Source organism: Phocoena phocoena, chromosome 3 (genome assembly GCF_963924675.1).
Source record: "Phocoena phocoena chromosome 3, mPhoPho1.1, whole genome shotgun sequence".
Classification (NCBI taxonomy): Eukaryota; Metazoa; Chordata; class Mammalia; order Artiodactyla; family Phocoenidae; genus Phocoena; species Phocoena phocoena.
The window spans coordinates 84,486,500-84,558,588 of record NC_089221.1 but is presented as its reverse complement, the minus strand read 5'-3'; the positions used below and the strand labels follow the sequence as shown (position 1 = coordinate 84,558,588).

The 72,089-nt window shown below is 37.4% G+C and overlaps 1 protein-coding gene and 2 pseudogenes across 2 annotated transcripts; 2 read left to right on the top strand and 1 right to left on the bottom strand.

The window, feature by feature from the left end:
- The first annotated feature begins 27,803 nt into the window (after positions 1–27,803).
- On the top strand, positions 27,804–28,937 carry LOC136121441 (pygopus homolog 2-like; annotated as a pseudogene).
- A 24,353-nt stretch (positions 28,938–53,290) lies between these two features.
- On the top strand, positions 53,291–63,134 carry NUDT12 (nudix hydrolase 12). 2 transcript variants are annotated; one of them, XM_065874967.1, is made up of 6 exons: positions 53,291–53,442; positions 54,046–54,644; positions 58,074–58,241; positions 59,266–59,379; positions 61,819–62,018; positions 62,994–63,134. In XM_065874967.1, exons 1-6 carry the CDS (start codon positions 53,291–53,293, stop codon positions 63,102–63,104), a joined length of 1,344 nt encoding a protein of 447 aa, XP_065731039.1. In that variant the 3' UTR covers positions 63,105–63,134. The 2 variants fall into 2 exon arrangements, with proteins under 2 accessions (XP_065731039.1, XP_065731038.1); XM_065874966.1 differs by having other exon boundaries at positions 53,291–53,496.
- A 1,620-nt stretch (positions 63,135–64,754) lies between these two features.
- On the bottom strand, positions 64,755–65,249 carry LOC136121009 (acyl-protein thioesterase 1 pseudogene; annotated as a pseudogene).
- Between the last annotated feature and the right edge of the window lie 6,840 nt (positions 65,250–72,089).

The following is a 72,089-nucleotide window of genomic DNA, read 5'->3' as shown; positions in this document are numbered from 1 at the left end:
AATAAGGAGAGAAAGAGAACAGGTCCAAGGTCTGAGCCCTGAGCCAAAGTAACACTAAAAAGTCAAGATAAACAAGACACAGCAAAAAGGAGATAGAAAAGACATAGTAGTATTGTAGAAAGTAATCCAGGAGACTGTGGTATACTGGGAGCTAAGTGAAGAAAGAGTTTTCAGGAAAAAAGGAATTATCAACTGTGTAAAATGCTGCTAATAGGTCAAGTTAGATGAGTACTGAGAATTGAATATAGTAGCCTGAGAGTCTTTGTTGACCTTGGTGAGAGCAATTTTGGTGGGATGTAAAGTGTCAAAAGCCTGAGAGAAGTGAGTGTAAGAGAGATATGAAGAGAGGAATCAGGGACAGGAGGTGCAGGTAACTCTTAAGGACTTTTTCTGCAAAGAGAAAGAAACGAGTTTGGAGAGGAGTTTTGTTAAGAGATAGATTTCTCTTTCAAGATGAACTAATACCACGTTGTTTCCAATACATATCAATGGTAAGATGCTTGAAATTCAAATATAATAACAGACATAGTCCAATTTTCACATTTCTTTAGATGCTAGTGAAAGTGTCACAATTTTCAGGTCTATTTTTGGTCAAAAATATAATTATTTTGGGCTTCCCTGGTGGCGCAGTGGTTGAGAGTCCGCCTGCCAATGCAGGGGACACAGGTTCGTGCCCCGGTCCGGGAAGGATCCCACATGCCGCCGAGCGGCTGGGCCCGTGAGCCATGGCCGCTGAGCCTGCACATCCGGAGCCTGTGCTCCGCAACGGGAGAGGCCACAACAGTGAGAGGCCCACGTACTGAAAAAAAAAAAAAAAAAAAATATATATATATATATATATATATATATATATAATTATTTTGGTTTCTCTTCAATGATTAACATACAAATATGCTTATTTGGCCCTGCTAACAATTTATTAGTTTTTAAACATATTCTATCAACTAACACCTTCTCCCAATTCAACTTAAAGTTAGCATAATTACCATGTTGGGAAAAATGTGGATGTGTGTACTTATTCTTCTTTCCCTTCCTGGCAAAATATGATACACACTAGCGCCTTTCTCTTTTTAATCTGAATCATCAAATTGTTTCTCTCCTCCAGTCTTTTTGCTTCAAAGCAAGAAAAGATGTAACTTCCAAAATCAGAAGAAATACACACAATGTATGTCTACAGGAGATGAATCTAAATCTAAAATCTCAGATCCCCCTTCACACATGATATCACTCTCACCATCAGCATCTCTACCTGCAGACTTAAGGCAACAGAGGACCAGCTGCTTTTTTAGAAGCAAGGTGCTCCTCAAAAAAGTCTGGCTGTTCCACAGTCTTCCACCCTTAACATGTGGCAATACTGCAGTGTACCACTGACAAGTTTCCACTGAATAGCATACGGCTGAAGCGTTTAAGAACTGATATTAGAAGGACCAGGGGAAAAGGCTAAAGTCCATTAATATTACCTGGTTCCCCACAGTAAGCAAAGTTTAACTTTCTGAGTCATCTTTCAGATCTAATTGAGCAAAAGTATTTAGAGACTGGAAGTATACAAAGTGAATTTTTAAAAATCCATTTAAATAAACATTAAACACATAAAATAACTGTTCTAGTAAGAAAAAGCAGTAAGGTGCTACTCAATACTATTTTTTATTATTTCAGTAAGTGGTTACAAGTAAAATCAATTGAAACAGAACAAGAGGTAATTCAGTGCTTTCAACTGATCAAACATTTAATTAGAGCCTATAATGTGCCAGACTCTGTGCTAGGAATAGGAGGATGAAAAAAGACATTTTTCTTGCCTTTGAAGAGCTCACATTCTACAGGAAACAGAAAAATTTAAACAATGAAAATATAATGTGGAAAGTGCTCTAATAAAATATTAGAGATAGGTACAGAAAGAAATAGAAGCACAGAGTAATTAATTCCACTATTTTCAGTGAGAAAATTAGAGAGGAGTTAGTATTTGAAGGATGAAACTGTCATTCTAGAGTTTGGAAAGGGTTGGGGGAGGCCAGAAAGACAGGTCAAACAATTTAAAGCTGGGGTATCTTAGTCTACTCAAGACCTCTATAACAAAAATACCATAGACTGAGTGACTCAACAACAAATATTTACTTCTCACACTTCTGGAGGCTAAGAAGTCCAAGATCAAGGTGCCAACAGATTTTGTGTCTGGTGAGAGCATGCTCCCTGGTTCATACATGACCATCTAAATTGCTGTGTTTTCAAATGGCAGGAGGGTCCAGGGAGCTCTCTGAGCTCTCTTTTATAAGGGCACCAATCCCATTCATGAGGGTGCAGCCTTCATGACCTAATCACACCTCAAAGGTCTCATCTCCAAATACTATCATATTGGGTGTTAGGATTTAACATAAATATTTGGGGTAGACACATTCAATCACACAGGGGTAACAGCAAGAACAAAGGCAGGTAAATATAACATTGTTTCCAAAATGGAAACATAAAGTCATTAAAATTCTGGTAGGCCTGCTTCTCATAAACAAGGCAGTCAGAGCAAAAGATGGACTTTTCTTTCCAGAGAGTGTCTCTGAAGAAAGCACCTGAAGTGGGTTCCATTACTAAACATGACAGGAGGCAGACATGGAAGAAGCAAAGGAAAACTACCACCTTACAAGGAGACTGCTTAAAAAAGGAAATTTATCATCCTTCATTCCTCTCTTTTCCTCTCTACAACCTTCCCTAGCATTATTTCAATTATCAGCAAGTCCTACAGTTGCATTTTCAAAATATACCTTATTTATACTACTTCTCACCATCTCCAATAGCCCATTAATTCAAGCCACCATGATCTTTCTCCTGGATTACTGCAATAGTTAACCTGTCTCCCTGCCTCTTTTCTTGCTCCTTGAGTCTTATGTCCCAAAAATCCAGAGTGACTATTTTAAATCATGAATAAGATTATATTGTTCTCTTACTTAAAATTCTCCATCAGAATACTACTGCAATCGGAATAAAATTCAAAGTGTTGGATTATTATCTATAAGGCTATATATGATTAGTCTCCTTACCTACCCTCCACCTTTATTTATTTATTTATTTAGCCTAAAATTCTCTTTCCCGTGACCTTTACATAGCCAACTCTCTCACCATTCAGTTTTTAGCTCAAATGCCACCCATGGAGGCCTTTTCTGATCACACTATCTGAAGTGGTTCCTTCTTTCCACTCTCTATTCATTACCCTATTATGTTTTCTGCATAGCACTTAGCACTATTTTCAATCATCTTATTTATCTTGTTTACCTGTGTACTGTCTGTTCTCTCCCTCAATTCTAATAAACTCCAAATACTCAATAAATTTTTCTTTTTTGTTTAATACTGTTTCCTAGCACCTAGCATTGTGTCTTGTACTGAATGACTACTTAATAAATAATAGTTAAGTGTATGAGAAAGTTTAGGTGGAGATCTGTATTCAGAGAACTTTTGGAAGTTTTCTCAGTGATACACTATGTAAAATTTCTCCGTATCTCCTTCAGAAACTTATTATAAAACCTATATTCTTCAAAACTTGCAGAGATAAGTGGAAGTCTTGATATCTAATACCATGCAGACTTGGGCTTCAAGGCAAGTGAAAACAGGTCCCACTTTATATGGGATAGAAGTACAAGCCTATCTGAAGACACATCACCCCCAAATAGTTAATTCCTGTGCAATGAAAACGTGTATATACTCATTTGTCTTTATGAGGTAATATATGTTTACATGTAATAGTCAAAAGCAGTAAGAGCTACATGGAAACTATAAATCAAGGAGGGTTCTGATGAGGACCTTCCAAGAAAAACTAGAAAATAGGAGAAATTAAATTTTATTTTGAAAAAGTTATGATAAGTAATAGAACTGGAAATGTGGAGGTTTCAGAGGTAAAACTGGCTCTATGATGTGTCCAGCACATTCCATGGGAAAGAGAACTACATTTAAGAGACATGAACAGTTACCAGAGAGCTGTCCTCCACTGTACAAGATATTCCCATGGCTTTATCATGGGCTGAATAAAGTTTCTCCTTCCCCATGTTCTCACTCCTTGTTTCCTACACAACCTTCTAAGTACAATACAGTTTCCTTGGTACCTTGATGCTAGGAAGACGGCTGAGCCAGAACAAGCATTCCAGTCACCAGAAAGGGCTGGATTGTCTGAAGTCCTTGTTGAGACTGAATCACAGCCCAGTTTCTCCCTCTGCCCAGTCAGCTTTCAATACCCCAGGTGTCGATCCCAATATACTTTACCTCTTATATGTTAATCTCTAGCTCACAGTTTGCATCCCTGGAAACCCAACCACCAACCTATCTTTAAGCACAGTAGAATCCAGGTGTTCGAATGATGCCAGAAATCTGTCTCTATCTCTCAGCTCTGCATTAAAATCCTTTTTAACAAGTTACTCCTCTGTGGTATAAAGAGAATTTTATGTCATTTCACCAAATTTTTTTCCCAAAATCAGTTCTATAAGGATAAACTTATCTAATGACAATTGTGTAAAAAAATTGTAAGAAGTAAAGTAAGCTATTTGTCATCTAAGGAGTTGGTACAAGAAAGCTGAAAATGCCTAAAATGTAGAGAGAATGTGACATAAAAAATCATCCAAAAGAAATGAAAAGTGACTCTGGTTTCTCACAATAAACTATTAGATATATGAACCTGGAAATAATTTGCTTAGAGATTTGATTTAGAAAAATAAAATTATTCAAAGCAATTATAGCAAAATTAGGATGAACAGAGGCAATTACTATTATTACTGTAATATACTATATGATTACTATGTCTTATTTCTCATAAATGAGACAAAAATAGAAAAATTTGAAGAATCAGCATAGAAATTGGATATCAAAAAAACCAAACAACTTAATCAAAAAATGGGCAGAAGGTCTGGACATTTCTCCAAAGAAGACATATACAGATGGCCAAAAGGCATATGAGAAGATGCTCAACATTGCTAATTATTAGAAAAATGCAAATCAAAACTACAGTGAGGTATCACCTCACACCGGTCAGAATGGCCATCATCAAACAGTCTACAAATAATAAATGCTGGAAAGGGTGTGGAGAAAAAAGAACCCTCCTACACTGTTGGTGGGAATGTAAATTGGTATAGCTGCTATGGAGAACAGTATGAAGGTTCCTTAAAAAACTAAAAATACAGCTACCCTGCAATCCCACTCCTTGGCATATATCTGGAGGAAACCATAATTTGAACCAATGTTCATAGCAGCACCACTTACAATAGCCAAGACATGTAAGCAACCTAAATGTCCATTGACAGGCGAATGGATAAAGGAGATGTGATACACACACACACACACACACACACACACACACACACACACACACACACTGAAATATTACTCAGCCATAAAAAAGAATGAAATAATGCCATTTACAGCAACATGGATGGACCTAGAGATTGTCATACTAAGTGAAGTAAGCCAGACAAATACATGATATCGCTTACACATGGAATCTAAAAAATATATACGATACTAATGAACTTATTTACAAAACAGAAATAGACTCACAGACATAGAAAACAAACTTATGGTTACCAAAGGGGAAGGCGGGTAGGGATAAATTAGGAGTTTGTGATTAAAATATACACACTACTATATATTAAATGGATAACTGACAAGGACCTACTGTATAGCACAGGGAACTATACTCAATATCTTGTAATGACCTATAATGGAAGAGAATGTAAAAAAAGAATATATATATGTATAACTGAATCACTGTGCTGTACAGCTGAAACTAACGCAACATTGTGAAATCAACTATATTTCAATAAAATTTTTTTAAAAATAGAAATTGGCTAAAAATCCTAAAAATGATACAATTAAAGTACAAAATTAACTAGAAAGCAAGAGGAAAATCACACCAAATATTATTTTACTACCATTTTTTAGAAATAAGCTAAGGTTTAAATGCCAAATGGAAAATTGGCAGAAAAATCTTAACAGTGCTAAAATGTTGATACAAAAAATAACATTAAAAACATGTTAAGTAAACAGAAATTGAAAAAATTCACATGAAATGCTATTGGGTTTTGATGATAAAATATTGTTTTCTAAATATGAATATATATATATCACAAAAAATGAATCACCCTATCTATGATCCTCAGAATTCACCAACTATAACATTTAAAATGCTCATATAAAGAAAAATAAAAACAAAGCATCTTCAAAAGCTTTTAAAAGCATTCCCAAGTATAAATCGTAGTAATCTTTGTAAGTAGTTAAAAGATATAAGATTTTGATAAACTGGTAGATTTGTCATACAGTGAATTTTCATTTGGGAAATTTAATTTCAAAAAATTAGTTTTTGTAGAATTGATTTTCATTGAGTTAACCTGCCTCTAGCAAGAAAGCCACTGGCAGCCACAGTTTTATATTCTACCAAGCCGATCAACCCCAGCTAAAATGCATACTTTGTTCCAAGAGTTCCAACGAAGTCCTAGCATTAATATTGACCAAGACAGCTTGGGTTATGAGCTCATCCCAGAACCAGTGACTGTAGCCAGGGATATGGAATATACCAATCATTCAAGCTTGATGCTTGTGACACCCTCTGAAGCTAGAAGAGCAATCAGGCCCATCTGAATCATGTGGACTGCAAGTAGGAGAGGGAAAACTCTTGAAAGAAAAACCTGAGTCTATTATCAGGAAAGAGGGATAGAGATATCTGTTACACAGCTTCAAATAAACTTTTTTTCTTATTTAGCAGCATTTCTCTAACCATTGCTCATGGAACCAAGTTTCATCCTGGCTTTCAAAAGAAGATATCTTATCATGCTTTAACTTTTTCGATCCACTTGAACTCAGAATGCAAATGGAAATTTTCTTCAAACAAAAATATGTTTGCTCATGGGCTTCCCTGGTGGCACAGTGGTTGAGAGTCCGCCTGCCGATGCAGGGGATACGGGTTCGTGCCCCGGTGCAGGAACATCCCACATGCCGCTGAGCAGCTGGGCCCGTGAGCCATGGCCGCTGAGCCTGCGCGTCCGGAGCCTGTGCTCCGCAACAGGAGAGGCCACAACAGTGAGAGGCCCGCGTACCGCAAAAAAAAAAAAAAAAAAAAAAAAAAAAAAATTTGTTTGTTCCCCAGTAACATGCTGTAAAGAAGAAATGTTACCCTTTTGTCTATTTTATGATTTCTTTAACCATTCTGCTTTTTTGCTTGGATTCCAAATTTCTATTGTACACTTCTGATTGACAAGAAGGAAAAATGTTCCCAAGTAGATACAATTTGATACTTGTTTGATGTATATGATCAATGTAAGTTATTACATGCTTCCATTGAAAACAGACTCTTTCTGATAAACAGAAGTTTTTTTGCTATATGCCAGAATTTTTAATTATTTTAATTTTTTAACATATGAACTATTATTACTTTTTACCATGTTTAATCTCCAAGTCAATTAACTCTACCCTGGATAACTGAGAGTTGGCATATTTGTAATAAAGCAAAATAAAATTACAAGTGTCTAAACTGAACTTCATATGATACTTAAAATGTTCTTACATCCTTTCCTTTAATAATCATTCAATAAAAATACATTGTGAGCCAAGCACTGCTGTTTCCAGCTCTGGGATCATAGCTTAAACAGATAGCTTACCCTCATTTAGAAGACGAAACAGAGAGCAAATAAATAAAGACATTATATCAGGTATTGGTAATGATTATGAAGAAAACAAAACAGGGCAAAGAAACAGAGTGAAAGGGGGCTACTTTTGGTATGATGGTCAGAGTTTGGGGGCACTCAGTAAATAATACGCTCAAGTTCTATTTCACTTGAGAAAAAAGATAAGGAAAAGTCAAATAAGAGCCCAAATGTCACCCTTTTCTTATTGATAACACTGAATTTGGAAAATGTGTCTGATATCTGTGGGAAAGAGGACTACCTAATATTAAAATCTACAGGTAGGTAGACCTGCCAGCCCAGTAGCCCAGTTATAGTCAGTGTTGGGAAACTGCAGGATCCCCCACAGCGTCAGACCCCTCTCACGGCAGCATAGCACAGAGCAGAGGGAACTCATACTTCCTGCAGGCAGCCAGAGGACAAGGTATATGCTCCCAATTTTCCTTTTCAATCACCCAAGTAAATAAAGTCACATCTCCTTTAGCTCAGAGTGAATGAGAGGATAGAGACAGGACAGGTGTGTTATTAAAGCCCCTCTACATGGAAGGAAACAGAAGGATAGGAATAAGAAAGATCTTCCTGAACATTTGTTTTTCTCCAGTCACATTCTGCTGCTCAGGTGCAGGTGCAAAGTAGGTAGGCAGAGAGTTGGTTGGGTTTAACCAGGGACAGAGCCTGTTGAATACTACAGAGAGCAGGGGTGGGGAAGGACGATGGGAGGAGAAGTCTTGAGAGTGTCTGGAAGGGATTAATTGTTAAAAAAAAAAAAAAAAAAGAAGGATCATAGAATATAAATTGGATAAGGAGAAAACTGAGTCCATTAAGACAGTTATAGGCAATGAATAAGTAGTACAGTAAATGGACTAGATCCAAATGTAATCAAATAATGTTTGAGACAGGGAATCAGTAAGTGACTTAGAAATATAAGACAGATGACTTAGTAGAGAACAATGGCCCATTAAAGATGTCCACATCCTAATCCCCTGAACCTGTGAATATGTTATCTCATATGGCAAAAAGGACTTTGTAGATGTGATTAAGTTAAAGATCTTAAAGTGGGCATCACAAGGGCCCTTATAAGGGGAAGGCAGAAGAATCAGAGACAGAGAAAGGAGATGTGATGATAGAAACAGACGGTCAAAGTCAGAAAGAGATATGAAGATGCTATGTTTCTGGCTCTGAAGAGGAAGGAAGGAAAGTAGGTGGTCTCTAGAAGCTGAAAGAGATGAGAAAACATATTCTCCCCTAGAGCCTCCATAAGGAGTACTGTTCTGCTGATACCTTGGTTTTAGCCTGTAAAACCCACTTTAGACCTCTTATCTCCAGAACTATAAAATAAAACAAATGTATTGTTTAAACCACTAAGATCATTATGGCAGCAAAAGAAACCTGATACAGCTGTTCAACGAGTGGAACGCATGAGGTCATTGGTAATGACAAAGACTAGAATAGGACATGGATTATAGTGTGGTCAGGGAAAGTGAGGTCAAGGAGCTCAGAGGTGTTGAGTGTGATCGCCCACATGGATGCTGAAGTCACCAAGAATGAAGAAAATGACCTGGATGCTCATATCTTCAATGAATGAGGGGGAAGGTTTGTACATTACCAAGAAGGGATGTATTTCATAGGGTCTTGTATTTTGGAGGGAAGAAGGAGATAGAGTGGTCGAGAAGGGACAATGAAACAGAATGAGGACACCTATCTCATCCCCAAGCTCCATTACGTGTGGAATATGAGATATAAAAATAGCCACCAGTAGAGAGCACTAGAAGAGAATCAATATCCTCATAGATGACCAGGATTCAGTTAAAGAAAAAGAGTGAAGTGAAGGTAATGATGAGGAGAGAGTTGAAGATACCAAGGATTTTAGATTTTGATGATAAACGGTAAGGGCACAATGAAAGAGTATAGAATATGGGGTGGAAGCAAATGATGTGGTCAAGTTAGGGGATTTTTCAGGCTATGAACTGAGATTCTGGGGCTTCTGAAGGTGACTTTGATAAACAGGAGTGTAAAGCATAATGTAACTTGTCCTGATGCTTTTCTCCAGAAGGGTAAGCAGTTCTAAATATAGCACTTTGGGGAGATTACTGTCTTGGGTAGTTGAAGTGATGAGGTGCATAGAAGAGTAATTGTCTTACCAGCAAGGAACCTGAGCTCCCTGGGCTTCCTTCTCTTAAGCCTTTTTGGGGGGATTGACTCATCAGCAACACACAGAACTAGGAGGCTATGCCAAAATCCATAAGTCCACAGAGTCCTCAGTCCTCCTTTGCAAATTCCAGAAAGTGGACCATAGCTATTGGAGGGGCAGTGGAACTGTAGACCTCTCACCAATCTCCTGTGGAGCTAGTTGGGGTCATGGTGAGGAGAGAGGCAAGCAAGAGAAGAAATTAGCATTATCATAGAAGGGTTTTCTTAGGTCCACAGTCCTATTATTTCCATGAATTCAGGTATCTAAGTAGTAAATATTAGTCTTTTTAGAAACATAATCTCATATTCAGAGAAGAAATAATTTATAAGAAAAACTGAAAACGTTGAAGGAATTAGAACAGTGAGACTGAAAAAGATAAAAAAAAAAACTGTAAATGAGAAACAGCACAGATTAAAATGGCTTTCACAAACACAGAATGAGAACTACTTTTTACAACCTATGAGTGTTTGGGTAATCTTAAAATCTCAAACCTCTAGTAGAAAAATCCCAACACATTAGAGAAAAAACACATTCATCAAATTTGTTCTAAAAGTGAATTCTGTTTTTTGCAACCATTTTCTCCAGACAGGAGGATGGTGTACATTTTTAGGTTTTGCACAAAATTTTAGTTAATATTGAAAGAAATGTAGTTAGTACTTATTTCCATGTGGTACAAACAAGTACACAGAAATTGTTCTCTCTTTAGGACAGCAGTCCTTAGCATAGCTTCAGAGTGCCCATAAACCAGTGAAATTTTATTTATGTGACAGGGTAGATGGCAGTGAATATAAGGAGAGGGTCCTTAGTTTTCTTCAAATCCTCAAAATGGTTTCATCTTTTAAAAAAAGAAAAAAACACCAACTCTCTAGGAGTTTATAATAAATATAAATTAATTCTGATATTAATAGTATAAATTAGAAAACATTGTGTTAAAATATTAGACTTTCATTCTCAGATTAGTATAGGGAAGGATGTGAGATCAGTGGTTGCCAGAAGGTAAGGGAAGAGAGGGATGAATCAGCATAGTAGAGAGTATTTTTAGGGCAGTGAAACTATTCTGTATGATACACTAATGGTGGATACATGTCTTTGTACCTTGGTAAAAACCAATGAAAGTACAAAACAAAGAGTGAACCCTAATATGAACTATGGATTTTAGTTAACAATAATGTATCAATTATGGCTCATCAATTATAACAAGTATAGCACAAGAAAGCAGGATGTCAATAATAGGGGAAACTGTTGGGGCCAGCAAACTGTATGGGAACACTCTGTAATTTCCACTCAATTTTTTATAAACCTAAAAGTGCTTTAAAAAATAAACCCATCGATTAAAAAAAAAAAAGATGCTGCTGACCACTGTGAATAAAATGGAGTAGAGCTAGAGTGGAAGTAGGGATCCAGTTAGGAGAATTCTGCAATCATCAAGTCAAGAGATGGTGGCAGATTGGACTAGGGTAGATATGAATTAAAAGGTCAGAATCAATATATATTTAAAAATTGGTATGAGAATTGGTCGCGATTTGAATATGTGTAAAAAGGGAGGGGGATTTACCAATAAATGACTTATAAATTTTGGGCTGTGTAATGGAAAACAGGCAAAATTCCAAAGTACAGATTTTGAGGGATGGATACTTTTTGAAGCTAACAGGATGGGTCCAAAGCAGGAAGAGATTTATTAAACATAGCTAGAAGGTTCAACAGTACACTGCATAAAGAAGGTAATGGAGTAATATTTTACATCTTAGAATCATTTTGATATTCCCATCCTGTCTTAGTCAACTCAGGTTGCTATAACAAAATACCATAAATTGGGTGGCTTAAATAACAGACATTTATTTCTTAAAGTTCTGGAGGCTGACAAGTCAAAAATCAAGTTGCTGACAAATTTGATTCCTGGTGAGAGCTCTCTTTCTGGCTTGTAGCAGGCTGGCTTCTCACTGAGTTCTCACATGGCAAAGACAGAGAAAGAGCTCTGGTCTCTCTTCCTCTTATAGGACACTAATGCCATCATGCGGACCCCACCCTCATGACCTCATCTAAACATAATTACTTCCCAAAGGGCCCACCTCCAAATACAATCATATTCAGAGCTAGGGCATCAACACATGAATTTTGAGGGGACACAAACATTTAATCTATAACACACCTCTAGCGCTAAGCCAGAACTGCATTATTTTATAACATAAAATTAACTTAAGTGTACATGTAAGATTTGTACATTTGTATGTTTATAAGATTATACATGCAAAACAATATTTGGGATTTAAAAGCAATTGGTTATTTTAAATAATTTAAATATTTAAGATTTTGAAATAAAACTTCCTTTCTCAAGGGAAGTCCAGTATCAATAGATGTTGTTTACAGTATTTTTAAGTTCACTCTGTCCCTTCCTCCACCAAAAAAGATAATTTCCAAAGCAAGGATTCATGCATCTAAAACAAGTTTTATTCTCCAGTTCTCATCAATGTAGTCTGAAAACCTTTAGCAAGAATGCCCAGAAGTCTAAATTATGCATCACATTAGGGGAGAATAAAGTAACCAAGATCCAAGTAATTTTGGACTTTATAGTCTGTAGTCAACATCTTAAATTTCATCTGGAATTGGACCAGATCACAGAACACTGATGCAATATCCAATGGAAACATTATCACAGCTTGATTATGTAGTAATATGACGCATTTCTCATGCTACTTTCATTAAAATAGCATCACATCCACAAAACTTTTAAATAGACCATCTCTGGAGAGAACAGTCCAAAATTATCATCTTATTAAAATATAACTTCTGCTTTGGTTACTTCTTCTTGTTTTCTTTAAAGTTCTAAACTATGGTGTGTGGCCAGGGAAACACAGACTACCCCTGAGATCAAACAGAACTGGCCCTTAATGTTACACACAGGGCCAGGAATATATTTCCTATGCTTCTTCTTCAAAATAGAAACTCTTCACCCACTACCTGTCCATCCTGACACCAGGGCATCAGCTTCCAAGTTAGAGTTGAGATAAACACTTCAGATTTTAGGCCTACCCAGCCTCATTCACTTTGTCAGCTATTTTTCTTTTTTTTTTAATCTTCTCCTTTCTGTCACAGAGTCTCAGAGACTTCTGCACCCGAATGTCATGACTTGTCATGACCTGAGCTTGTGTTCATTGACAGGAGCTTGTGAGAAAATGAGCTGGGAGAAACAGATGTAACTAGAGGAAAGTCAAAATGAAAGCTGTGAATTTAAAATAAAAAAAAGTGGAAGAAGAAGAGAATATTCGGGAGTTTCCCTTAACCTCTCATTTTCCCAAAATTACACACACTGCCTGACAGCTATTCTTGATCTCTTTTCATTCAACATTCACAGGATCAAGATGATTTCAGAACACAGAGCAAAGTTAAGGCTGTGAGAGGTCACTCATCTTCTCCATAAGAAAAGAAATGTGCATTCCCCTCATTCTCAGAGTAACCCACTGTAAATGATGAATTTTATGTCAAAATGGAATTTTCTTCATTCTTTCTTGTACAAATGTATGAATGTTTCTACACACTAAGATGCATCATCAAGGTAGCATATAGATTTTCCTTCCCTTGAGACCTTTAAAGAAGATAAATATAAAACGTCTTTGAAGGATGGCATGGAGTCCTTACCTAACGTTGAGGAATGAATTAAAATACCTTTGCTGTCCCTAGTGCATTATGAGTGAGGAATAAAAACAAAACAAAAAACATTAGCTATACTAATAATATACTGATAAAACAATTCCTTTTTTTAACATGTTTATTGGAGTATAATTGCTTTACAATGGTGTGTTAGTTTCTGCTTTATAACAAAGGGAATCAGTTATACATATACATATGTTCCCATATCTCTTCCCTCTTGCATCTCCCTCCCTCCCACCCTCCCTATCCCACCCCTCTAGATGGTCACAAAGCACCGAGCTGATCTCCCTGTGCGGCTGCTTCCCACTAGCTATCTATTTTACACTTGGTAGTGTATATATGTCCATGCCACTCTCTCACTTTGAACAATTCCTTTTAAACACTCTTTATTTCCAATGTGGTAATTTCTCTTTTTTAAACATAACTCTCTGCCACCCTGACATTAAATGTCAAAGTAGCACCAATTCTGTCCAGTTGAGCTACAAAATTAATTGACTACTATGAAGAATAGCAATTTAGCGTAATGAAGCACAGAAGACCCAATATCAACAATAAATTAGAAGATATAACTGCCTTTCATAACTGAGTTACACCCAAGCCTGTAGTGTCCAGAAATTACAGCAAGGTGATTAGAATGTTTATTAAAAGTACTAGGGGGGCTTCCCTGGTGGCGCAGTGGTTGAGAGTCCACCTGCCAATGCAGGGGACACGGGTTCGTGCCCCGGTCCGGGAGGATCCCACATGCCGCGGAGCAGCTGGGCCCATGACCATGGCCGCTGAGCCTGTGCGTCCAGAGCCTGTGCTCCGCAACGGGAGAGGCCTCAGCAGTGAGAGGCCCGCGAACCGCAAAAAAAAAAAGAAAAAAAGTACTGGGATATCTGATGTCTTCTGAGTAAACAAAGAATCTAAGGGAAAGATACGTTCTCTTTAGAATTCCAAGTACTAAGAACCGATAGGTCTTAAAATAGCAACAAGATGCCCAACGCCTGGTACATAGTAACTGGATGTTGAATAAATGCACTACAGCTAAAATCTTGTTTCCTCTATACTTTTGGTCTTTTTGAAATGACTAGTTACTGCCCCTCACAGTATGCTCAGACCTCTCTCTCATTCAGGTATGAAATCTGGATTAACATATCTTTGTTCTCTTTTTTATTCAAAGTATAATTGCCTGTGTCTATAATCCTACTGGCTTATTTTATTTATACAGTTGAGGTTTATTTATCTTTGTTAATTCTTGAGATTAGTATAAATCTTAATAGATCTTCCCAATCACTGTTGAAATGCAGTTTTTAGAGTTCAGCAACAGTATTAATTTACTTCTTTTAAATTACCACCTTCCCCATCTCAACTAGAAACTAGAAGGTTGGAATATGAGCTGGATTATACCCAGAATCTCAATGATCATTTCTAGACATTCATACATAAATCTATGATATTCAGTGATTATTACTTTATCACCCCAAGAATTCTTTATAACAATTCGCCTGTAATGAAAATTTTCAGAGGTATAAAGAGAGATATTGCTGCTATTAGATATGTAGGGTTCTAATCTAGATATCTACCTAGGTGAGCAAGTTCCAAGAACCTGATTCCTAACTACACAGCAATGTAAAGAACCATATCACTAGACTTTCCCTTAATTCAGCTCTTGTACAAGATGGTCACTGAAAAGACAGGAAAAGGGCAAATTTTAGGGGCTTCCTGTGGCTCTAAGCTTCTGATGGTGAAAACATGAGGAATTCTGTGAGCTTTGGGGCATCTGTTAGTAAATGACATCCTACAACAAAAAATATTTCCACTGACTCAACATCTGCTCTGAGATTTCATTTCAAAAGTTGATTTTGGGGAGAGGGGGAAGATGGCGGAGGGAGAGGGGGAAGATAGCGGAAGAGTAAGACGTGGAGATCACCTTCCTCCCCACAGATACACCAGAAATACATCTATACGTGGAACAACTCCTACAGAACACCCACTGAACGCTGGCAGAAGACCTCAGAACTCCCAAAAGGCAAGAAACCCCCCACGTACCTAGGTAGGGCAAAAGAAAAAAGAATAAACAGAGACAAAAGGATAGGGATGGGACCCACACCAGTGGGAAGGAGCTGTGAAGGAGGAAAGGTTTCCACACACTAGGAAGCCCCTTCGCGGGTGGAGACTGCGGGTGGCGGAGGGGGGAAGCTTCGGAGCCACGGAGGAGGGCGCAACAACAGGGGTGCGGAGGGCAAAGCGGAGAGATTCCCACACAGAGGATCGGTGCCGACCAGCACTCATCAGCCCAAGAGGCTTGTCTGCTCTCCCGCTGGGACGGGTGGGGGCTGGGAGCTGAGGCTGGGGCTTCGGTAGGATCACAGGGAGAGGACTGGCAGCGTGAACACTGCATGTAGTGCACCACGGCTGGCCGGGAGGGAGTCCGGGAAAAAGTCTGGACCTGCCGAAGAGGCAAGACACTTTTTCTTCCCTCTTTGTTTCCTGGTGCGCAAGGAGAGGGTTATTAAGAGCGCTGCTTAAAAGAGCTCCAGAGACGGGCGTGAGCCGCAGCTAAAAGCACTGACCCCAGAGACGGGCATGAGACGCTAAGGCTGCTGCTGCTGCCGCCACCAAGAAGCCTGTGTGGGAGCACAGGTCACTCTCCACACCTCCCCTCCTGGGAGCCTGCGCAGCCCGCCACTGCCAGGGTCCCATGATCCAGGGACAACTTCCCCGGGAGAACGCACTGCACACCTCAGGCTGGTGCAACGTCACAGTGGCCTCTGCCGCCGCAGGCTCGCCCCGCACTCCATACTACTCCTTCCACCACCCCCCGCCCCCCGATGGCCTGAGTGAGCCAGAGCCCCCGAATCAGCAACCCCTTTAACCCCATCCTGTCTGAGCGAAGAACAGATGCCCTCCAGCGACCTACACACAGAGGCGGGGCCAAATCCAAAGCTGAACCCCGGGAGCTGTGCGAACAAAGAAGAGAAAGGGAAATTTCTCCTAGCAGCCTCAGGAGCAGCGGATTAAATCTCCATAATCAACTTAACGTACCCTGCATCAGTGGAATACCGAAATAGACAACGAATCATTTCAAATTGAGAAGGTGGACTTTGAGAGCAATATATATTATTTTTTCCCCTTTTCCTCTTTTTGTGAGTGTGTATGTTTATGCTTCTGTGTGAGATTTTCTCTATATATCTTTGCTTTCACCATTTGCCCTAGGGTCTGCCCATCCGTTTTTTGTTTCTTTTTTTTTTTTTACTTAAAAAAATTTTTTTTTTAATAATTATTTTTTATTTAACTAATTTTATTTTATTTTATTTTATCTTACTTTATTTTATCCTCTTTCTTTCTTTCTACTTTTTCTCCCTTTTATTCTGAGCCATGTGCATAAAAGGCTCTTGGTGCTGCAGCCAGGCATCAGGGCTGTGCCTCTGAGGTGGGAGAGCCAACTTCAGGACACTGGTCCACAACAGACCTCACAGCTCCACGTAATACCAAACACCGAAAATCTCCCAGAGATCTCCATCTCAACACAAACACCCAGCTTCACTCAACGACCAGCAAGCTACAGTGCTGAACACCCTATGCCAAACAACTAGCAAGACAGGAACACAAACCCACGATTAGCAGAGAGGCTGCCTAAAATCATAATAAGTCCACAGACACCCCAAAACACACCACCAGACGTAGACCTGCCCACCATAAAGACAAGATCCAGCCTCATCCACCAGCACACAGGCACTAGTCCCCTCCACCAGGAAGCCTACACAACCAACTGAACCAACCTTAGCCACTGGGGACAGACACCAAAAACAACGGGAACTACGAACTTGCAGCCTGCAAAAAGGAGACCCCAAACACAGTAAGATAAGCAAAATGAGAAGACAGAAAAACACACAGCAGATGAAGAAGCAAGATAAAAACCCACCAGACCTAACAAATGAAGAGGAAATAGGCAGTCAACCTGAAAAAGAATTCAGAATAATGATAGTAAAGATGATCCAAAATATTGGAAATAGAACAGAGAAAATGCAAGAAATATCTAACAAGGACCTAGAAGAACTAAAGAGGACACAAGCAACGATGAACAACACAATAAATGAAATTAAAAATACTCTAGAAGAGATCAATAGCAGAATAACTGAGGCAGAAGAACGGATAAGTGACCTGGAAGATAAAATAGTGGAAATAACTACTGCAGAGCAGAATAAAGAAAAAAGAATGAAAAGAACTGAGGACAGTCGTAGAGACCTCTGGGACAACATTAAACGCACCAGCATTTGAATAGTAGGGGTCCCAGAAGAAGAAGAGAAAAAGAGAGGGACTGAGAAAATATTTGAAGAGATTATAGTTGAAAACTTCCCTAAAATGGGAAAGGAAATAGTTAATCAAGTCCAGGAAGCACAGAAAGTCCAATACAGGATAAATCCAAGGAGAAACACGCCAAAACACATATTAATCAAATTATCAGAAATTAAATACAAAGAAAACATATTAAAAGCAGCAACGGAAAAACAACAAATAACACACAAGGGAATCCCCATAAGGTTAACAGCTGATCTTTCAGCAGAAACTCTGCAATCCAGAAGGGAGTGGCAGGACATATTTAAAGTGATGAAGGAGAAAAACCTACAATCAAGATTACTCTACCCAGCAAGGATCTCATTCAGATTTGATGGAGAAATTAAAACCTTTACAGATAAGCAAAAGCTGAGAGAGTTCAGCACCACAAAATCAGCTTTACAACAAATGCTAAAGGAACTTCTCTAGGCAAGAAACACAAAAGAAGGAAAAGACCTACAATAACAAAACCCTAACCAATTAAGAAAATGGGAATAGGAACATACGTATCGATAATTACCTTAAATGTAAATGGATCAAATGCTCCCACCATAAGACACAGACTGGCTGAATGGATATAAAAATAAGACCCATATATATGCTGTCTACAAGAGACCCACTTCAGAGCTAGGGACACATACAGACTGAAAGTGAGGGAACGGAAAAAGATATTCCATGCAAATAGAAATCAAAAGAAAGCTGGAGTAGCAATTCTCATATCAGACAAAATAGACTTTAAAATAAAGACTATTACAAGAGAAAAAGAAGGACATTACATAATGATCAAGGGATCGATCCAAGAAGAAGATACAACACTTGTAAATATTTATGCAACCAACATAGGAGCACCTCAATACATAAGGCAAATACTAACAGACATAAAAGGGGAAATCAACAGTAACACATTCATGGTAGGGGACTTTAACACCTCACTTTCACCAATGGACAGATCATCCAAAATGAAAATAAATAAGGAAACACAAGCTTTAAATGATACATTAAACAAGATGGACTTAATTAATATTTATAGGACATTCCATCCAAAAACAACAGAATACATATTTTTCTCAAGTGCTCATGGAACATTCTCCAGGATAGATCATATCTTGGGTCACATTCAAGTCTTAGTAAATTTAAGAAAATTGAAATCGTATCAAGTATCTTCCGACCACAACGCTATGAGACTAGATATCAATTACGGGAAAAGATCTGTCAAAATACAAACACATGGAGGCTAAACAATACACTACTTAATAAAGAAGTGATCACTGAAGAAATCAAAGAGGAAATCAAAAAATACCTAGAAACAAATGACAACAGAGACACGACGACCCAAAACCTATGGGATGCAGCAAAAGCAGTTCTAAGAGGGAAGTTTATAGCAATACAATCCTACCTTAAGAAACAGGAAACATCTCGAATAAACAACCTAACCTCCTTGCACCTAAAGCAATTAGAGAAAGAAGAACAAAAAAAACCCAAAGGGAGAAGAAGGAAAGAAATCATAAAAATCAGATCAGAAATAAATGAAAAAGATATGAAGGAAACGATACCAAAGATCAATAAAACTAAAAGCTGGTTCTTTGAGAAGATAAACAAGATTGATAAACCATTAGCCAGATTCATCAAGAAAAAAAGGGAGAAGACTCAAATCAATAGAATTAGAAATGAAAAAGGAGAAGTAACAACTGACACTGCAGAAATACAAAAGATCATGAGAGATTACTACAAGCAACTCTATGCCAATACAATGGACAACCTGGAAGAAATGTACAAATTCTTAGATATGCACAACCTGCCAAGACTGAACCAGGAAGAAGTAGAAAATATAAACAGACCAATCACAAGCACTGAAATTGAGACTGTGATTAAAAATCTTCCAACAAACAAAAGCCCAGGACCAGATGGCTGAACAGGCGAATTCTATCAAACATTTAGAGAAGAGCTAACACCTGTCCTTCTCAAACTCTTCCAAAATATAGCAGAGGGAGGAACACTCCCAAACTCATTTTACGAGGCCACCATCACCCTGACACCAAAATCAGACAAAGATGTCACAAAAAGAAAACTACAGGCCAATATCACTGATGAATATAGATGCAAAAATCCTCAACAAAATACTAGCAAACAGAATCTAACAGCACATTAAAAGGATCATACACCATGATCAAGTGGGGTTTATTCCAGGAATGCAAGGATTCTTCAATATACGCAAATCAATCAACATGATACACGATATTAACAAATTAAAGGAGAAAAACCATATGACCAACGCAATAGATGCAGAGAAAGCTATCAACACCCATTTATGATAAAAACCCTGCAGAAAGTAGGCATAGAGGGAAGTTTCCTCAACATAATATAGGCCATATATGACAAACCCACAGCCAACATCGTCCTCAATGGTGAAAAACTGAAAGCATTTCCAGTAAGATCAGGAACAAAACAAGGTTGCCCACTCTCACCACTGTTATTCAACATAGTTTTGAAAGTTTTAGCCATAGCAATCAGAGAAGAAAAGGAAATAAAAGGAATCCAAATCGGAAAAGAAGAAGTAAAGCTGTCACTGTTTGCAGATGACATGATACTATACATAGAGTATCCTAAAGATGCTACCAGAAAACTAATAGAGCTAATCAATGAATTTGGTAAAGTAGCAGGATACAAAATTAATGCACAGAAATCTCTGCATTCCTATACACTAATGATGAAAAATCTAAAAATGAAATCAAGAAAACACTCCCATTTACCACTGCAACAAAAAGAATAAAATATCTAGGAATAAACCTACCTAAGGAGACAAAAGACCTGTAGCAGAAAATTATAAGCCACTGATGAAAGAAATTAAAGATGATACAAATAGATGGAGAGATATACCATGTTCTTAGATTGGAAGAATCAACATTATGAAAATGACTCTACTACCCAAAGCAATCTACAGATTCAATGCAATCCCTATCAAACTACCACTAGCATTTTTCACAGAATTAGAACAAAAAATTTCACAATTTGTATGGAAACACCAAAGACCCCGAATAGCCAAAGCAATCTTGAGAACGAAAAACAGAGCTGAGGAATCAGGCTCCCTGACTTCAGGCTATACTATAAAGCTACAGTAATCAAGACAGTATGGTGCTGGCACAAAAACAGAAATATAGATCAATGGAACAGGATAGAAAGCCCATAAATAAACCCACGCACATATGGTCACCTTATCTTTGACAAAGGAGGCAGGAATGTACAGTGGAGAAAGGACAGCCTCTTCAATAAGTGGTGCTGGGAAAACTGGACAGGTACATGTAAAAGTATGAGATTAGAACACTCCCTAACACCATACACAAAAATAAGCTCAAAATGGACTAAACACCTAAATGTAAGGCCAGAAACTATCAAACTCTTAGAGGAAAATATAGGCAAAACACTCTATGACATAAATCACAGCAAGATCCTTTTTGACCCACCCCCCAGAGAAATGGAAATAAAAACAAAAATAAACAAATGGGACCTAATGAAACTTCAAAGCTTTTGCACAGCAATGGAACCCATAAACAAGACCAAAAGACAACCCTCAGAATGGGAGAAAATATTTGCAAATGAAGCAACTGACAAAGGATTAATCTCCAAAATTTACAAGCAGCTCATGCAGCTCAATATCAAAAAAACAAACAACCCAATCCAAAAATGGGCAGAAGACCTAAATAGACATTTCTCCAAAGAAGATATACAGATTGCCAACAAACACATGAAAGAATGCTCAACATCATTAATCATTAGAGAAATGCAAATCAAAACTACAATGAGATATCATCTCACACCAGTCAGAACTGCCATCATCAGAAAATCTAGAAACAATAAATGCTGGAGAGGGTGTGGAGAAAAGGGAACACTCTTGCACTGCTGGTGGGAATGTGAATTGGTACAGCCACTATGGAGAACAGTATGGAGATTCCTTAAAAAACTACAAATAGAACTACCATATGACCCAGCAATCCCACTACTGGGCATATACCCTGAGAAAACCATAATTCAAAAAGAGTCATGTACCAAAATGTTCATTGCAGCTCTATTTACAATAGCCAGGATATGGAAGCAACCTAAGTGTCTATCATCGGATGAATGGATAAAGAAGATGTGGCACATATATACAATGGAATATTACTCAGCCATACAAAGAAACGAAATTGAGTTTTTTGTAGTGAGGTGGATGGACTTAGAGTCTGTCATACAGAGTGAAGTAACTCAGAAAGAGAAAGACAAATACCGTATGCTAACACATATATATGGAATCTAAGAAAAAAAAATGTCATGAAGAACCTAGGGGTAAGATGGGAATAAAGACACAGACCTACTAGAGAATGAACTTGAGGATATCGGGAGGGGCAAGGGTAAGCTGTGACAAAGTGAGAGAGTGGCATGGACATATATACACTACCAAACGTAAAATAGATAGCTCATGGGAAGTAGCCGCATAGCACAGGGAGATCAGCTCGGTGGTTTGTGACCACCTAGAGGGGTGGGATAGGGAGGGTGGGAGGGAGAGAGACGCAAGAAGGAGAGATATGGGAACATATGTATATGTATAACTGATTCACTTTGTTATAAAGCAGAAACTAACACACCATTGTAAAGCAATTATACTCCAATAAAGATGTTAAAAAAAAAAGTTGATTTTATTTTGAAAAGCTAACATGAAATCACCAAAGAGATTACTTCTAAAGCAGTTCTTTCAGATAGAGCCTTAAAACTAAATGTCCAAATCATTTATTTTTATTTCCTCTCACTTACAACTAATAGGGAATACAGTTCTCAATTTCTTCTAAGGCTGTCACAAAATAAAAGATTATTTTGAAAAAATTTTGATCTCATCTAAATGTCCAACTAAGACCATGCACGGAAACTTTATGAAAACAACTCTCTCTAAGAAGCACCTTCCTTGTTCCTGTCTCAATTAATCTATTAATATTTAAAGTTACTTTTAGGTAAGTTGTTTTGTTTCGTTGAGTTTAGTTCTTAAAATGTGCAAAGGACCAGGGACTTCCCTGGTGGTCCGGTGGTAAAGAATCCACCTTCGAATGCAGGGGACGCAGGTTTGATCCCTGGTCGGGGAACTAAGATCCCACATGCTGCATGGCAACTAAACCCAGGCTCCACAACTACTGAGCTCATGTGCCTCAACTAGAGGGCCCACGTGCTCTGGGGCCTGCGCGCCACAACCAGAAAAAAGAAAACTCACACACCACAACTAGAGAGAAGCCCCAACGCCACAACAAAAAGATCCTGCATGGCTAAACAAAGATTCCGCATGCCACAACTAAAACCCGATGCAACCATAAAAATAAATAAGTAAATAAATAAATACATAATATTAAAAGAAAAAAGTGTGCAAAAGACCAAATGATTCATTAGAGTCTGCCTACAGATGTTTCATGAAATTACATCATCTAAAACAAAATAATTCTAAGACCCAAATTAACAAACAGAAACTTTGTGTTTTGTATTTAGAAGACATTTAATGGCATTTTTGTCTTTCTTTCTCAAATTTTTCCAAAGCCTCTTATTCTACAAATTAATTTCCTCTCTCCAATCAGAAATCCATCTTTACAGATACCTCTCTCCAATCAGAAGTCCATCTTTACAGATAAAGTATAAAACTTAGGATCTAGATTTGTCTAAAATGGTAATTTATGATTTTAAAAACCCTAGATTCAGTTTAAACAGCAGCAACTGTAATCACATCCCACTTTTAACACTGCTTTACTGATTTGATCCTATTTAAGCTTTTCAAGAACCAACATAGTGACAACTTGTTCATTCAGAGGAAATCAAGAAAAGATTATATTCAAATGAATATAAACTCATGTCATGTTCATTGAAATGCTCTCGAAGCTTTGGATGTCTTCTGAAACGTAACATATTTTGTGGTCACAAAGATACACTTCTCTCAGTGGCTTCTCATTTTAGGAACTGGTTTGTTCATTTCTACAATGCCTTTGCACCCTCTTATGGTCATTTTAGGATTTGCTTTATTGGGAGCAATTTATTCAAGGCTATTCAATAGTTTCTTTATCTTGTAAATTTGAATTTTTATTAGAATAATGACATTTACACACTTTCCACCTTTAAATCTGTAATTTCGTAATCCCAAATATTAATTGAAGCTCACACTTCCTCACATTGTTGAGAAAACAGAAGTATACAAAGTTGAGGTTACTAGGATAATAATTAGAAACACTCCATACTTTCCAATTATGTCTGACATATTAACAAGCTAATAAGAATTTAAGATTCTGCCTCCTAGGCACAAAGCAATTCAATAGTAATGCCATCATTAGTTATCACAGTTCTTATTTTCTGATATTGACATGATGAAATCAACTTAGAATCTGTTTGGGCCTGTTTATATAAAGCATGGATATGACTTCTAACTTAGTACAATGTCCTAAAAATAACAGCATAAATGTGGCTGTCCTTCATTAAGAAGTTGCAATAGCAAGATAAACACACGTAACACACACAACACACACATGCACGCACGCACATACACTTTACACTTTATAACTCATTTGGCTCGTGTTGTATTGGAAACATTAAATTCCTTTAACCTAGAGATCTTAAAAAAAAACCTAAGGATCAAATGTTACCATTCTATTATATTTAATTTGATAACCACAATAAAAACAAAGACCACTTGTCCCTTTCCTGACCTAAAATCTCCTTTCTGTTATAGTTTCATGTGTAGAAAACATTTAGGAAAAATGTGTAAAGCTTTAATGGCAAGCTTTATTTCTGAATTCATGCTGCTGCCAATGATAAGGATACCTGCTTTGTGATTAAAAAAAAAAGAAACAACTGTTCAAACTGTACATATGGCAGAGGAACTACTCTTTAAAGTGTTTATGAGAATAACTGTTGCATTACCATATTTTTTTTTTCTTTCCAGGGCAACAGCTACACATTTTAAGATACTTTCAACTTGAAGTATAACTTGAGTACTATAGGCTTTAAATTCCTAACTTATAATACCTTCATTTTTTTGTCAGAAAAATACATCAGAACCTATACATGTATCTATAAATCAATAATTTTGGTTTCAAAATACAACTACTGTTATTAAGGGCACAGACGAGTACTAATCCAAAGTGCAAGAAATCCCATAACTGAATAACAGTTGAGGGGACAGAAAATACAATTTCACCAAGCTAAAGTCAAATATCATATAGGATGATGCTCCAAATATTTAAAGCTTCTATCAATTCCCAAATTACAAATGAAGTTTAAAAATAAAATTTTGGGTGGTCCATCTGAAAAATGCACTTATCTCTCACAGTAAATAATAGCACTTACAAAGATCACCAATGCCTGCAAGATATCAATCTGTAGGTTTCCTATGTAATTCAATCACTGTATCAGATGTGCTGACAGCAAATATATACTTCAAACATTAAAGTTATTGCCAGTTGTAAAAATACCCTTTATCTACAAATATACTTTCAAAGAATCTAAAAACCCACATCATCTCTCTGACAAAGAAACCATGTATGTTGTCTAAAATACACTGTCCATATTTCATAAATACTGCAAAATATGAAATTGCCAAGTGAACACTACCAATACCTCCTCTTGTATGCACTCTTTCACAATGACAGTCATTGACAACTGGAATCTACTTTACAGGTATGTCTATCTTTTTTAAAACACAATATGCTTTGTTGGACTTCCCTAGTGGTGCAGTGGTTAAGAATCCGCCTGCCAGTGCAGGGGACAGGGATTCGAGCCCTGCTCCGGGAAGATCCCACATGCCGCGGAGCAACTAAGCCCGTGTGCCACAACTACTGAGCCTGAGTGCCACAACTACTGAAGCCCGCACACCTAGAGTCCGGGCTCCGCAACAAGAAGCCACTGCAATGAGAAACCCATACACTGCAATGAAGAGTAGCCCCCGCTTGCCGCAACAAGAGAAAGCCCGTACGCAGCAATGAAGACCCAACGCAGCCAAAAATAAATATATTATTTTAAAATTTTTTAAATAAAAAAATTAAAAAACAATATACTTTGCTAATGGGTATTGCAAATACTTGTGTTCAAATGTATCCTGTCCTACAAAAGTCTGATAATTTAATTTGTATATTCAAAGATATAAAACAATTAAGTCCACTAGCATCAACAACCATTTAGGAAACCAATAATAAGTGTTGTTTGAAAGCAGAGTAACCCAGATGTCCTAAACTACTTAACATAAAATTTCAGGCCCTTCAAAATCAGCCACAGAACACTACTCTTCTTCAGCCTTATACCTTTTCACATTTCAGTGATTACACATTTAGCTCCCTTTATCAGAAATAATTCCCTCTCTTAAAATTCTAATTCGAAAAGATACACACACCCTAATGTTCACAGCAGCAATATTTACAACAGCCAAGACATGAAAGCAACCTAAATGTGCATCAACAGATGAATGAATAAAGAAGATGTGGTACATATATACAATAGAATATATCAGCCACAAAAAAAGAATGAAACAATGCCACTTACAGCAACATGGATGGACCTAGAGATTAGCACACCAAGTGAAGTTAAGTCAGAGAGAGAATGACAAATATCATACGGTATCGCTTATATGTGGAATCTAAAATATGATACTAATGAACTTATTTACAAAACAGAAATAGATGCACAGACATAGAAAACAAACTTATGGTTACCAAAGGGGAAAAGGAGGGGAGGGATAAATTAGGAGTTTGGAATTCGCAGATAAAAACTATATACAAAATAGATAAACAACAAGGTCCTACTGTATAGCACAGGGAACTATATTCAATATCTTGTAATAACCTATAATAGAAAAGAATATGAAAAAGAATATACATATGTAACTGAATCACTTCACTGTACTATACTTCAATAAAATAAATAAATAAGAAATAATTCCCTCTCTTACTGTAGAACATCATTATACACTGGGATTTATCATATGGTAGTATAAAATATTTGTTTGAATGGCTCTCTCTCCCAGCTGACCACCATATGAATTCCTTGAAGGCAGGAACTGACTTGATTCATTTTTTTTCTTTTTTTTTTGGCCACACCTTGCAGCCGGTGGGATCCTAGTTCCCCAGCCAGGAACTGAACCCAGGCCCTCGGCAGGGAAAGCACGGAGTGCCAACTGCTGGACCACCAGGGAATTCCCTTGATTCATTTTTACATGCCCAGTACCTGAAAAATAGTAGGTGCTGAAGCAACATGATGCTTTTGGAGTCCAAAACATCATTATGGAAAACTGTGTTTTAATCCTAGGCTCAATCACTTAATTTTGCAGTTTCCTTATATGTAAATGAGGGATAAACACCTTGCAGGATTGTTGAGAAACTAAAAGATACCCATAAAGTGACTAACCCAGTGCCTGGCACATAGAAGGCACTGTAATATGTGTTCAGTAAATGTTAGCTGAATTGATCTTTCCCTACAGCTCTTTCTACTTATATATTTACTCAAAATGTTTCCAGACTTCTCCAAATATAAACCACTACCTTGCTCCTTTTTACTCTTTCCTATATACCAGAATTTAAATATAACCACAGCTATAAAAATAAAGGATTTTACAGAGTATTCAGGCAATTAATGCATTTGAGGGCAGTAAGTTCAATTTTTTTTCCGGAAATAAAGTATCCTAAGGAATGGGAACTAAAGTACAGGGCATTCAGCTTTATTGTCTCTTCTATTTCTCACCAAAAGAGAAAAACAAAAAAGTTTCAATATTTATAAGACTAAGAAGGGATGAGCATAATTCTGCCTTAACATACATTTCTGTGGGCCGCGAGGCTGGTCGGGCGTCGAGGCTGGGCGAGCGCGCAGTTGGTGCCGGGGCTCGCCGCCCCCGCCTCGCCGCACCTCCGGCTTGCTGCCGCGCAGGGGCCTGCGCCGCCCCTGTCTCCCCTTCCAGGCCAGGGTGCAACCCCAGGACGCGTCCGTCCCCGCCGCCGCTGGCTCCGGTCCCCCACTCCATGGCCGCCTCGGCGCCGCCCCCACCAGACAAGCTGGAGGGAGGTGGCGGCCCCGCACTGCCCCCTGCACCACCCAGCACGACGGAGTTTGCGTCACCCCCGACTCCCATGGTGGATCACCTGGTTGCATCCGACCCTTCTGAGGATGACTTCGGAGCCCCTAAGGTGGGGGGCGCAGCCCCTCCATTCCTGGACAGTCCTGTCCCCTTTGGGGGCTTCCGTGTACAGGGGTGCATGGCAGGCCAGATACCCCCAGGCTGTGACACTGGGGGTAGAGGAGGCCCCCAGCTTCTTCCTCAACAGCGCCCCCTTTCCCTCCCAACCCCATGGGCCCTGCTTTCAACATGCCCCCCCCAGGGCCCTGGCTACCCTCCCCCAGGCAACATGAACTTTCCCAGCCAACCCTTCAACCAGCCTCTGGGTCAAAACTTCAGCCAGCCTGGTGGGCAGATGATGCCAGGCCCCGTGGGGGGATGTCGCTGCACAATCTCACCCACCATGGGACAGCCTCCAGAGGGGAGCTGGGCCCCCCTTCACCCCCCCAACGCTTTGCCTAGCTAGGGGCACCTTTTGGCCCTTCTCCTCTCCAGAGACCTGGTACTGGTCAGGTACTCCCCAGCTTGCGCCCCCAACACAGGTCCCTTCCCTGGTCCTGACCCTGGCTTTCCTGGCCCTGGTGGTGAGGATGGGGGTAAGCCCTTAAATGCACCTGCTCCCACTGCTTTTCGCCAGGAGCCCCACTCAGGCTCCCTAGCTGCCGCTGTTAATGGAAATCAGCCCCGTTTTCCCCCAAACAGCAGTGGGCGGGGTTGGGGCACCCCGGATGCCAATAGCCTGCCACCCCCTGGCAAGACAAGTGCGAGCTCAGGGCCCCAGCCTCCCCCAGGCCTGGTGTATCCATGTGGTGCCTGTCGGAGTGAGGTGAACGACGATCAAGATGCCATTCTGTGTGAGGCTTCCTGCCAGAAGTGGTTCCACCGCGACTGCACGGGCATGACTGAGAGCGCCTATGGGTTGCTGACCACTGAGGCCTCTGCTGTCTGGGCCTGCGATCTCTGCCTCAAGACCAAGGAGATCCAGTCTGTCTACATCCGCAAAGGCATGGGGCAGCTGGTGGCTGCTAACGATGGGTGATGCTGGCGAGGTACCCAGGAAGTGCATACGTTCCTCCCTGCTCTTCCAGGGTGGTTGTTTTCTGTCTGGCTCTTGGTCCTTGTTTCCACTGGCTTCCCATCCCCATGGGACAGAAACACAATGGCTCCTGGGGGCAGAAAAGGAACTGAGACGGGCAGGCAGAAGAGCCTGGATTGCTCACTTTTCTGCAAACTTACGTGTTGAGATCTACAGAGGTCCAGGAAACCAAAGCCCTGCCAAGCAGAGCCATTTTTGGTGGCTGTCTCTGGAGACCTAGGGGTGCGACTGCAAGAGAAAAGAGGAAGACCTGAAGGGCAGGGGTGCCCCTCTACAGATGATGGATGCCCCCAACACCTGTGCCTAACACTCCTATCTAGCCCCCCAGCCCCAGCCTTAGTTTTTGGAGTCTAGTATTAAAGGTTTCTGGCCAGAGGAGTTGGGGGTCTCTTCCCATCTCTGCAGTAGCCCTTTCATGGGTGCTGGGAAACAGCTTTAGGGAATAAATGGAGATTTTCCCCTTTTCTTACCTTCCCCTTGCCTCCTCCAAGACCTACCCAACTCCTCTCCCCTCAGAGAACCAAATAGCTTGAAGAAGCAGGAGAGTACGTGGCTATGGCCACGTGGCTTGGTGATTTGGGGCTTCAAGACAGTAGGTAAGAGATGCTGTCAGGACATATCTCCCTCATACCAAAGTCACTGGTCCTTTCTCAGACTCTCTTGTGCTTTTTCTCTAATGACAATATTTTTGCTAAAAATTGGGATATGTGGTCTGACAGAGCAGAATATTTGATGTCTGGACTGTCCTGGAAGCCTGGACTCTGGCTGTACACCCCCCATCTTGACAGAGCAGAATATTTGATGTCTGGACTGTCCTGGAAGCCTGGACTCTGGCTGTACACCCCCCATCTTGACAGAGCAGAATATTTGATGTCTGGACTGTCCTGGAAGCCTGGACTCTGGCTGTACACCCCCCATCTTGACAGAGCAGAATATTTGATGTCTGGACTGTCCTGGAAGCCTGGACTCTGGCTGTACACCCCCCCATCTTGACAGAGCAGAATATTTGATGTCTGGACTGTCCTGGAAGCCTGGACTCTGGCTGTACACCCCCCATCTTGACAGAGCAGAATATGTGATGTCTGGACTGTCCTGGAAGCCTGGACTCTGGCTGTACGCCCCCCATCTTGACAGAGCAGAATATTTGATGTCTGGACTGTCCTGGAAGCCTGGACTCTGGCTGTACACCCCCCATCTTGACAGAGCAGAATATTTGATGTCTGGACTGTCCTGGAAGCCTGGACTCTGGCTGTACACCCCCCATCTTGACAGAGCAGAATATGTGATGTCTGGACTGTCCTGGAAGCCTGGACTCTGGCTGTACGCCCCCCATCTTGACAGAGCAGAATATTTGATGTCTGGACTGTCCTGGAAGCCTGGACTCTGGCTGTACGCCCCCCATCTTGACAGAGCAGAATATTTGATGTCTGGACTGTCCTGGAAGCCTGGACTCTGGCTGTACACCCCCCATCTTGACAGAGCAGAATATTTGATGTCTGGACTGTCCTGGAAGCCTGGACTCTGGCTGTACACCCCCCATCTTGACAGAGCAGAATATTTGATGTCTGGACTGTCCTGGAAGCCTGGACTCTGGCTGTACACCCCCCCACCTGTTGCACATTAGTCGCAGCGCTGGTCTTCAACTTTTGGCGCCCTTACTTCCCTGCTTCCCTGGCTTGATTGAAGGAAAGCTTGAAAAGGCGCAGAGCCCTTACACCTCATTTTTTCTCCTGATGAAAGGATCCCTGTCACAGCCTGTGGGTGGGGAGGCGGCAGGACCTTCATTGCCATGGTACTAAAATGCAATCCAGAACCTGGATGTTTTTTGTTTCTCTCTTTCCCTGCTATGCTTTAAATCTTCTCCGGCCTGGTGACCTAGCTGTTCTCATTCCTCTCAGCCAGGGTCCTGCACTGGGCTTTGTTTCTATTTTATTTTTTAAGCACTGCCTGCCAGAGATGGGCCAGGGGCCTGATCAGAGCTCCTCACAGCTGCTGTCTCTTCCTTACAGCTCGTGCACACATTCCTCAGTGGGGTGGGGAAGGCAGGCTTGGGGTGTGGCCCTGAGAGGAGCTGGTGGTCCCCTGCCCCCCACTTCTCCCGGTACCCTAGTGTGTGAAGAGAAGACAAAGGTATACTGCAGAACTCTTTCGCCTGCCCAGGTGTAGCATGCAGCCTTTGAGGCTGTGAGAAAGAAGGGAGTGGCCTCTGGGCCTCTCTCCTCCAGTGTTCCCTGCTGCGGAACAGCAGAGATGGCAGCCCCCCCCCACTGCTGAGCTTTGTGTTGTCTTTGTGGTTCTGTGTGCCCCTCTCTTATCTGTTGCTATTTTTGTGGTCTCCCCCATCTCTGCATTTGGTAAGATGGCTCTTGCAGGGGGGCGTGTCTGTTCAGTCCCTCTCTCCCTCTCGCTCCACTGCTTTTTGGAAGGAAGTGGGGGTGGCAGAGATGTGGTGCGGAAATTTTTGTACGGTTGGATTAGTAAAATGACTTGGAAAATAAAAAAAAAAGCCATACATTTCTGCCTTTTAAGCCCAGTTTAAACTCGATGAAAGTCCTAGAACACAGACTATTCATTAAAAAAAAAAAAGATGCTTTAACTGCAGTGCACATTCAGTAGATGAAATCCAAAGAAAGCAGTCCTGCCTGAAACATTTACAAATCAATTCATTATACTGATTTGGAATGAGATGTGCTGTAATTTAAAACATAGATTACCACAGGCCAAACTTAAGTTCCATTTTTAAGGCACTTTCCCTTGGCTATGCACTTGACTGCAGAATTTACAAGAAACAACAATTTGCCTAACCTTAAAAAAAAGCCATTGCACTATTTACAATAGCCAGGACATGGAAGCAACCTAAGTGTCCATCAAAAGATGAATGGATAAAGAAGATGTGGCACATATATACAATGGAATATTACTCAGCCATAAAAAGAAACAAAATCGAGTTATTTGTAGTGAGGTGGATGGACCTAGAGTCTGTCATACAGAGTGAAGTAAGTCAGAAAGAGAAAAACAAATACTGTATACTAACACATATATATGGAATCTAAAAAAAAAAAAAAAGGTTCTGATGAACCTAGGGGCAAGACAGGAATAAAACAGCACACATAGAGAATGGACTTGAGGACACGGGGAGGGAGAAACGTAAGCTGGGACGAAGTGAGAGAGTAGCATTGACATACATACACTACCAAACGTAAAATAGATAGCAAGTGGGAAGCAGCCGCACAGCACAGGGAGATCAGCTCGGTGCTTTGTGACCACCTAGAGGGGTGGGATAGGGAGGGTGGGAGGGAGACGCAAGAGGGAAGGGGATATGGGGATATATGTATATGTATAGCTGATTCACTTTGTTATACAGCAGGAACTAACACAACATTGTAAAGCAATTATACTCCAATAAAGATGTTAAAAAAAAAAGCTACTGTATGTAAATACTAGTTTTTAAAGGGGTAATGCTTAAGAATTTAATCATAACGAAATTTCAAACGTACAAAACATTATGCTTGAATTAACTAATAACTTCAATAAATCATTAATATTTTATTGAGAACAGGCAATGTGTTTCCATTTCAAAATGATTTATCCCACATATAATGTCTAGAATGTTTCCATCTCATCTCCTAGTTCTAATGTAATGCTGGAAGAAAAATTTTAAGTTTGGTTCTTTTTTTTTTTTCCATAGAAAAAGCTGCTCCTTGGGAAACCAGTGATTATGCTTAAGAGTCTTTTTGTCCTACTCAAATCTCCTGAAGACTTACTCTTTATCTATACAACTTAAATATTTGGGGTTTTTTTTTCTCCTTATCTGTCTTAAAATGCAGTGATAATAATAGCTGTCACTGTACAAGGTATAGCTCAAAAAGCACTGAAACTACGTTTCAGAAAGACTCATCTAATTACAGTCATCTAATTACACATTACACTCATCTAATTACACATCAAGCAAATGGGGGCATGAAGTCGACTATTCAGTTAATTAAGTGGCTAAAATAAGTGCTTCTTGGAGGGGATAGAATATTTGTTAAAATCATTTTCTTCACAATATAGAACCTAGTAAATCTCTCTGTCATATACACACACACACACACACGCCCCTACCAAAAAATAAAAAATAAAAACTACAGGAATCTGGAGGGCATAAGTAAATAAAATAATAAGATGCAACTGAATCATTCTGGAGTCTGCCTAAGGAGCAAGAATCAATGTAAAAAAGTCTTTGCATACCCTTAAGTCTCCTTCAATGAAATCTCTCTAGGGTCTCAGTTTCTTCATCTGAACAATGATCCCATCAACTACATGATTTCTCAATTCTATTCTAAGTGCTTTAAGTTCTTATTAAGTTAAATTAGCTTAACAGAAATCAACGAAATTGCTGTTAGCTAATGTCTAGATGACACACGTAAAGACATGAATGTTTAAATGAGCAATATGTAAGTTATTCAAACACATGTTACAGATCTTTTAAAATCCAAGAAACAGTAAACAGTTTCTGATATATCATCCTCAAAAGTCTTTTTTGTTTCTAGTATTATAACACAAAAACTGTGAAAAACCAAACAGGTTTTTTTTGGTATTATAACCAAAACCTCAGGGAAAACAAATTATTTTCTTTTCCAGGTTCCTTTTCTTTAAAATGAAAGAGAAATGAAACAAAATTATGGTCTATGAAAAACACCACAACCAAAGAGGATATTTTAAATTATTTCCACAGGACTTCCCTGGTGGTGCAGTGGTTAAGAATCCGCCTGCCAGGGCTTCCCTGGCGGCGCAGTGGTTGAGAGTCCACCTGCCAATTCAGGGAACACGGGTTCATGCCCCGGTCCGGGAAGATCCCACATGCCGCAGAGCAACTAAGCCCGTGAGCCATGGCCGCTGAGCCTGTGTGTCCGGAGCCTGTGCTCCACAACGGGACACGGGTTCGAGCCCTGGTCCAGGAAGATCTCACATTCTGCGGAGCAACTAAGCCTGTGCGCCACAACTACTGAGCCTGCGCTCTAGAACGTACAAGCCACAACTACTGAGCCCGCATGCCACAAATACTGAAGCCCAGGCGCCTAGAGCCCGTGCTCTGCACCAAGAGAAGCCACTGCAATGAGAAGCCCACACAACACAATGAAGAGTAGCCCCTGCTCGCTGCAACCAGAGAAAGCCTGAGCACAGCAAAGAAGACCCAATGCAGCCAAAAATTAATTTAAAAATAAATAAATAAATAATAAATTATTTCCACAAATGCCCAAAGCAATTTGGGCCTTCTTAAATTTGTTACCCTGTTGAACCAGAGTACTTTAGCTTTATAAAAAGCTTTCTTGAAGTCTGCCACAAAATTTCAAAATAACTACCTTTTCTTCAACAGAAATAAGTGATGTTGCTGTAACATTTTTCCTGAAAACTTTAACAGGATTCAGACTACCTAATCTTTCTATTGTAAGTATTTTGGGTTTTTTTTTTTGTTTGTTTCTATAAGCAAAAAATCAAGGAAAAAATAAGCTGGATTTTCTGACTTATGTGGTCCCAAAATTAAAACAAAATTTAGTTTCTAAACAATTATTTTTAAACATATTCATCTTACAATTTTTAACCGATGCCTAAAATAATTCTTGAAATAAAATTAATTGGCAATAAATTTAAGTCTGTATTTAAAGTTTCCTTACTAATTGTATTACTCATGTAGGTTTGAAAGATACATTCCTTTCCAAGCTGATCATATACCAAAAAGTCACAACCTTTGCTAGTACTGCCACCTGCTGTTGACTCTAAATCATTTTCCAACATATATAAATTGAAATAAAAATAAATGGAATAGCATGGACAAGTTGGTCTGGAAAACAAGCATCAAAACAGATTTTAAAGACAATTTGTGTACAATCCACCGATAAAGTTTTTTCTGACAATAAAGTTATATCTACACTGTAATAAGCCTCTTACTATGAAAGAGGAACATAGTATATGACTGAAAAGACCCTTGAGCCTTTTTAGTCACAGTTGATTGAGGTACATTTTTAATTCTTTTTATTGAAGTATACTTGTCATACAATATAATGTTAGTTTCAGGTGTACAACATAGTGATTCGACATTTATATACACTACAAACTGATCACCATGATAAGTCTAGTAATCATCTGTCAGACGGAAGTATATTTTTTACAAGACCATTAATTATGTGACAAAAAAGAGGGGATGCAGTACCAAAAAAAGTGAAAGTATTAAAGATTTTCCAGGAAGAATTAAGTGATTTTTTAATTGAGTAGATATGTCTAATAAATGAAGAAATAAGCATATATGTACAAAGATATAAGCAAAAATTGGTGAATCCAGTTGAAGGATATACAGGATATAATTTTCCTATCCTTTCTACCTTTCTTAGGTTTACAAACTTTCTAAATAAAAAGTTGGAGAAAAAAATATAATGCGTTGATATTCTTAATCTGCCTTACCAGTGCAGCTAAATTTCATGGAATTTAAGAGGACACTGAACTTATATTAGACAAATTTAATACATATTTTAAAGTCTGAGAAAGGCTGATACTTTTTGTTAAAGAATATTGAGGCTTTCTTTTTTTTCTCTCATTCTAGAGAAACATGATTTAGAGCAAACTTGGTCTTGTGGGAGGTGGCTAGTCATACAACTGGAGCAGTGACCTAACAGTGCCTCTTGGGTAAAACAGGAACAAAGTGTATAAAACATAAGTAAACCCAATACTTTTTTCTTTTACAATTTAACAGCTTCAAAACTGTTACTTTAAAGCTTTATCAGTGTGCTTCCATTTTCCCTATCTATCAAACATCAAAAAACCAAAACTGAGAACTTCTTTAAAACATATGCATGAGGATTTTATTATTAAAACTAAAGAAAATTCATTTTAAAGCTGCTTATTTTTTACCGAGAAATCTAACATTTGCATAATAGACAGCTTTTGGGTTGTCTGTTGAACTCTCTTTCTCTGAATTTCCCCACTCAATTCCCTCATCCACAGAATTTTAAAATCCATGATCCTAGATGGTCATAGCTTATAGGAGAGTGCTTCTCTCTTCTTGAAGTTCAGAAGTGGGATTCAGAAAGGACAGTTCAGTCTCTGACGGGTTTTTTTTGGTTTTTTTTTTTTTTATATACAGCAGGTTCTTATTAGTCATCAATTTTATACACATCAGTGTATACATGTCAATCCCAATCACCCAATTCATCATACCACAACCCCCAACTCCCCCAGCTTTCCCCCCTTGGTGTCCATACGTTTGTTCTCTACATCTGCGACTCAATTTCTGCCTTGCAAACCAGTTCATCTGCACCATTTTTCTAGGTTCCACATATATGCGTTAATATACGATATTTGTTTTTCTCTTTCTGACTTACTTCACTCAGTATGACAGTCTCTAGATCCATCCACGTCTCAACAAATGGCCCCAATTTCGTTCCTTTTTATGGCTGAGTAATATTCCATTGTGTATATGTACCACATCTTCTTTATCCATTCATCCGTTGATGGGCATTTAGGTTGCTTCCATGGCCTGGCTATTGTAAATAGTGCTGCAATGAATATTGGAGTGCATGTGTCTTCTCTCTCTCTCTCTCTCTCTCCATACATCCATCTATCTATGTCTATCATTTCTGCTTATTTATTACCCACACTGGAGTGTAAGCTCTGTGAGTCCATGGCTGTTGTCTGTCTTATTCACAGTGGTAGCTTCAGCATCTAGAACTGAACCCGGTGAGTGATAAGGCTTAGAAATATTTTTGATGAAATAAATGAATTAATCTATGCCATTCATAAAAATATTAAATATATGATTTGAAGGGAAAAATTATTCATAATTTCTCTCCAATAATTGAATTTCTCCTTTGGAATTTTTTATAAAAGTAAATCTTTTAAGTGCCACTCACAATTATGAAATATATTCCCGGGACCTTATACTTTTATAAAACCGTAACTGAATGTGTAGTTTTGATGACATTTGACTGGGAAAGCACGATATTGTTATGTGAGTTGACATTATCACTTTTTTTTTTTATGTCTGTATTGGATAACTTTATTATCTTTTTTTTTAACATCTTTATTGGAATATAATTGCTTTACAATGGTGTGTTAGTTCCTGCTTCACAACAAAATGAATCCATTATATATATACATATGTTCCCATATCTCTTCCCGCTTGCATCTCCCTCCCTCCCACCCTCCCTATTCCACCCCTCCAGGCGGTCACAAAGCACCGAGCTGATCTCCCTGTGCTATGCGGTTGCTTCCCACTAGCTATCTACCTTACGTTTGGTAGTGTATATATGTCCATGCCTCTCTCTCGCTTTGCAGTCTCTGACGTTTTGTAACATGGCAACATAAAAATTTAACAGCTATGGGGCTGCCATTGAGTACAAAATGCATGGAAAGGCAGAGAGAAATGCCCATGTGCAAAGGGAAGATAAGAAAAGGCAAGTACAGATTTTAAAAAGGGTGGTGGGGAGAAGAAAACACAGAAAGAGAGAAAGGGAGTAATGCCTGACAGTTTTCTAGTCCCACATAAGCCCAGGAGTACTTCCTACCTATAGGTTCCGTGACCTCTCCTGTACCCATATAACCCCCTTCCCCCACTGAACTCACACTAGTTTGCTATGGGATTCTGTTTCTTGAAGCCAAAAGCCTTGACTCCAACAAGTCGTTAATACAGAAGATTCTTGGATATTTTTGATACAACAACAAAAATTAGAACCCAGCCAAAAATTTTAAAAACTGAAAGATGTAGATGCTGCCCATGAAGTACAACTGTAGAGATAAGCACTCTCCATAGCAAACTGTAATATTGATATTTACCTTGAGCAGAGTCCACACATAGGAATTACAACGGTTCCTGTGGTAGATTGTATTATTTATTCAAAATATTCACTCCTCCTTATAAGTTCCCTCTCTTATGACTCTACTTATGTAAGAAATATAATTCCTGCCACCACAATCTCAGGCTTGGCCATGGAACTTGTTTTGGCCAATCCAAAGTAAGCCTAAGGAACTTGTGCCGTTGCCAAGCAGAAACCTGAATGCCATCTTGCAGTTTCAAGCTTTCCTTTCTCTCTGACCAAACAGGAAAAAACAACAATGTGAGGCTGTATTACAATAATGTGAGGATGTGTTACAAGTCAACCTGCAATAGACATGTAACACAAACAAGAAATAAACCTATACTGTTGCTAGTCACTGAAATTTAGGAATTGATTGGTACCACAATATAACCTGGAAAAAGCTGCTGGTGCACGTCTCAAACAGATTCTCATTATAAATAAAGCCAACGGGTAAGAAGGTAAATATTTAATTCTGAAGTTCATTTAAATATTGCTAAAAGCTCGTATTTAAAATAAGTCCTTTTAGTTTTCAAGCTACCAAAGTGTTGATGATTTTAAGGCTCTTTATACATAATACTTACCAAAGAATAGATTTATCACTTTATCCATGTTTCTAAGAATTGCCAACAGATTTACCAAAAAGATATATTTCTTCTTAAAATATATTTCAGAGATATTCTAATTTTAGCATATATACTTTACTAAAAACTGTGAATATCCTAAGACTTTTCAAAACAATGTATCATTTGAGAAAAAGTTTTAACAAAATTTTATATTCTCCTTCTATAATTATGAAACCTTGATTCCAAGGATTCTGATTCTTCCAAATAGTACAGACCAAAAGCATTGTTAACACCACTCTTATTTTATTGGTAATTTTATAATACCTTAGGTCTTATATGATCCAGGAATTAATTCTGCTTTAAGTATCTTTTTCTGAAAAAAATATACCTTATTCAATATAGTTTTGATAACTGGGAATAGTTATCAAATAAATATAAAATTAAATATGAAGCTAATTCTATACATTCTGCCACTAAGATTAGCTGTGTGACCTTAGGGAAGTCATTCAACCCCTCTAAGCCAGTAGAAAGGAGAATAATCTACGCGAACTGCATAGAGTAGGAACCAAATGATGCTGTAACTCTTTGCTTAAACTAAAAGGAAGGCCACATGGTCATAATAAAAGAAGCAGAATAGTTACATATAGTTTTCATAAACCTTAATATGAAGATTAAATTGTTGAAGAATCAAGTAGTGCTGGAGACTCCTTCTACTTCTCCACTAACCCCACCATTTAACCACAATAAGCTGTATTAATGAGAGAGCTTTCTCATACAATTCACTCTTTTATTCTAGGTGATCATTTGATAAACACTCTCCATTCCAAGTACAAAAATACTGTAATATCTTAACAAGAAAGAGATTAAGGAATAACCCCAATGTGTTTTAAGTTACACATGCCCATATTTCTTAAGCTTTTTCATATTTACTCATTTAATCCTTATAACAATTTTATGAGGAAGTTACTATTAATCAATCCATTATTCAGATAAGGTAACTGAGGCACAGATTAAGCAACTGGCCCAAAGTCACAGCTCAAAGTAACAGAGTCAGGTTTTGAACCTAGGCAGGTAGTATTAAATTAACCTCCACTTCAACCAAGTATTATCATACTTATACAAGTGAAGTAAAAAGAATTTGGGAAAGAAATGAAATGTAGTAGTGCCAAGAAAATAATAAACTATTATTTCATTAGTACACATTAGGAATGTCTTTTAAATAATCCCATTCACTTGAATTATTGAAGTTTCATATTGGCAGAAATCATGTGATTCATCAACTAATATAAATGTGTTCATCTAAATCCATTACTTCCATTGCTACAATTTATTTCTTCTATCGTTACTGATGAATCAACTTGGAAAAATCCACTTTTGTTTCATTAATGGGGCTGAGAAATTTTAACCTGTGAATTAGATTGTGTCCTTGGTAATGGAAAGGTAAACTGGAAAAGTTAAGATCATGAACAAATGTACAGTAGTTGTAACACTAAAAATAACAGCTATTGCATCTAGAACAGATCTTTGATACAGCACAGTAGTCCACAGGAAAACACCCCAGATTGTATATATAGCATACATTTATTGTATCTTTTTGAGAATGAATCTGTAAAGATAACAATGTAAAAGAAAAAGTCCCATGGAATGACCTGTATAAATGTATAACAACTCTGCAAATACCAGTGAAAGAAACACATCTTAGACTGAGATTCGAATGCTAATGACAATTTCTTGCAAGCTATTACTTGTATAAAGGAGATATGCCATTTAAACAGAGAAATTTGAATTCATGATTTGAGAAATCATTCACTAGTTGCAAGAAACTGTTTTTCCAAATTTTAAATTATATTCGAAACCTTCAAGTAAGAATCATAAGATTCAGTTCAATTTAAATAACTCAGATTTGACATATTCAAATAACTCAGAGCCTTTAAATTTAAAGAATTTAAAAACATAACCCTGTCCCCAATATCAGAGAAAGGTGACAAAAATCCATTACTTTCAGGAGAAAAGAGTCAACCATTTCCAAGGAGACTATTTGACTCTTTAGAAGAACTAATTTGCCTAAAATGAGACAGAATTTTTATGATTGGTCCATTATGAAAAAGATCTTATGTATTTTATTCCAATTTTTCAAATGAGAAAATTCAGACAGATTAAATATAAAAGAACCCCTATATTTTTACATCTAAATTTGCTCAAAGACAAGTTATCAACAGAAGAGAAATTTGGTTTTATCAACGTGTCACAGAAAAATGATTACTCAAAACAACTTTCCTTGGTACTGTAAACTTCATAAAACATACACCAACTGGGAAATTACTACATTTTAGCTTTCAAGAAGGCTGCTCAGGATCATATACCTTCTTTTTCCAGAATATATCTGTTGCTTTTCTAACAATATCAATAAGCCCAAGAGGGCATCTACACACATTTCCAAGTTTCAATAATAGTCAAAGTATTAAATAACTAATCCACTATAATGCACTATCCCAAATAGTCTTTGGCCAATATACCTCTTCAAAGAGATACTGTAATTGCTTCACTCTGCTTTCAATGAACGATCAATAATGAAAGTTGCTTTTTAGGCTTAACCTAGAGCTGTGCCCTGTAGGAAATGATGGGTCTTTGTAAAATGTGTTACAGTTTACTAATAAGGATGCAGAAGAAGCACAACTGATGAACCAGCAAATCTGCTCTGACTTATTTGGTCTTTGCTGAATGAATTTGAATATCATCAAAATACATTATCCTTATCCATAACCTGTTTCCTATGATCTGCTCTATCCCCACACTCATTTCAAAAGGAACTTTAAGCACTTCAATATTTTACATACCTGTGCTAGTCCTATGGCATTATATAAAACAGGACATTTTTTTAAAGGATAAAAACGAAGCTTTCAGTAGAAAAAAGTTACCAGGTGACTATTTCGGACCTAGAGAAAAGTGAGAGCATTTACATAGCAATATTTAAATATAATAAACAGAATTTCTCACCTTAAATAATGCAAAATTACCTTCCCTAAATATTTACCAATGACCATCAGGAAACAATGAAGAAATCGGTTAAAATTCTCCTTTTACCAGTAACAGATTGCTTTATCTCGAACACATCTGTTAATTCTTCCCTCCCTCCCTCCTGCCCTCTCTCTCTGTCTCTTCGTTCCTTTCTTCTTTCCTTCCTTCCTGGTTCATTCATGAATTCATTTAACTTCGTGCCAGGCATTATGGGTATAACACGTGTCAGGCATTATGGTTGCCTCTAAGGATGAAAAGATGGACAAGACAGTTGTTCCCCAAAGGAACCCGTAGTCTTTTGAACGTTAGAAAAAAAGAAATACCTATACTACAAAATATTATGAAAAAGGTTTATTCAGAGTGCTCTGGAACCAGACAAGGGGATATAATTTGGTTGCCATGAGATAGTGACACATGAACTTAGTTCTGAAAATCAAGTAGTAACTACTCAAGAACAGGCTGTATGAGGGAGGAGGTAGAGTGAGGCAGGTGTTTCTAACAGAAGAAATAGAAGGAGGTGACATGCCACAGCTCCTGTAATTATTTACTTATGGATCTAGGGTAGGTAGAAAGTAAGGGAGTAGTGGAGTTCTCCAAAGTTGGGTACACAAGACAAATACAAGAGTACAAGAAGAAAAAATGAGAACTTCTTTTACAATTATTCTTACCACCTCCTTTTTCCAAAATTCTGTTTTTCTACATATTATATACTGTATACAATATTTTAGAATGTTAAACCTTGTACATGTGTATAATTTAAACATATTCTAGATATGTCTCCCCAAAAATGTAATTGATGGTATTGCAATTAAATAAAAAGAAAGAACCTCATAATCTATATTGTCCTGAAGGTGATGCTTAGTAATAAAATACTTTAAGCAAATGAACAACTGAATTTAAAAGATCACTCTTTTCGTTGTATTCTAGGAGATAAATTAGAAGAGATATGAGACAAGAAAAGCAGTTGTGAAGCCTCTACAGTAATCCCAGTGAGAAGATCTTAAACAATGATGGTGGCACAATGGAAATGCCAAGGAGGAGGCAGAGGCTGCTTATAAGAAAAAAGATTGTAAAGTATAAATCAGATTGACTTACATCATTCATTACATTTTGGTGCTACACAATTCCATAAAGACAATTTATACATTCTTCCAAAAGTAGGCTTACAAATCAAGGTATAATGTACTGTTATCCTATTTGAGGTCTTTAAAACTCAAAGATGAAATTATATTCTGATTTCAGGACTAGGGCCAATATTTGAAAAGCAATATAATCACTGTCCTAGTTATTTCACTAGTTTTTTCTCATGGATGCTAAATTAAAATCTTGATCACAGAAGATGCAAGAGAGGGGAGGAAGGAGGGGGTGGCAAAGGTGAGGGTGAAAGATACTGTCCGATATTAAACTAAGATGTTAAGATCAGTATCTGATTATCCCATGCCATCCCATAGTGATGGAACAAAGATAGTATTGTGTTTCTGTTTTCCCTTTCAGCTTTACCAGATTCCATAGGCCAGGGACTTTTAAATAAATCTGCATCCAAATATATCACAGATTTAGTTTGCTAAGAAAACCAGAAACCATGCAAAAGAGAATGAATGATGAGATATAACTTAAGTAAGTTAAGCTTTATCCATTGGGGGTTTAAAGTTGGATTTAACAAAATTAGCTACATTTTGCATAACTGATCTTCATTAAGTACTATTCTCCATCAATATTTTAAGAACTCCTTACTTTTGAACGAATGAATTAATGTTCAAATTTTATTTCAGATCAAAGTGCCTGGCCTTACCTAAGATGTATCACATTGATGGTCCTATCACCAGTCAAGTTCTCTGTGATTTAAACTGGAGATATTTTCACCCATAGCAGATAACTTTTTAACTAGGACAAAATGGGATATTATAAAAGCTATCCCTAGTGGCATTTTGTAATAGTTTCTTATCCTGCTTTCTAAGTATTTCACGTGGCCTTCAGTGGCATAGCTTCTCTCTTAAATTACTGTAGCTTTCCCACAATTCTGTTGGTCATATTTATATTGGAACTGGCTAGACTGTATAGTGGCAATAAGTGGGTTCTCAAGGATTTTTCACAAGAACTTAAAATACAGAATGTATTTTTAACATTAATGTGTTAAGCATTAATGTTAAAATTACCAATATTGAAAATCAGTTTTCTATCCTAAAAATGTATAAACTCTGGAAATTTACTGTATTAAGACTGACAATTCAGAGAATAAAAACAAAATGCCATCCCACAGATTCAAAAAGTATTTATTAATCATTTTAAATTTCATTCCACTTTTTAACGTATTCTGATAATATTGAAGCAATCAGCATTATATTATTGTTGTAATGACAACTTAGGAGGCAACAGAAATCCTCTTTGAGAGATTGAAATCAGACATGTTGGAGACAGCAGACAGCACTGCTGGGGCACTTTGTTTATATATAACGGGATAGGTGCCCTCTAATCATAGTAAAATTATCCCAGTTTTTCATTCCAAAACTCCAGATTTACTTCTGAACTAACCCTACATGGTGCTCAAAAAAAATAATATATTCACCTTCAGCAATAAATTAACTGACATGTGAGCACATAACATGAGGCTTTAAATATAGCACTAAATTACCCATCTTCCATAAAGATAGAATGGACTCTGATTCATAGAGCAGGTAACAAGCCTAAAGCTCTCAATCATGGCTGAAGGAATTTACGTGCACTGCAGACATTCACTCTTCCCCTAGAAGGTCATCCTTTCACAACCTGGGAAATAATCCCTGCCAGCCGATTTGCAAAGTGCCTGAGGCATCACTCCTGAGAGGCATAACTCCTCTTCTTTCGAGGCTAGAGGTCAGAGCCATGATCACAGCTCAGTCAAATTTAAAGGAAAAAGTATCTGGGGTCAAAAATATCCTAAGGAAAAATAGAAGACTAAAACGAAAAAAATACATTGTGCTCCTCTGGGCTTTAGTATGATGATGGAAAAAATCTGTTGCAGAATATTAAATTTAGATTTTTTTTTTATCTGATAGCTTCAAAATAACTAAAACTGAATACAGAATCTGATGAATGTCATGCTGCAATCAGTTTTGAGGACATTTTTAAATGCTACAAATCCATTTAAATCCTCATCAGCCTAGACATTCTAAAAAAATAAAATAAAATCAAGTGTAAGTAACTTAAACATGAAATGTGAGCAGCGGCTCAATGATTAAATTACTGTATCAATTAACTTGAGTACACAGAAAGAAGGCTGCTCTTTCAAGTAATGTTAATTCTGCCTCTGATCAGACAAGACTCTCACATCATGGGTGTTGCTTCATAAAACACAACTCATACAGCAAAAAGGGAGAGACCATTTGTAAATAAGAACAAACTGCTGTTTGAGAATTCTTTATAAAATACATAAACTAAATTGATGTTTGTGTAAAAAATAGTCATTTCCATATACTTCTAACGGTGAAAAACTCTGAAAATTGTTTTTGAAAATCATAAGACATGAAATTACCATTAAACCCAACAAGAGTGACTTGGTACCCATAAAAATCATAAATGAGCACATTTAAAGATTAAAAGCATTTCTTTGCGATGTACACAATACAAAGGGTAAAGTGTTTTATTTTGGTCATCTCTGTCAACTGCTATTACATGCTGTCATTCTTAGTAAGAAGAAATGCACTTGCAAAAGCAGAGTGAATACAACAGGCCTTAAATCGGACAAGTTGGGGACTGCTGACAGAGCCCTGTCCACAATCTGCCTACCAAAGCCCTAGAATATCAGGATTTTATGGTGTGTTTTTCTGACATATCTGACAGTTAGTGGACTCTAATACTTCCTTAAAATCTGGACTACTAACCTACTTTTATCTCTAAGTTTGCTCCTACTCTTTTAGAAGTTCAGGTTCTACCCAGGCAAGGAGGAAAGGAAGAATCCCTGACAAACAGATTCTGTTCTTTCATTTCCTGGCCCTTCAAAGCTCAGTTCAGAGGTTACCTCCTCACTGTTTTCTGTATTACTCAGAATAGACTTGTTATGGCCAGGTAGCAACTTAACCCTGAAATTTCAGAGGCTCACACCACAAAAATTTATTTCTTACTTATGCAAAATCCACTGCAAGTCTGATAGCTCTCCAAAGTAGCTCCCTCCCTAGGGTAAATGCCAGTCCTATCTCCTCGTGACTTGGTCATCTTAACACGCCACACCCAGATTACCATAATAGGGTAAAAAAGATCTGGAGCACAATGTACCCTTTCGTAACTACTTGGGCCCAGAAGAGCACCACTTCTATCCACAGTGCATTGGCTATAACTAATCACAAGGACATGACTAGCTTTAAGGAACATGGGCCATATCCTCTTCCCAGAAGATCTGGAAGAAGAGAAGAATAAGACATGGGTAAGAACTTTAGGTCTCCAGTGTACCTTTTCTAACCCTGCCATGTAAGTGTAGATTGGGTACCCATAATGTACTCTCTACTTTGTTTTCACTCTATCATAGAACATGTAATAGCTTATCATCTGTTTTACTTCATTAGGCAATGAGCTCCCTGAAAGGAACAACCAAATATTATTTTCCTGACTAAATTCCATAAACACACAAACATAACCACAGAAAGTCAGATGCATGCCATTTGAAAAGTTCTAATTTCCAAGGTATGGTAGCAACATCAAAAATACATTTGACTTAATAAGAGAGCAACCATTTACTTAACATCAACAAATATTAACTGAATGTTTCCTATATGCCAATCAAAATTAAAGGTCCTGGGAAAACAGAAGTAAATGAGACAAATGAGGACCTTCTCATGTAGTAGTTTACATTCTAAGAGGGACAAACAATAAATAAAGAACAGAAACAAGAAATATCAAAAACAAGAATACCAAAAACAAGAAAATATCAGTGGGAGAGCTACTGTAAACTAGGTCATCAGGGAAGCCCTCTACAAAGGTGACATTTGAACAACCCATGAATAGCAAAAAGGAGCCTACAATTAGAACATCTAAGAGAGGAGTATTTTTAAAAGAGGGACCAGCTATCCCAAAGTCCAGAGCAAACTTGGTATATTCAAGAATGTAGAATATGTGTATGATGTATGTAAATTAGATCCCTATCTGTAATTACATGTGACATTATTTTATATCAAAGACCTTATGTAGAGTTCAAGGGACCTTCACTTTTTTTTAATTCACCTCTAAATTGTTTAAAGCACAGTTCCCAGCATATCTCATTATCAACCACCAACTTTTATTAAGTGTCCTTACACGTGAAAGAAAAGCAGCTATCACTGTAGAAAATTTTTTTAAAATTAGACTCTTTTCACTTATAAAATAAAATCTATTAGAGAAAAAGGCAAAAATATATGAAGTATTAATACAAAAATTTAAAAGCAATATGTGGCAATAATGAGACATATCTCCAGGTAATATAAAATTAATCACCAAGTAAAATTACCTACATAAACATTTATTTATATGTTGCTCATAAAATAAAGTTTCTATCTAGTTGAAGGAAAATTGACTAGACAGATTTTCACTAAATTTGCAGGAAACGGCTGGCATATTTCTGTCTTAAGAAATAGTCTATGTATTACACACAACATTCACTAGCAGGGTGCCAAAACTAAAAGAAAAAGTTTAAGCATCTAAAAACAGCTAAAACTAAAAACTGCAACAAAGGGTCCATGAGGTCTTAGAGGTCTGGTAATAGGGAGGGATAAACCATTTTGGAAATTGATGCAATGGATGAGCAGAGAAAACAGTGATTTCAAATTTGAACTCAAAACTATTTGACTCAAAGGCAATCAATCCAAATTCCATGCATTGATTTGCAATAACACTGACTCTAATATACAAAACAAAAAGGAATATGTTCCAGGAGGAGTGGTAATAGTGATTTGTTTATTTAATGATTCTCTCGTTATGCAGAGGAAGCTAACTACTATATAATAGAGGTTATGAATTCAAAGAAGGAAAAATCCTTGTCTTAGTTTAGTTTTGCCCAGAATCAAATCCTGAGACAAGTATTCACATGCAATTGGTTAACTAGGAGGAAAACAATAGTAAGGGAGGTTGGAAGTGAGACAGGGAAGGGAAAACCATCAATAAAGGGTTGGTTATTAATCAAGTGTCCACTGTAGATAAAAAGAACCTAATCCCACTGGGGGAATCTGGTAGCCAGTCTAGAACAGTGTAGCCAGTGTAGTGAAAGACTGAGAAAGGCTGAGGAATTTATATACTCACTCATGTCAGTCATCAGCTTAGGGCTGCTCCCAGGCAGTATTACTTATCTGGCATTGCTGATCTACTGAGCAGGAAGACAAAGTAGGCTTTGGTGACAAGAAAAGGCCCTCAGGCCAAAAAAATAACAATAATAATACCGTTGCTGGCAGCTAGAAGAAAGGCTAGGATACACTGAAGTGGCAAGGGAAGGGGAATGCTGGTGGTAAACTGATAATCATATGGTCAGGAATGATCTAGAAGAACAAAGAGAAGAGGGGCTTGAGATGGGCTTTGAGGAATGGGTTGGATTTAGTTAAGGGAAAACATTTACGTTAGGAAAAGTGGCCTGAGCAAAAGTATTGAGGAAAGGAAGAATAAAACGTATCCTACCTAGGTCAGTTATAAGCCAGTTTGGCAGGATCAGAGAGACAATTTATACAGAATATCCTTGGGAAAATATAGCTAAAAATATACACTGGGTCCATATTAAGGAAGGTACCTAATGTTAATCTAAAGAATTTCAACTTTTTATCCTAGGTACTGAGGAACCTTTAAGTTTCTAAATAGGAAAGTAATAAAATGAAAACATTATGGCATTAATATCTATGTTGGCAGCATTACTGCCCCTGGAATATAGACTCCTATTGGATAGGATCTGTATCTACTCAACTTCCCTAAAAGAGGATTACATGCAGAGAAGTATTTAGTACCCCATTAGCAATGGGCACCCCAAGTACAAAGGCTGTGGTATCTAAATACCATTTCTTACTAAAAGGAACCAATGCTCCTTGGAGAAAGGGCTGAATCCAGGAATGCGCAGAATATTTACAAAATCCGTCTAAAAACATTTCATTATGCCAGAAAGGAAGTAAACTATCAAACACTACAGTGGCCTGGTCACAAGAATTCAGGAGCCCACCTGAGGGAGTTCCCACTGGCTAAAGAAGAAACAATTTGAGCATTAAAGTAATAAATATTATAGATATATATTAAAGTTTTTAACATTCATGAGTTCATAAATATACTTAAAAACCTGAAGGTGACAAGGGAACTAACTCATGCTGAAAACTAGGAAATAAAGGAGAAAAATCACACAGTTATCTTACTCTTCCTATAAAAACTGTACAAATACTTAAAAATGTAAAGTTCTTTATTATAAAAGAATTTCTGTTAGTAAAGGTAGAATTAATGATCCAATAAGAATATTGCTATTTTGCACCTCCTAATGAAATCATGGACATAGCAGTCATCAATGGCTGTTAAAACTATTAGCTAAAAAGGCGAAGGAGAATTTATGCTGTTTATCATAAACTTTATCAGGTTGACAACATCTGAACCCAATAACCAACCATAACATGACAGAAAGATAACCAGATAGTGTATGTCTCTTAAAGTAATGCAGTAGAAAGTAAACAGTAACACCTATGAAGTCTTCTCAGGGGAAAAAACAAAAAACCCTCAATCTGAATAATCCTGTAGATTTAACTACCAATTTAAAAAAAGACAGGAGAAAGGACATCATAGGTATCCATACAATTTGCAATATTCAGAATGCGCAAAATTCTACATGATCATAGATTGAAATACATCAAAAGTAGGCCTCCCTGGTGGCGCAGTGGTTGAGGGTCCTCCTGCCGATGCAGGGGACACGGGTTCGTGCCCCAGTCCGGGAGGATCCCACATGCCGCGGAGCGGCTGGGCCCGTGAGCCATGGCCGCTGAGCCTGCGCGTCCGGAGCCTGTGCTCCGCAACGGGAGAGGCCACAGCTGTGAGAGGCCCGCGTACCGCAAAAAAAAATAATAATAAATACATCAAAAGTAATGTGGAGACTTTGTTTAGGTCTTGATTTCAGTAAATCAATTGTAAAATATGGAATAAAATTTAAGACAATTAAATTTGACATTGAATGTCTCTTTTATGATATTACAGTACTGTTAAAATTTTAAGTGTACTAATCATATTGCAGTTATGTTCTTTTTAAAAGCCCTTTTATATTTTAGATATATATTCATAATTCCAGAAAGCTTAATCTTATATACTTATCAATAAAATAATATGATGTCTGGAATTTACTTCAAAAGAATCCAAAGGGCTGGAAAGAGGGCTATATATTAATCATTGTTTAGCTGATTTATATAGGTGCGTTTGTTAACCAACTTATTTAAGATATGTTTGAATACAGAGATTGGGTATTCCAAGTGAGTTAACTTAAAGTATTTCTGACCTCCTGCCTCATCACTGAAATCATTAAAGACTGAAGACAACTACTCACAGAAAGAAACATAGAACAAAGTTAGAAAAAACTAGTTATGGAAAGTACAATGTCGGCGCGCACGTAAAAACTTCACTGAGAAAAGAAAGAACTTCCAATGCCTAAAATCGGGGTAGGAAGCAATGGTCAACCCTGAGACTCCTTAACTGTTACTGAATGCCAAGGGGGCAATTTAGTAAAGAAAAAACACCTGATCTGGGAGTTAGACAACTAACAACGCCGAGCTTTGTAATTTCGAACTCACTTAACTTGTGTAGGTTTTGGAGTACGAAAACACGGGAAATTAAATAAAAAATAACAGTAACAATAATAATTGCGTTGTATGTACATATGTTATTCTACTTAAACTTGGGCGACTGACATAAACTTTTTAGAGAACTACTTAATGAGGTAGGCATCAACACATGGTCTCATTTCTCATATGAGGTGATTGAGGTTCGAGGCCAATAACCTGTTTAAGGTCATATACTGGAACGACTTGGTCCAACCAATATTCTAGGTTTATCTAACAAGAAAGAATGCTTTGAAAACTCCAACGCACTGAACTATATCCGAGAGAAGCTTGTGGGGGCTAGATGTGAAATTCTGGAGAACTTAAAACCGTTTCCACAGACCTACAATTTTTCATCGCTCTACACATCTCGGTCTCACCGGGAAAAAAACAAAACCAAACAAAACAGCCCTTCACTCACCATTAGGAAGCCGGTGCTCTCAGCTGGGACCTCCCGCCCCAGCTCCCCAAAGCCTCTATCCGCCAAGCCCCGAGCCTTCTCGAATCTCTCAGTCCGTGACCTTCAAACTACACCTCCCATAAAGCCGTGCGAGGACACCGGCCCTTCGCCGGAAGTTTGAGAGGCTCCATCCGGCGCCGGGAAGAGCGAGCGAGGGGGTTTCCTGGTTCCTCGAGTACAACCTGCGTTCTTCTATTCTGGTCACCTGTGGGTTAGTAGCAGCAGCGGCGAGTTAGTCGGCCCAGTGCCGCTTCTGGAGCTGGTAACCAGTTCTCTGTGCTCTTGGGTCTCCGCGCTGTCGGGCCCTTCCCTGCTGGGTGGTGTTGCGCAGCCTCGCGCTTGGACTTGCAGCCCAGGCGCCGGGGACGGGGCTGGGGACTCACACGATCCAGCGCAGTCTTTGAGGTGGGGAAAAAGAAGTGCTGCTTCATGTGTGCTTTCACGTTTTTAAATAAAAGTAATCTCACAGTACTGCCAAGGGAATAAACTCTCAAGGTATTTGACTGTTTGGAGACATTGGAGAGACCGTGCAATGGGTGGCGCTTGGTCGGTTAGATGGCCCTCTTGAACGCCCAAGAAATAATGGTCGGTGACTTAAGTGACAAAGCTGTATTTGAGGTCTGCCCTGTCTCTTGAGCCATGTGACCTTGGACCAGTCAGGGGCACCGGGGTACACATCCGTAAAAATGGATGTTCGTTTGGCTAAATCTAAGACTCTTTAAACTCAAGATTCTTTAAAATGACTTCTCAGGATAGTCCGTGTTCTTGGACAGCAAGGGCAGCATTTAGCTAACTGAATCACCTCATCCTGCCTTCAAATCCTTACCTTCAGGAGAACCTGACAAAGAGAAGTGAAAAAGTAAATCAAACAGTAGAGGTGGACTTTAGACTTTGTGTGTTCTTCTGGAATGAGTAATGGTTCTATTTCTAGATGGCTTTTCTGCTGAGAAAGCTAAGGGAGAAAGTGCATTTTCCACTTCTTTTCACCTGAGACTACTGTATGCATAAGCATTGCGCTGGGGGTAGTGAATGGTACTATATTTTTGGAGGCCAGTTTTGCAGTCAACCTGCACTGAGTGGGCTGTGGAGAAGGTAAGGAAGTGACCATGACTTAAATATTGCCTGAAGTAAACCTAACTGGAGAACCTGTATGATATGATTTTAAGGAAAAGGCAACTTTAAAGGGAGACCATACATGAGTCAGTATACAGCAGTGCAAAATAAAGTCCTGAAAAGTTGTAGCTTTCGTTATTCATAATGTTTTTAAAGCATTTTGGAATCTTAATATGAAGAGAATGGTGAAGTAAATTTTAGAGTAAATCAAAAGAAATAAAAAATTGTTTTCTAATCTAGAAGTCACTCCTACTTTAAGTTGTATACAGAATTTCACTATTTTGTTTCTATTCCTGTGAGTAGTTTTGACCTATTTATAGGTAGCAGAAAGATATAAACAGGTAAGGTAAACAGTCACAAAGCCCACTTTTTTCTTTTTATATTGTCATGCTATTCCTACTACACAACTGATCAACAAAATTGCAGTGTCAGAACCCTAGAGACAACTGCTGTCAAAAATTATGGATTATAACCTTTCTTTCTCTTTAGCCTCAATACCTTATGCTCAGAATGGTAGAAACCTAGTTAGAATCCCAAATCTTTTCTTAATAGAATTTCATAGAAAAAAAAAAACATACCTTACAAAAAGTACTTTGAGAAATTTATAGACAACTGAAATATGAACCATTTCCACCCCCACACACAAAAAAGCTCAGTTTGTGCCCTACCACATTCAGTCCACAATTAGGCAACATTTATTAAAAGGTATGGAACAATTATTTTCTTTCTTACTGAAATAACAGTAACAAAGCAGAAAAAGTTAATGGTTTTAAAAGCTTCTGTGATTCAAGTATAGACAAAGTGACCAATAGAACAGTGTCCAATAATAGGTCCAAAATATATGGTCATCTCATTTGTGAAAAGGATAATACGGCAATGTAATGGGACAAAGATAGTGAATTCAAGAATGATGCTGAGTCAAATGGATTATCTATTGGGATAAAATGTATCGTGACCCCTACCTCACACCATGAGCAAAAATCATTCCCTGATGGATTAGCAGAATTAACTATGCGAGGTAAAGCAATAAATTTTTTTCATGTGAAACGTAGCTTTTTGAATAGGATCATAATTTCCCTGAGAGGACAGATCTGTTTCTAGTACCACAGATTCTAAGAATACTACTTGGCATCTGCTGAAAACATTTGTCTTTATTTCTGTCTGCTTGCTTTAACTCCCCTCATGCCCTGATCCATATTGAAGTCCCTCTGGTTTGCCTGAAATACACTTTCCTCTTTGTAATGTCTGTTACCTTATTCCCCCTCCCAATGATGTCACCCCCTTCAACTGTATTCCACCAAAGTTCTTTATACATTATTTTATACATCCCCCACATTGAATTATATTTAAAATTCTCAACTGATAACAGTTTTGAAATGTATGCTGTGATGACAGTTGACTACTAGTTACCTTTTTAAGAGTATATTGTTTTAGGAACCATAACTAATATTCTAATTATATCAGCACCCTGATAATGGTCAATCATTGATACAAGAAAGCAATTGCAAATGAGTTTTTTTTCCCATTTTCCTATTTTAAGGAAGAAATGTCTTCTGTAAAAAGAAGTCCAAACCAAGAAATTACATCCCAATTTCACTATTCAGCTGCAGAAGGAGATATTGCCAGGTTAACAGTAATGCTCAGTCATTCTCCATCTCTTCTCAATGAAACTTCTGAAAATGGCTGGACTGCTTTAATGTATGCTGCAAGGAATGGGCACCCAGATGTTGTCCAGTTTCTGCTTGAGAAAGGGTAAACATTTTAGGCTGTACCACCTGAAGGAGTATCTGGTTTAATTTCTGGTTTACGTATTTTCTTTTACATTTTTCTTATAGCCATATTTATAACATTGGGCTTGTAAATAACTCATTGAACAGTCTTGTTATATAATAGCGTAATTTCTAATTAAAATTTTTTAACTTTTTTTAATTGGGAAATTAACTCTTCATACTTAACAGCAAAGAAATTGAGTTAAATTAATTTTTTTCTCCCAAATAGAATGTGTAAATCTACCCACTATGACTATAGAAAACTCCTTGTAAAAATTTAATATCTCATTATAGCACATAAAACGTATGCTTTTTTTATTTTATAAATAATCTTCCAGAAATTTTAAATATCTGCTGTCTCTAACTTTTAATCATTTATGATTGTTTCTTTTACCTTTCCATTAGTATATTATGTGCTAAAACAAAAAGAAATATATGCAATTATTAAATAGAGGGGCTATCACGTACATCTGGAAATATTGTAATAAATACTGAAGAAAATGTTTCTTTACTTTTTTGCTTCCATCCATAGGTGCGACAGATCCATTATCAATAAATCAAGGCAGACTGCACTGGATATTGCTAAATTTTGGGGTTATAAGCATATAGCTAATTTACTAGCTAATGCTAAAGGTGGGAAGAAGCCTTGGTTCCTAACCAGTGAAATGGAAGAATGTGAAAATTATTTTAGCAAGACACTACTGGACCGGAAAAGTGAAAAAAGAAATAATTCTGACTGGCTGTTAGCAAAAGAAAGCCATCCAGCCACAGTTTATATCCTTTTCTCAGATTTAAATCCCTTGGTTACTCTAGGTGGCAATGAAGAAAGTTTCCAACAGCCGGAAGTCAGGCTTTGTCAGCTGAACTACACAGATATAAAGGATTATTTGGCTCAGCCTGAGAAGATCACCTTGATTTTCCTTGGAGTAGAACTTGAAATGAAAAAAGAGTTATTTAATTATGCTGGGGAAGTCTCACAAGAAAAAGATGCAGAAAAAGATGCGTTGGTTGCCTGGTTTGCTTTAGATATAGATCCTGTTGCTGCTGAAGAATTTAAGCAAAGACATGAAAATTGCTATTTTCTTCATCCTCCAATGCCAGCTCTTCTGCAATTGAAAGAAAAAGAAGCTGGTAAGAAGTGAACACTGTTTACTTGTATTGGTAATAATCTGATTTTTGGTACTGGATTGAAATTGCATGTATCCACAATTTCTAGGAAGCACACTCTTTCCAGGAAGCAATGAAATTAGGCTGTCTTCATTAGAAACTGCCTAAAGTTCTCACCCTAGAGGACTACTCTCCTGGGTGGTTACAGCAGTTTTAATCAGCCAGGATTAGTTTCCCCAGAATTAACCCTAATGCATACTGGTTTCACTTGATTTTTTAGTGAATGATTATTGAGTGCCTGCTGTACACTGAGCATAATGGCAAAGACCTTGACTGTTTTGCTTTGCTGTCTGTTGCTTGCTATGCCAGTTCATGTGGGGTCATATATATCATGGTAAGAATGAGGGATTTTATTCTAAATTCCATTTAAATGTTATAACCTGGCCTAGGTTTAAAAAAAAAAAAAAAAAAAACCTCACTCTGGCTGCTTTGTAGATCATGAACTGTAGATAATTAAGTGTGGAAGTCAGGAGTCCTATTAAGAGGGGACTGGAGATTACAGTAGCCCAGGTAAGAGATTGCAGTGGCTTGGATTAGTGGAGTAGAGAGAAAGGGAGAGTTTGCGATATTCAGGAGGTAGAACTGATAGGGCTTGAACAGTAGGTTGAGACTTATAAGTGAGAAAGAGATGCTGGTAACCTAGACTACGTCTGAGTTGTTAAGATGATAATAGGGGAGATGGAGGAAAAGTGGTACATTCAAGACATATTTTGGAGAGCAAATCAGCGGTACTTGCTAATGGAGTGGGTATGGGGTATATAATAATGAAAGAAAAGATCAAGAATGACTGCTAAGTTTGAGACTTTAGTAATTTGGTAGATAGTAGTACTCTTTCTTGATAAAATAATATAGAATGATGGGTAGAGTGAGGGAAGCAGGACAGACTTGAAGTAAATCAAGATTTTCACTTTGGGCATGTTAACTTTCAGAGAAGGGAAATAGAATCTGGAACTAAGGAGAGGAACTGGAATGTACCTGTATGGCAGTCATCAACACAAAGGTGGTATTTAAATCCCAGGAAATTTCTGAGATTACTTAGAGTTGAGAGCAAGCAAAAAAAAGAACCTGAATCCCCCTAAATTTAGAGGTCAGATAGGAGAGGAGCCATCAAAGATGATGTTGACAGTGCGGCCATAAGGTAAGAAGAAAACAGGAGAATGTGCTCATGGAAACCAAGAGAGCAAAGTATTTCTTGGCGTTAGTAGTCAAATATATTGAATGCTGCTGAGAATTTGAGTAAGATGACAAAGATTTTTTTTTTTAAAGAATCTTTGGTTTGATAACATGAAGCTGTTGATGAATTTGATGAGAGGAGTGTCAGTGGAATAGAAGGTATATTACAGTAGACTGATGAGTTAATGAGAGGTGAGGAAGGGGTCACTTCTCAATGTCCACATTCTCTTAGGCGATCTGGTAGGCTCTTCCAGAGACTTCTTAGCACTCATCCCAAAATCTGGGGTGGTATGTTTTATTCCCCACATCTGTGGAAAAAACACAACACTTTTTAAAAGAAAATATCCTTTCTTTGAAGCTGTATATATAATTTTAAGATCAAAAGGATCTTTAAAAAAAAGCTAGTAAGAAAACCGAGGCTGTTTTACTCAGCTGCTTTGTAACCTTACATAGATACTTAACCTCTGTCTGCCTCAGTTTCCTCCTCCCAAAAATGAGGATAATAATAGTACCTACATTATAGTGTTGCTCTATGCTCTAAACATTAAATAAGATAATGTATGTAAAGACCTTTGCCAGGTGCTTGACACATAGTAAGTACTCAGTAAATGTTAGCTTCCCCCCCCCCCCCCCCCCGCTATGCGGGCCTCTCACTGTTGTGGCCTCTCCCGTTGCGGAGCACAGGCTCCAGACGCACAGGCTCAGCAGCCACGGCTCACGGGCCCAGCCGCTTCGCGGCGTATGGGATCTTCCCGGACCGGGGCACGAACCCGTGTCCCCTGCATCGGCAGGCGGACTCTCAACCACTGCACCACTGGGGAAGCCCAAATGTTAGCTTTTTGTATTGTGATGATACTGAAATCATGCGATACCTTGAGGTAAATTACATAATACACAGTAACAGAGCAGGCAGATATTTAATGTTGCCTATGGTTCACTGAATTTCAGTGTTACGTTTGTTTTTATTTATGGTTTATTAATTGCATTTTTCCTAGTTTAAAATGTTGTTATTGCTGTTTCTGATTGTTTTGTTTATTCCAAAATCCTTAGACCGAATAGTCTATTTTAGGAGAGAGGTTTTGTCAGGCATTTGAAATGTAGCATTTCTACGCTTATTGCCCCAATTCTAGTATTTTTGGTCAGGCCATATTAATTCTTTTTTGAAGTATCAGGGTAAAGGCTGTAGACAAAGTGTACATATTCTAAGATTTATTCTATTAGGCATTTTTGTCATAAACAAAGTTAATCACAAAAGTTGTAAACACAATATTTTTTAAAAATTATTCTATGTAGTTTCTAGTTGTAAACAGAATATGTTCCACAGTGACACAGACCAGTATTGTCTTAGTCCCAAGGAAAGTAGAGATGGGTTCCTACAGTTTCCTAGTAATGGCTAGGAAATGGCCTAGTTATGGCCCAAATCTAAGTTAAGAACTGTAGTGTATTTTTATAAAAGTCACTATTGTAAAGTCACTATTTGTAAAGTCACTATATGCTAGAGTCATGCATATCCAAAATTTACAAATCACCTATAGTAAATGCTGAAACTAATACAGTGTATACAGATGTTAGTACCTCTATCTTTTTTTAAAATAAATTTATTTATTTTATTTACTTATTTTTGGCTGCATTGGGTCTTCGTTGCAGCGCGTGGACTTTCTCTAGTTGCGGCAAGCGGGGGCTACTCTTCATTGCGGTGCACGTGATTCTTATTGCAGTGGCTTTTCTTGTTGGAGAGCATGGGCTCTAGGTGCGCAAGTTGCAGTAGTTGTGGCATGCGGGCTCAGTAGTTGTGGCTTGCGGGCTCTAGAGCGCAGGCTCAGTAGTTGTAGTGCACAGGCTTAGTTGCTCTGCGGCATGTGGGATCTTCGTGGACCAGGGATCGAACCCATGTCCCCTGCATTGGCAGGCGGATTCTTAACAACTGAGCCACCAGGGAAGTCCCAGTATAGCTATCTTATATGAGAGTTATATGAGAGACAATATTTTATTAGTCCAAATTAAAGGTAAATCTAATTTTCATTTGTCATCTGTAGAATTAAATCTTTTACTTTAAAAGAAAGATACAGATCATAAAAATAGGAATAATAAAACCCTTGAGCACACAGCTATTCAGAAAATACAGTGTACATCTTTATTATGACCTAAGAATATTTTACTTCTATATTAATTTGTTTACAATTTGTCACAGAAGTAAAACTTCTCTTGCTTCTCTCGTAGGGGTTGTAGCTCAAGCAAGATCTGTCCTCGCCTGGCACAGTCGATATAAGTTCTGCCCAACCTGTGGAAGTGCAACTAAAATTGAAGAAGGTGGCTATAAAAGAGTATGCTTAAAAGAAGACTGTCCTAGCCTCCATGGTGTTCACAATACATCATATCCAAGAGTTGGTAAGCCTTTTCTTTTACAGTGAAACCTCAGCCATCTGGAAATCTTAGGGAATAAGGCATTCTGGAAAGACAAGATTTTGAGTTGCTGAGGGGCTTACCTTTTTATTGAAAGCATGTTTAATTTAACTATTAAGAGTATAATTATTAAAGTATTACATACTTTGATGACTTTTACTACCCTTCTTAACCCTAGGTTAATCAGCATGAATTTGATGCATTGAGATACATGATTTCAAAGCACCTGCTTGTGGCATCACCAAAGCAGTAGAGCCTGGAGCTAGCTTCTCATTACTGCTGGTGTCTGCCTGTACTTTCTTTCCTCCTAATTGGTGCTTTGAGTTGGCTGTGGAATTAGAAATCTGATAACCCAGCCCTTTAAAGTTGTGTGAAAAAAGGATAGACTCAGCAACACCTGAGGAGGTCTCCTGGGAGTAAAGTGCATGGCTTAGTGACATATATGTTTGCTGCTTAGGAGCCTTTTACATTTGATTACCGGTTCTCAGTTGTGATCTAGTGAGGCGAATTTACTGAATTAGTGACTTCTCGAGAGAGGAACTATTATTTAAAGTAATTTTTTTAATGGATTAAACTCAATCATAGAGCCACATTATCTTTTAAAAACATTTTGTTAAGGACTGCGATGGAAGGAATAGGGAAATTCAGTACATTTGCTATGGTAAAATTTGAATTTTCTCCATGCCATGTATTACCTACTCAAACTTCTTTCTAATTAAAAAATAAAAATAAGCCTAGCATACCATAAATACACAATGAATGTTGCTATTAAGATGAGAAAGAAGACAAAAATGATCTTTCTTTAGCTTACTGACAATATTCTATGCAGTTTTCCTGAAATACTCTGTCTCCTGGCAGAAAGAAACAGTCTCTTGTAACTAGACAAAAGTCTTGTTCTTACAGGAGATGCATGTTTTTATTATCCTACTAGACAGTGACTTTACACAGTGAGTCTAAATTATTTTTTCCTGTCATTCATACATCTGATTTTTTTTTTTTTTTTAAACAGATCCAGTAGTAATCATGCAAGTTATTCATCCAGATGGGACCAAATGTCTTTTAGGCAGGCAGAAAAGATTTCCTCCAGGCATGTTTACCTGCCTTGCTGGATTTATTGAACCTGGTAAGCCTTTTCTTAATAATTTTTATAGTAATTTTCATTTAACTTATAATTTCTAAATAAAAAGTTTGGACAGCATTTGAGAAATAATCTCTGATAAATTATCATGTTATAAAACTGGAATATTTTAAAATATTTTCTGTGTATTTTAGATGATATAATTTTTATTTTTACCAGTGGAATAGTTTTGTTTTAAAAATTCATTATTTGCTCTTTCATATATCTTTCATATATTGCCCTTACCCAAGGTATCTGCATGATATACACCTCACTTCCTTCTGTACTAGGCTCAATTGTCACCGTTTCAGAGAGGCCTTCCCTGATAGCCCTAAATACATTAGTTAGCCCTACACCCTGCATTTACAATCCCTGTCATCCAGTCTGATTTTTCCCTACAGCACTCATCAGCACCTAACATGGTATATATGTATGTATTTATCTATTTATCTACCTATTTATTTGTTTATTATTCGCTAGTACCAGAATGTAAGTTCCATAAAGGCAAGGACTTTGTTTTATTTATTGCTCTATCCTAAACCTTTAGAGCATATGCCTGATATGTTGTAGTAGTTCAGTAAATATTTGCGGAATAAATGAATTAATATATCTAATTAACACGTTTAATCTCAACTTCCAATATTAATCTACATTGATAGATAATAATAGTACTAAACATATGTAGTGCCACACTTTCCTGAAGGCTTTCTTTGTATTAAATCATGTGATCCTCATACAAGCTTATAAAGTAGGTGGTATTTCAGCAGTTTTACAGATCGGGCACTAAGGTACAGGGGCTGAATAACTTGCCCAGGATCAAACAGCTAGTAAGTGATAGGGCAGGGATTCAAACCTGGGCAGTTTGGCTCTGAGTCCATGCTGTTAATTTCTGTGCTGCCTCTAAGTAGCTCTAGGTCATTTTTTTTAACTGCTGTATAGCCTTCCATTTATGAATATTCTGCAATTCATTTATCCAATTCTGCTGTTGGACATTTAGTTTATTTCAAAGCTTTTACTATTACAAACAACACTGCAGTGAATATTCTTGAACTACTCCTTGTACACATTTGCAAGGAGTGGTATAAGCCTCCATAGGGTGTATATCTGAGAGTAGAATTGCTAGCTCATAGAATATGAGCATCTTAATCTTTTCCACATATTGCCAAGTTGTTTTCTGAAGTGTTCCTACCAATTTACACTCCCTCTGGAAGTACATGAAATGTCTATTATTCCTCATCTTCACCAAGTTAGGAATATCAAGATTTTTATTTGCCATTCTGATGGTTATGAAATGGTTATGTCATTGTCGTTTTAATTTTTATTTCCCTGCTGATGGAGCATCTTTTTTCAGATATGTATTAGGCATCCAGTTTCTTTTCCCCTGAATTTTACATTTTTAGCTTCTTTGCCTATTTTTGTTTTGGTTGTTGATCTTTTTTTCTTATTGATTTTAGGGGTTTTAAATATGTATTGTATGCTAATCTTTATTTAGTTTGGTCTTACAAATATCTTATGCTAGTCTATGAGTTATCTTTTCACTAATTTTATGAATATAAATTAATTTTAATATAGGAAATTTACCAATCTATTTGAAATAGAAAGCTGTATTTAAATAGCAAACTATTTCTAAACTTTCAGATAAATTTAACTTAGAAACTATTCCCTTTATTCTAATTCTCAGTTTTAACAAATCAGAAATATAAATTACATTTATAGGCATCACTTTATTATAGCTGGGTCAACAATTATATAGAGAAAAATAATCATTTGGTAAGAGAAAAATAATGAGTTTCATTGTATGCTGTTTTTAAAATTGTAGTTTTTAACTCTTTGGAAAAAAGTTATCTGCAATAATTGTTTGACAACATAAAAAAATGTTTCGAGATTTTAGTGAGGAAAAGGTTAGCTACATAAACAACAAAATATATAAAGCGTTTGCATAGTGTTTAGCCAACAGTAAGTAGGTGCTGGATAGTCGTAGATGTTATAATTTTTAAAATATAACAAATTTAGAACTTTAAGAAATGAAAAGTTTCTTGGCATTTTGATTCTGTAGGTAGTCATATAAGAAATAATGTTTCTTGGGCTTCCCTGGTGGCGCAGTGGTTGAGTCCGCCTGCTGATGCAGGGGACACGGGTTCGTGCCCCGGTCTGGGAAGATCCCACGTGCTGCGGAGCGGCTGGGCCCGTGAGCCATGGCCGCTGAGCCTGCGCGTCTGGACCCTGTGCTCCGCAACAGGAGAGGCCACAACAGTGAGAGGCCCGAGTACCACCAAAAAAAAGAAATAATGTTTCTTGAATTCCAATCTCGTTTTAGGCTTCTGCTTTCTGATTCTTTGAATTGGGTTTCTGTCCAAAGTGTTTTCCGAATGTTTGAACCATTTGGAGCACAAAATGTCCAGGGTATGTTCATCAGCTACATGTTCTTTTGCCCCATTTGGTTAGGGGAGACAATAGAAGATGCTGTTCGGAGAGAAGTAGAAGAAGAAAGTGGAGTCAAAGTTGGCCGTGTTCAGTATGTCTCTTGTCAACCATGGCCTATGCCCTCCTCCTTAATGATTGGTTGCTTAGCTGTGGCAGTGTCTACAGAAATTAAAGTTGACAAGAATGAAATAGAGGATGCCCGCTGGTTCACTAGAGAACAGGTGAAGTTCAATTTAATTTCCTTCTTCTATTGATTCTCTGACTCTGTTGGTTTGGGCATGTAGCAAGGATACATGTTTTCAACAAGTTGAATGAATGGCTATGGCCCCCTCATCATTCATGGATTACAATGTAATTGATGTGTCCACTGTTAACTCCTTCTGTGAGATTCCTCTAGTAATGATGATTCTGTGCCGTTTTCTCATTTCAAATGCCATTCCTTGAGATTAATGATACCTTTCAGTGGCCTTAAAATGGGTGAACATTATTTCAGAGATGAGAAGCAGGAATATTATTATTAGACATATTTTAGTTTGTAGCATTAAAGCAAGTAACTCCAAAAATATCAGTAAAAATGCATATAAGTTTTGAAAAGTTCTTGTTCATTTTAAATGTACTTGACAAGACTGACGAAACTGTATAACAGATACACTCACAGAACTTTTTAAAACTCATCCTTAAGTAATACAATGAAAGATAAATTACTTGTCTGTGTTTTGTATAACCCAATGTCTTTGTATAGAAAACAGATGGATACTCTACAGTAGTGAAGACCTGAAATCCTTAGTGACTTCACTTACACAAAATTAATTTTATTTTACGCTCAACCTCAAAAAAAGTAGAAATTAGATTTTTTTTCCAGAATTTTATAAAAGGATAAAAGGGAATTTTTTCCAAAAGTTGATTTTCACTTTGAAAATAAATGTGTAGCATATACTTTGCTTTTTCATAACCTTATTTTCATCAGGAAAAATGTCTTTCTGGAATATTTTAAAAATTGAATCACTGACTCAATGAAGCAACTAAAAATAGTGCACTAAATTTTGCATGTTGAATATAGATGTTATTACTTTCTCCTGTTGTTATTCACTGTAAAAGTCATTACATTTTAGTTGAATTGTATAAGCATAGAAATAGTATTTAAGTATGACAGACAGTTTTAAAATCCTAATATGTTTTATTGTGGTGTATTTTAGGTTGTGGATGTTCTGACCAAAGGGAAGCAGCAGGCATTCTTTGTGCCACCAAGCCGAGCTATTGCACATCAACTAATCAAACACTGGATTGGAATGAACCCCAATCTCTAAATCAAATAACTAAACTTTGACTATGTCTAATTGATTTCTTTTTTTTTTAAGTCAAAATTAAATTTTATTTCACACTGATAGAAACCATGAAAAAGATTTACATTTTCCCACATTACAGCACAACATTTCAACAGAATATTTCTTGCCATAAATTAGATCTTGCTGATATGTGTGAAACAATAGTTTATATTCTTAAAGATAAAAGCAAAATGACTTAGTAAATGATTGTTTAAAAACTGTAAATCCAGACATAAACATATGGCTTCATTATTAACATCCTATACTGTCCATACAAAATCGTTTCCATCATCAAGTAGCACCCATTTATAAAGCATTCCTAACAGTGTTCTGGTCAGTTGGGATACAGCAAAAAAATTAACAACAGTTCAGAAATATCAAGCATACATTTTTGCTACATATTAACCTGGGTGGTAACTACACCATAAAAATCTATTTAAAATCAAATAATTGCTACTTTTATGTTTGCACAAAAACTAACTTAAAAAGATCCTCTCTGACTACAGTGAAAATTTCAAATAAGTCCATTGGCAGATAAAAGTAAAGCAGATTCTTTGAATGGGATTGTTCATTTCCTATAGCAGTCGGTTTCAAACCTATGTGCAAAATAAGTAAACTAAAACTCTGTGCTACGAGAAGAATCATCTTAGAGCAAATCATCTTAGAGCAAATCATCTTAGAAATGACAGTTTGTAAGATCAGTCTTAAATATTTCAAAACATACTAGAACATGACCTAATTATTCTTCCAGATAATTACAGAAAAATACTACCACAGAATTATTCTCGTTACCTGGACTGAAGATTCTAGTAACTCTGCAGGCCTAAACTGCAGACAAAGGTCCAGTTTAAGAAGTAGTGCAGAAACTTTGAAGGGATGTCTGGTTTCTTTCTACAAGTATAAATACATTTTCAATGCCATCATGTCTGATTCAGAATGTCAAATTACAGCATGTATTGACAGCAGATGTTTATGGCAAGTAGGCAATATTTGGTCTGTTATGAAGGATAAAAAAGAAAGAACATATTTCATTTCTAGAGAGGAAAAAGAATATTAAATAGAAATTATATTCAGGAAAGAAAAACCTGGTCCCCAAAATAAAAGGGCCATGACACTTAGAAGCATTATCCCTATAATTAGGAATAATGTAATAACACATTCTTACTATGTATTATAATCATTAAGCACATGTGAACACATATATAAAAATGCAGATACTGCATAGTGACAAATTTGGGAATAAGTCCAGAGTCTAAGTTAAAGCATGCATAACCTGTCTTAACTGCTCATTTATACCTGAACAAGTTTTCATTAAGCATACTAATAATTTTCAAGTGATGTAATAAAAAATCTGGTTGCAGTATTTTATTATTTAGCTGAATTACATTTGGGAGAAAGAAGCTAGCTGCTTCACCTATTTTAATACTAGTATATTCTGGATCATATTATAGATAGAAACTTAACAGATCACAAATTTCCCACGAGGAGATTCATTTAGTCTGTGTCATTGGTGTGTATTTGCAAAACATTTTAACACTGCGAACATCAGAGGTTTCAAGATCGGGCACAGGAAAAAGCTTATACTCTAGGATGATGCTGGTGTGCACTTCTCCACAAGGTCTCTTAGTGACGTCAATCAATGGGAGGTAGGAGTTTATCAATGAACTGCTTGATATCCATCATTTCCTGTTGACATGAACTGTGCATCATGCCTCCAGAGGTTTTGAAGGTTACATTGGCTGGATTTACCAAGGTTTTCAGCCTTTCAGCAGTGGAGGACCAAACACTAGGGGAACTAAAGGATCCAAATCTCCATGGCACTGAAGAATAGAAATGTCTCTATTCACGCCACTGATAAGACCCTGTGGAAAGGAAGCTCGCAGCGGCAGCCAGCAGCTGAGAGCGGTGACGCCGGCCGGCTTCTGCTGTGGTCAGTGCCATGTACAGAGATAAAGCTCCTCCTTGAGAAAATCCTCCCAAAATAATTCCGTTAGAAGGAATGCCATTCTTCACCTCTTGCTCTATCAAAGATTTTACACTTTCTGCTGCTTAATTCCAGCTTCATCTTCCTGTGAATCTGGTGAAAGCCCAATAAATGTCAAACCAAGTAGGCATGGCCACGTTCATATTTAATGTTACAGACATAACCGGTCCCGTGTCTCCCAATCCTTGAAGGAAAATCACCGCAGCGAAGGCCTTCCGGACGGCGGACACGATGGCGGGCAGCGGGGTCGACGTGTTATTGCCGCACAGACACCGGCTAGACCCACCGCGCGTCCGAAGCGGAAAGCGATGCGATCGCCGCATCCCGCCCGCGCACGGGCGCGCGCTCAGGCGCGTGCGCGCCCACGCGGCGCCGCACCGCCCTCAGACCCCGCCCTAATTGATTTCTAATCCCATTTATTCCTCAAGTAAGATTAGAAATGTTTAATGCGCGTTAGAACGTCACAACACAAATATCATACTGGGTTTTCGAAATATTTTCGAAATGTACCTTCCATCTTAACGATAAAATTCATATTTTTAAAAATTATAACATTTCCGCAGATTTTGTTAAATCTGAGTCAGCATTCTCTGAACTTTCTGAGGTGGGGGGAGTTGTGCTCCACAGTTTTATCTCACAAAACCGTATTTCTAATAAGAGAAATCATGTAAAGAAGTACGTGCTGAAAATGTAAATAAACCTAAATTTCAGCACCTCTTGTAAGCATAAGACCATTCACTAAAGGTCTTTTTTGAGAAATGAGACAAAATATTTTTAATGAATTTTGAGCTTGATTTTTAATACTTTCGTTATCATGAAGGTCCTTTTGGTTGTCAGTAGCTGGTTTTTGCTCATCTTCCCATTGTAGTCCACTTTTTCTCCTGGTTCCATTGTTCTAACAGTGGCACTGTTACAGTGTTACTACTAGTCTGTTTTGATCAGTGTTAAGAATTTTCTATTTTAACAACTCTATTAGTGAGCACTATACCACGCCCTCAGGGAAAGAGAACTTCAGTGAGAGAATACCACTGTGTCTGGGACCCCCTTCTTAAACATAAAATTAATTAACATATCTATTTGTTAGCTCTACTCAAAGTTGTTCTTAAGACAAATCAGGAGTCTCTGCTTTTTTCAGTGAAATTAAACATATCTACAAGGAATTCTTTTCAAGGTCAAATATTAAATAAAAGCCCAGATAGATTTACATATTTAATAAAAACACTGGCTTATGTCATTTTGTGATAAGGGAATGTATCTTCATTAGGGGAAAATTATATAATCATTACTAATAACATTTATTAAACTCAAATACAACATCTTGGTTTTGGCCTTATTTCAACACATTCTAAGAAACGTTTATTTAATAAGCATATCTTAGAACTGAAACAGTAAGATTTTAGAGAAAGTAAACTGCAGCATTTCACAATTTTGCAACATAAAACTCATTTTATAAGGATGTTTTGAAATTGTTTTAAAAGGTACTTTATAAATGTATAAATTTATATAATTTGGCTCTTTACTATTCTATGTTGGAACTGGAAAAGAACTTAAAGACAATATTTGTAGCTCACTGCCTTTTTTTTATAGATAAGGAAAAGGAAATCCTGAAAGGTGAATTTAATTAATTTATCCGTTAAAGGTGAATCAATTAATTAATTGGTGAAAGTCACACAATTACAACCACTTACAATTGTTAATACAATTAATTATAATTAACTTAATTACAACAGTCTGTACTGTATAACCCAGTGCAGGATTCTCCCTCTAATAGGAAGTAAAAACTATTACTCAAAGTATATGTGGGGTGATAAGAAGAAAAACTTTAATTTACCAAATCCTGTTAATTAAAATTTAGGTACTAAAATTCATTTAAATAATACCTTTCTCAAACAAAACTTTATTTTACTAATGAACAATGATTTTCTTAGTAATTGATGAAAATATTGATATCAGGACTTTAGACAAAATTAAGACTTACATAAGACATTTAGATACATAATAAAATTTGACTGTGGAGTAACTAAGCCTGTGTGCCACAACTACTGAGCCTGCACTCTAGAGCACGCGAGTCACAAGTACTGAAGCCCACGTGCCTAGAGCCTGTGCTCTGCAACAAGAGAAGCCACCACAATGAGAAGCCTGTGCAGCGCAACAAAGAGTAGCCCCCGCTCGCCGCAACTAGAGAAAGCCCATGCACAATGAAGACCCAACGCAGCCAAAAATTTTTTTAAAAAAAAGATCTGAAGGGACAAAAGGCCTTAAGGAGGAAAACAGAAAGGCTTCTGGGAGAAACTGACTGAAGTTCAGATCGTTAGGTATGTAAACCAGAAAAACATACATATCAGACAGTAAATAGGATTGCTGCAAATAGAAGAATTTTGGGCATTCCAATTTAGATCTAGAATTTTGCCATATTCATCTTTTGGTTGTATTATTTAAATGTCTTCTGAGTGCACTTTTGAGACTAAAGTATTGAAATGCCAGAAAATATTTAGCATGAAGAATATAAAGCCTTAGTTTTAATTCAAGAAGCATTATCCCAGATACAGGTAATCTGAAAGTCCCTGACATTGAAATTTTAGGGAAGAGTTAATACACATTTCTTGGATATATGGAACCATTAACGGAAAGGAAATAGTCTAATGCCCTTCAAAGGTTTCTGAACTACAACTGGTGGTTATACTGAATGGGGTCTGATCTTTTATAGCTCAAAGACAGCCTGTGATAGGAACAATCTTAGACATATGGTATATTAACATGTGATAGCTAAATTTCTTTCCACCTGAATTTTCTATGTAATTTGTACTATGACACAAGGACCTACTGCATAGCACAGGGAACTCTGCTCAATATCATGGAACAACCTAAATGGGAAAAGAATTTGAAAAATAGATACATGTATATGTATAAGTGAATCACTTTGCTGTACACCTGAAACTATACAACATTGTTAATCAACTATACTCCTATATAAAAATAGTTTAAAAAATAAAGTAACTATGCAACAGTTAAAAAAAAATTTGAACTACATAAGTATACAGAAAATGATGTGCCTTGACTATTACAAAGTATAATGACTCGAGGTTCAGTTTTACACCAAATGTACTTTTAATACTTACAGATTCTAAGATTACATCATAAAATTCCAGGTTTTCATAGTGTTAAGATAGCCAAATAAAACATAAAATATCAACAGAATGTGATTATAAATTTAGTTTTGAATATTTAATCCTGTACTCAGGGAAAATCAGCATCTAAGTAAATTATTGTTTTAATAATTATTAAACTGCTAACCTCTGAGAGGTGGATAACCACTCGCAGATAGAAGGAATAGCCAAGAAATGTTAGAGGTTCAAGTGCAATGATTGTATTCTAGTGAAAATGAAGGTAACAATACATTAAAATATTTGTTTATTTTCTACTTTGTGTGTTATATGTGGTTTTTTAATATGTTTTGATAAATGTTTTCTGAAAAATGGAAAAAGCCAAATTTCAGTCATCCTCCTGTTTAGAATTAAAGATGTGTAAATAAAAAAATACAAAAACCTATTTAAAAGTTGCCATATTTGGAAGCCTTAAATTTTTTATTTAAATCTTTCTAACCTTATAGTTTGGGGTCACATATATTTGTGTACATACATACACACACATATACGTTTTATATATATACACACACACAGACTTAATATATACACAAAAATATATAATATAGTTCAATAATTTTTTATCTTCAGATTTAAAGTTATATATCTCTCCTAACATCTATTTTTATTACTTGTCTAATATTACCAGTCTTTGCATTTTTAATTTTGTTGGAAAAATGATTAAGTAACTTTTTCAAAGATAAGGTTAGGGATATAGATGAAGACAGAAAAGAATGGAGCAACAGAGGGTGAGACCATGAGATAGAAGGAGAAAAGTTTGTTAATAAGCCAAATAAACTTGATTAAATCTTGTAAACAACAGTAGACATCTAGTACTAGAACTGTGTTACTAATGTGAATATAGCAAAATACTAGGTGAGACTGTTCTATAAAACAAATCTATTAATTATTTACAATGCAAATTTTATTAGGGGTGAGAACCAGTTACTGGGTTCTGAGTGTGTGTGTGTATACGCGCACGAGCGAGCTCGTGAACTGGGAGTGATGGGTGATGAGTAAAATTTATGTGCTGCACTTAAAAGGGCCAATTTTCTCTTAGCAGAAAAATGTCTAGGACAAAGTAATGCAAAGTGCAAAATTAGGAATGTCTGTCTACAAATGTAAAAGATCTGGGTCTTGCAGCAAACCAGAAGCACTTGCAAAAGGGTTAGAAAGGGAAGACAGAAGATGTTGACTTCAGTGCAGTTGAGAGGGGTACTTGATAAGGGGACCAAATGCTTGGGAGCTTTGACACCACAGGGACGGAGGAGAGGCACAGAGACATGGTGTATTTTGAGGAGACAGGAATAATACTGTTGCCAAGAGCCTGCATCTTCAAAAAGAATCTCATCAGTCAGGAGAGAACTGGAAAGGACTTGCTTGTGAAAATAAACTTAGTACTGAAAATGATTTTTTTTCCTACGCTATACCTTGTCCTTTTTCTTCCCAGGACACTTAGTTAGAATTCAAAACAGCTTCTGAAAGGGGGTGTGCAGTTTATTATTATATACAATAGATTTTTCAAATAATTCCATTTATTTGCCCAAAGTAGAAATGGTCAAAAGGAAAGTTATTTGAGTAATAAGATGGCATGAGAAAAATGGGTAGTCAGCAGCCTGAATTCTTTTATACGGGAAAATCTTTTCAACTGTAAAATAAACGCTTGGTAATGTTGATTGGGCTAACAGGCAAATACTATTTTCACTGAAGGATATCCACATATAATTGTACTAATTGGTGGAAGTAGCACTTTTAACTTACCTTTATTCCTTCAAGGATACATTTCTTTTATTGCTAAGCAGACAGCATCATACACTGGACAACAGATATTTCTCCTTTTCACAATTCCCATTATAATGATGCTCTACAGAATAGTGGGGTGGCTTTGGAATTTTAAAACAGACCTTAAGTTTTTCCTAATGGATACATTTTTCTTCCTAACTAGAAGTCTGATAAGAGACAAACTGCAGTATAAAGAATGAAAAAATATCCTGGCTTTCCATTCCTGGGCTCATGGGAACTATACCAGACCAACTCCTTGTCTCACCCCTGATGGATTAAGAACGTTCTTCTAACCACTTAACTTGTGAGGTAGTTTCATTTTTAGTAATGTGGAAGTTTCACCCAGCAGTAGAAATTGAAAATGGTACTCATATCTATCTTAGAACAGAGTAAGTGGACAAGTGATCTAGTCTGAAGTTTATTTTTGTTTACTTTTTATCCTGCCCATTTTACTCTAGCCCGAAATTGTACTCTGTTTGGAGGAGTGTGATGTTTTGAACACCTCAGTACAAGTACCTTATAAATATTTATTACTGCTTTCAGACAGCAGTGAGCTGAAGTCATCTCCATCAGTGGGGGTAAAAATGTTTTAAAATGCCATTTATCCAACAGCTTTGCTGCTAAGAGTTACTTTGCTTTTTTGCTGGGTTTACTTGTGTTTATGAAACAAGTTTGACTACTCTAGTGCCAAATAGTTTGGAGGATTTGAAACTCCAAAGAAAAGATGCCTCAACAATGTGTGCAAATTCAAATCTCCGGGGCTGTGTTGGTGCTGACCATCATCTGCTCTGCATTGTCATAGTGAGGGCTTCAGTGGGAATCTAGCCATGAGCGGGAAGCCAGTAGGAACTCCGTGTGTTCTGGGATGACAGGAGAAAATACAGACATATCTGTGTGAACCTCAAAATTTTCATGGCCGTAGAGCTATCTAATAATGATTATATTTGGAAAATACTCATATTATACAAATTACTAGGTTTGTCATACTGACCTTTTTCTTTATTTCCCAGCCATTTTACACATCTTCATGAGTAATAAGCATATTTTTTCATTCTATTATGATGATATATTTATCACATAAATGCTTTGTTCTGTTTTACACCATAAAAAGGGCACATAATTCTCCTTGTTCAGTATATCTAACATCAATACTAATAACTTATAAATTAAGTTTTCTGGACTTTGTAAAAGTTATTTTTTGCCTGTTCTTTCCAATGTATTTCTAATAACTATGGATCCCTATTTACAACAAGTTCCTAAGAAAACAACTCTAGTTAGCTAATTTTCACAATACTAATAATGTTTACACAGGACTTTATATATAGAATATTAACAATTATTATTTCATTTTATCCTTAACCCTATGAAATGCATATTAATATCATTAACCTCATTTTACAGTTGGCTAAAAGGGATTAAATTTCTCAAAGTCACATTGTGAATAATTAGAGGAGCCCAAGTAGAAGAGCCCAAGTTCGAATCCAAGTATTTCACTCCAAACCTTTCATTTTTCCACTTACCAGAGCTATCTTACAGAATTTTCTTAATAATGCTGCATTAACAAAAGCACATCTAGTCTTAATTTCCTCCTTCAATCCTTTAAAATTTGGTCAGATTCAGGCTGGGTCTTCTACTCTTGTTACTCTGCACATTTCTGCAGTATCTTCACTGCTTACTTGGTTCCCAAATTGTATCTCCAACTGTCTATCAGACATGCCTAATTGGATATCTCAGAGCCTCCCAAATACTACATGTATAAAATTATCTTTTCTTCCAAGCATATCCCTGCTTCTGTATCCCTATTTTAATAGTCTTGCAATTACTCAGCATGGAACTTTGGGTATTGTTATCCTTAATTTGTCTAATTTATCTCTCACCCTACCCTACCCCACAGCCAAACAATCTCCAAACCCTATCCCTTTTTCTTCTCTTCCTACTTCAGATTTTATTCCCAATCTATTCTTCACACTACAGCCAAAGGAAATCTTAAGGGGCAATCTTTTCTAGGCTTTCCCTTACTTAAAATTCTTGAAAAAAGACTCCTCTTTGGACAAAGGA

What these genes read in the sequence shown, in the direction of transcription:
- NUDT12 (XM_065874966.1), top strand. Translation starts at nt 53,291, where the DNA reads ATGTCTTCTGTAAAAAGAAGTCCAAACCAAGAAATTACATCCCAATTT. An exon ending in CAGTTTCTGCTTGAGAAAGG is followed by an intron (nt 53,497 to 54,045) that starts GTAAACATTTTA and finishes TTCCATCCATAG; the next exon opens with GTGCGACAGATCCATTATCA. An exon ending in TGCTGGATTTATTGAACCTG is followed by an intron (nt 59,380 to 61,818) that starts GTAAGCCTTTTC and finishes CCATTTGGTTAG; the next exon opens with GGGAGACAATAGAAGATGCT.